General features: G+C 41.2%; 1 protein-coding gene across 1 annotated transcript; it reads left to right on the top strand.

Annotated features, from left to right (window-relative positions):
- The first annotated feature begins 8,702 nt into the window (after positions 1 to 8,702).
- On the top strand, positions 8,703 to 25,107 carry LOC118526067 (protein POLR1D-like). Its single transcript, XM_036077043.2, has 2 exons — positions 8,703 to 8,774; positions 23,995 to 25,107. The coding sequence occupies exons 1-2, from the start codon at positions 8,758 to 8,760 to the stop codon at positions 24,260 to 24,262; spliced, it is 285 nt and encodes a 94-aa protein (XP_035932936.2). The 5' UTR covers positions 8,703 to 8,757; the 3' UTR covers positions 24,263 to 25,107.
- Positions 25,108 to 60,948: the final 35,841 nt, after the last annotated feature.

The raw sequence follows: 60,948 nt of genomic DNA, 5'->3' as shown, positions 1-60,948 counted from the left end.
TAGCGTAAGCGTAAACTAAGATCCTGGGCCCCAGAGTTCACATCCCAGGCCCATCCCCATCGCTTACTGCCTCTTGTGGCTCTTTTCCTTACTTTCTCCTTACCTCTTTCTCAGTAAACTAGCCATTACATAGAGGAGTTGTGAGGATTGGTGAAAGATACATGGTATGTAGGTACTTTTGCCAGTATTACATTTCATCCTAACCCCAGAGGTGCAAGTTAAGTGCTTATTATATCAATATTCAAAGGAGACTTTCCTTGAACCTGGGCAGGAAGGCAGCCCCATATATCACAAACACACATAGGTCCCTCTGTCACTAGGTATCTGGCACTCAGTGCAATTTGTAACCCGGGAAACACCCCCATCATGTTTTGACCTGCATCTTTGAGTGGAGATTGGTGGGTTGTACCACTGTTGACTTTGAGGCAGATACTGCTTTAGTGTACAGGAGGGATTTGAACTGCAGAAGGGGCTAGAAGAGAAAAGACACATTAGGTTGTTGAACCATCTCAGCATGGATGCAGTGGATTGTACCAAAAGAAGATGTTTCCCAGAAGTGCTGTGCTTCCATTTCCCTGCTTGTTTTAGGGTTTCACTTCATGGCTCTGCAGGTTCTGCAGTATTAGGAATGGTTCTACATGGAGGCTGAATGACATTTGCAATGTTAAACCATATTACTTGTATATATGTAAATATGTAGGTTTATATAGAGCATACAAGAAGTTCAGTAGTGATTCATTCATCATTTTATTATTTTACAGGGAAATTTTAAAATATTCAAAACTTGGGTTTTCATCTTTTTATGTTGAAGGTAATTAACCTTTTGGCAAATATATTAAAATTTCATCCACACTAAATGCAGTTACATATTGTTTTTTAATACTTTAGATTATTAGAACATAATAGGACACAATTTATGTTCCTAGAACATAATTTATGGGGGCCTCTGGGTGGCTCAGTTGCTTGAACGTCTGCCTTCAGCTCAGGTCATGATCTCGGGGTCCTAGGATCGAGCCCCACATTCTCTCTTGCTTTCTCTCTCTCTCAAATAAATAAATAAAATCTTTGTAAAAAAATAATAACTTATGTAAAAATCTTGATTTTAACAATATAGTGATTTTGCCAAAATCAAAGCAAGAAAATAAATCTTACGGAATAAATACATAATATATGAACGTATATCTTTCTGTATCTTTCTGTATATATCCAAATATTACCAACTCATAAACAGAATTATCAGTGTGTGCAGTAAGTTAATACTATCATCTCTGGTATTTTGCTGACTTTCAGTCATTTAAAAAAACATAGCTTTTCACATGTTTTTTATTTTTATTGTAATGAAGGTATATTTAAAATGGTAGGAGGAATGAATATATTTAATAGCTTTTAGCTGATTTTATAACTTGTAAATATTTCGAAATATGGTCTGTGGGACTTTATTTGTCCCTCGGTGGGCCTGTGAGAAAGGAGTGGTAGTAACATCTGGTGTGGAGCAAAGAGGAGATGAGGAAAGTTCTGCAGAGAAGGTAACGCGTGATCTGGATGTCTGGTGACAAGGATGTGGCTGGCGTGCACAGCGGTTGGAGCAGAGAGCGTGGCCTGAGCAGAGCTCCACCCTGTAATAGCAGATACAGTGCCGCTGTTGGGCTGGGTGTCGCAGCCAAACTGGGCTTCTGGACTCACAAAGCTAAGGCCCAAGAACGTGGTAATCCCAGCGGGCACGTCATGTCTGGCAAGGCCTCGGGGAGCCAGGCCAGGAAGCTCCCACTGCGGTCTCCGTTAGCTTGCTCAGATTCCCAACACCGAGTACTTTTATTTCAAAGCGCAATTAGCATCTCCACTAAGAGATGGAGTTTAGAGAATGCGAACAGAGAGGAATGAAGTAGGCTTCGCCCATTCGCATAATGACGCAAAAGAATGATATTAGAAGCCAAACAAAGGTCATTTATCTGTGGTAGCACACAAAGGAAAAAGTGTTTTCTAGATAGGAAAGCTTGCTGAGATTTTCAAGCAGCCCTAGAGGATGAAAGACCTCCATCCTGACGAGAAAGATTCCAGCAGTGCCTCATTCTGAGCACTGACGCGGCATCTTCGGTCCACGTCTAGGCGTTCCCACTATGGTCTGATACTCCCTGGCACCCAGGCTACAGTGCTGGTGTGCCCCTGTTCCCGTCTGGCCGCCGCAGGGGGGGCTCAAGTTGCCCACGGCCATGGGCTCCTGTCATTGCATTTCTTTGCCCTGTGACACGTGATCTCACTGTTGTGTCTTCATCATCCTTGTCTCGTCTCTTCCATCTCCCCCAGCATCTCCTCCTCTGGCTACAGGTGCAGTATTTTTACTTTTAAATCCTTGCGTTGTTGTCCTGTCCCACTCACACCCAGAACCCATTCATTCCCCAAATCTTAACTGAGGACCAACCGTGTGCCAGACATAGGGAAAACTAGAGTGAAAAAGACCAACGTCCTGACCTCTAGGAGTTTGGCCAAGTGAAAAACACCTATCCTATGTCTTGTGCTTCTGATCAGAACACTCCGATCAAAATGAAATACTTTATCCTCATAACAACCTTGTAGGGTTATGATCATCAAAGTAAAAAGCAATCCATGTTTGATTTTTCCAGCGTTGCTTAAAATACCACTTCCTTCTTATTTTCTGGTCTATGTTGGCATGAAATCATCAAGTTTTGTTAATCCGGCATTCAAATTCATGCTCCTCCATTGTCCTCTGGTGTTTTATCACCATAAGTTGTTTTTAAAAACAAGCAACTTTTCTCATATCTCCCCCTGTTATGTTATAAATATATACTGAGGCTCCCTCCCCGCATTCCCCTAAGTAATCCAATATTTATTTCTGATGTACACATACAGGTCTTTATTTGATATACAGTCCCTACTGTAAGCCTCTATAGGGAAGGGCCTTGCTCACCATATAAATCATATTACAGAGCATGTGCTTGATAGAGGTTGGCCAAATTTAACATAATTAACTTCTAACAACAATAACAAGAATTAACTTCTTGTGCTTCCAGCTTTTAACTATAAATAATTCTTTCCGTTTCCCAAATGATCTCAATGTTCCTATTGAATTTTACCTTTGAAATCCTTATCCACAATTTGATTTTTCTTACCTTTCTTTACAGCAGATAGGTGAACCCAGACAATTTGATGTTTTCTGAAATTAAATAAGGATGGCCTGAATTTCTTCATCTATGTCTATAATAAAATTACTGAATAATACAGAACCCACACTTTGTCCTATGGTTTCTGCCAATCCATGTGGTCACTCAACTGCTAATTACTGCTGACTGATTATGAGCCTGTAGGCAGATGTCCAGCAGTGATCCGAATCATCTGTCCCTATTTTTTTATCAGAGTGTTCTGTGGTCTGACATCAAATCCTTACTGAAGATCAAGCAAATTGTTCCTTTTTTTTTTTTTTTCTTCAAAACTTATCACCCCATGGGAAGACACTGAGATTGCTATAGTAGAGTTGCTTTTAAATTTTGCCCAGCGCCCTGCTGCGTGTGGACGGCCCGGGCATGAGCTGGTGGCCTTCCCACTGATGATACGCTGGGCCTGGCAGGCCCTTCCGGTCAGCGGCAGCCAATGGCGCGGCGCTGGTTTCTGCCCATCTCCCGAGTCTTTGTGCCTGTCACCAGGTTATGCTTGTTTGAACACAAGACCCTCAGCTAGTCTTACACGACTTACTTGAACCGCTTTTCCCATCCATCACGTGACAGGTACTGTACACTCAGTTGATCAAAGGTAGCTTTTTTCGTCATCTTTTTTTTTTTTAACTATAATGATACATACAGAAAAGTGTACACATCCTAAGTGTGCAGCCTGATAAGTAGCCAGAGCGAGTGCACTGGGTCACCAGCACTGCGAGCACAAAACGGAACGTTAGCAGCGCCACAGAAACCGCTTCGGACTCTGTCCTTCTCTTCCCTGTGGTGTTTTTTTTTTTTTTTTTTTTTTGAACAACTACTTGATGTTTAGCTTTTCTGATTTTATTCCTTTAAAGATCTCATTTTCTCATGTTCTCCACTATTTAATTTGCCACCTGTCAATCTCTGTTGTTTGATTTCAGTTGCCTTGGTTTTCTCCCTCCCCTTCCTGTATACTGATGGAGTTAGTTCACTCGGTTGATTTATGTGAGGAAAAAGAAACACAGACCCAGATAACTCAAAACTAATTTGCTCGACTTTGGATTTTAAGATGATTTTGCACCAGATTTGCATTCCCACTTGGCTTCTATTTCAGCTGCTATTATCATCCGTTTACATTCCTTAAGCATGTGCCAGCTGGCTAATGGAATGAACAGGCCGTCCTGCGGAAGCCCAGCGAGGCTGGAAGACTGGGTGGAGACCATAGACACGTGGATGGTGGAAAACCAAACTGCAGTTGGTTCCTGTGCCCAGAACGGTCTGCTTAATGAGCTGGCTTTCTTGGACTTCTTGTTTGCATCCAAGTGTTTATTCTAATATAATGAATTTGTTTTACAAAGAAAGCTTTAGGATGTTGAAGAATTTCAGTATAAAAATTACCCAGAACTAAATTTGTGTCTGAGTAATTGTTTACTTGCTCAAGTTCTCTGCGCTTAGTGCTTCCATATCCTCCTGCTGCTTGCTTTTCTTGTATTTTAATGCAGCTTACACTTCCGTTTCATCCTCTCGTTAAATAACTATCTTGTTTCCTGAGGTTGATGTTTCATAACCTTTGATGATTTAAGCCTCTGGGATAATGTGCAGTAGAAGCTGGCTTTGCTCCTTCCTTACCCAAGAATCATTAGCAAGTCTTCCAGGAAAAACAATAGAGGCCACAGTAAGTAGCCCAAAGAACTACCTGACTTTCTATTCTTCTCCCCTGAATTTCGAAGCTGGTGTTGTTATTTCGAGGCCAGAAGGCACGATTGCTAGAAATCGTTCTTTTCCTGTTTGGAAGTAAAGCCCTGCAGACGGAGCTCAGGCAGGAGAATTCGGGGTGGGAGGTTGGTAGCAAATGCTCAACATTCTTCGTGCAAAATAGCGCAGAGTCCTTCCTTCCTCTGCCTCTCGCCTCTCCGGTTCTCCGAGTGAGTGCGGACTCAGCGGCAGCTCTGTTCAGCCTCCCTCCTCCCCTTCATTTGATTTTTTGCCTTTAATGATAAAGTGGAAACAATTCCTCAGGATTTGCTGTGCACACGTTTGTAGAGAAGATAGGTGGTAGAACCGAACCGGAAGCTCAGAGGATATGTAGCCTTAAACATGTGCAGGGGCTGTTTTGTTTGTCGGATTCTTCTCCCTCCTCTCCCCTTGCCCTGCTCCATGTCCCCCTCCCCTGCCCCTTCATCCCCTCTCCGCCTCCCCTACTGCCTGTCGTCCTCCCCGGCCTCTCTCCCTCCCAGTCCCCTCTCCCCTACTCCTCCTCCAGGATCACTAGCAGTGCTGCCTTGGGCAAGTTAGGCAGGGTACCACTTTCCTCATCTGTAAACTAGTTGCCATAACTATGTTGTCCTGTTCAGATAGGACAGCACTTTGCCCAAGGTAAAGCTCCATGCCAACGTTCGTTAGTGTTAAACCAATTACAAATACCAAACGTGGTTATACCCCAGCCTGGGCAGTGGGGTCCCACCTCCCATGCTTGCTGGGGACTGAGCGTGCCCCACCCCCAACCCACCACCCCCCTCCGCCTCTTCGGTCACAAGTGAATTCCTTCTACCCCGGCAGCCTTTCTCATACCTATACCTTCTTTTCTCTTTGGTTGTGGTTGTAAGTCAGATCTCTGAAATCATGGCAGAGAAAGTTAATGATAGTGCTGGAGAGGGTTTTACATGAAATCAAAACTATATAAAAATCAACTTCTGGGGCACCTGAGTTGGTTGGGCATTTACCTTCTGCTGGGGTCATGGTCCCAGGATCCTGGGATAGAGCCTCTGGGGAGCTTGCTTCTCCCTCTCCCTCTGCTGCTCCCCCTGCTTGTGCGCTCTCTCTCTGTCAAATTAAAAAAAAAAAAAACCAACATCAAACTCTTGAAGGTGCCTAGAATATGGGCTCGGGATCTCTGCAAGGTCTGGGACTGAGTATTGTTTTCTGCAGATGTGCGGCATTTCAACTGTATTATGACACAAGTGGGCTTTTTGTGGGCTGGCCCGAGAGAGCTAGGTAAACATTTTAACATGGGTTTTATGGGAAAATACATTCTAGTTTATTTGTGACTGATAGACAGTTTGTTCATAATTGGGGAACTGCCCGAACAAGCTTTTTCCCTTAAGATTTTTTAACTTTCTATTGTCAGGAGAAGAGATCTAAGTATGGGTGGATCTAAGTATAATGGATTCCTGTTTTTATTTAGAAACTACCACACTTACTGATGGGAAGGGGGAGGAGGTGTATTTAGAATATTTTTACACTTTGATTTTTTAACTTACATCTGTGAGGGTGAAAAAAGATCTTTGGAGCTAGATAGGATACATTTTTCATTAAATACTGGATGAGACAAAGGCCTCAGATCACATCAATGGGATGTATTATTATTGTAAAGAGATGGGAGAAAGAATATGTAGGGGCCAAGGGCAGGCTGCCCCAAGATGGGCCACTTTGCATAAAGATTATTTTGAATTCATCAAAACCCAGCAGATGCAAGAAAAAAAACTCTCTGCCTTCCCCTCAACTGCCTAAATTTACTTTGTAAAGGAGAGCCTGTACCAGGAAGAGAGCTATTAACAGAGACTTTACCTAAGAAACTGAGCTGCATAATAGGGAAACCTCTTTTTCCAAACATCTCCTCTCACCTTCCTGCTAATGGCCTTCCTCCCCTTTGTATCCTCAGGCCCTACCCCTCTCCTTAGCTCATTCATGTTGCCTGACTGTCTTTGCAATTTCTTGTCTCTATGGATTCCCCTTCTGTACACTATTAAATTTTATTTTCTCCTGTTAATCTGTCTTATGTCAGTTTGGTTAAGTTCAGCTCGAGGGGACCATAGTGCAGAGGAGGGTCTGTGATGATCTGTGGTAAGCAGATGCACTTACCTATTCCTGATGCCAGGGGGCTGGGCTGTGAAACACAATCTGACTGAACAAGTCCAGGGGGTCAGAGGGCACATCAGTTGGTCAGTGTTTGGTTCTTTGCTGACCTGGTCAAGTGGGCTCTCCAGGATGGAGCAGAAAGTGTCCAGCTGCTGAGTCAGCTGAAAAGACATTTTTTTTTTTTAAGAGCTCACTGTCAATGGGAGTTTATTTAAAAATGTGTAAATTATACAAAAATAGCCAGATAGATTTGTTGAAGATCAAGAGGGTGGTGAAATAGTTTGACAGCATACTAAATAGAAATGTGGAGGTAAATACCAGGAGAAACAGATTTTTGTTAAGGGTTGAAATTGGATTTTTTTTGGTGAGTAGAGAAGGATGATGTAGAGGACTGCTGCATTTTATTATAAGTCTTTAAATAATATTTGCTTTTTTAAGCTATGTGCTTTGATAAAATAAGAATCATTATAAAATATTCATAAATGTTCACATCATTTGAGGATTATGTAAATTGTATCTATAGTAGTGCTATAATAGCATAATTAAATGTTTTTATATAGAATCAATGTATAATTACCAGTTTCAGAATTTGGTGATTAGATACATAGTTCTGTCTTTGGGCTGTATTTGTTTCCAACTTTATACCTCTCTTAACTTGAGTAATTATATATCATAAGTAATAGTAAAGTCAGGAATAATCATCTTCTATTTTACTACCCATAGCACCTGGCACAGTACCTTGGACATAGTAAAATCTCAGAATATGGTTGATAAGTACATTTTCTGGAATTTTTTTTTCAATATCTTTCTAAAAATTGCACAAGTAACACAGATTCACTCTAGAAAAAATAGAAAAGCAAACAAAAAAAATTGAAAATCACCCAGAAACTCATCCTACCATCTTGATAACACCCCTCCAAATGTTTTCTTATGTAATATATACATGCAAATAAATTTGAAATAAAAATTATCCAGGGGTGCCTGGGCAGCTCAGTCAGTTGAGTGGTTCAATGTCTGCCTTTGACTCAGGTCACCACCTTGGGGTCCTGGGATGAAGTCCTACATGGGGTTCCCTTACTTGGCAGGGAGTCAGCTTCTCCCTCTCCCTCTGCGCCGCCCCCCCTTGTGTGCACATGTGCGTGCAAGCTCTCTCTCTCTGTCTCAAATATATAAAATCTTTAAAGAATTTATCCAATACACACTGTACCCATGTTCTTAAGATACTTAAGTAGAATTTTTAAGTCAACAGGTATGTATTATTTTGAAGGCTCTTTATCATGTTGCCAAATTGTCCTCCAGAAATGTTGTATCAGTTTCAGTCCCCATTAATAGAACAAAGAGTATTCATTTCTCTCACTAACTAAGGGGCAGAAACATACTTATCCTTGTTGGGTTCATTATTATTTCTTAGAATAATAATAATACATTTGAAGGTTTTAAATATGGATATAGCTTGTCATTTTGTCTTTAATTTTCAATGTTTTTCCCCTTCATATAAAAAGTTTCTTTTTAATGTTATTTATATGTTCAAAACTATCAACCGTGTTTTATAAATTTTAAAAATTTCTCCCCAATTTTGAAATTGTATGTTTCGAAAGCTGTTCATTCTGCAAGATCATATATGTGGAAAGAACTGATTTTTCAGAAGTTAGTGGAGTGACTACCTCTCAAATCTCTTTCTCTCCCCATCAGGAAAGCAATTGAAGAACTGCTTAAAGAGGCAAAACGTGGGAAAACGAGAGCAGAAACCATGGGACCTATGGGTTGGTAAGTTCTTGAGTAATCTTCCTTAAAGCAATATTAAAGAGAAAGTCTTGACTGGAGGTGTGGATATGTAAATCTTTTAGCAGCCAGAGGGAATATAAAACTGTGGCAGTGGAGGAAATCACCCAGAGGTGAGCAGGAGAGTGGGAGCCCTGCTGAGGACCAGCACTGGAGGAGCTCTGAGACCCTGAAGAAGAGGGCAAGGGGCATGGAAAGGAGAGTAGCCCTTAAGGGGTCTTTAAGATCCCTTAAGTCCTTAAGATCCCCAGGAGACATGTACTTTTACAACTGCCTTTGACTGCCCAAAGGCACCGTGTGAGAGTGATATTATATCAGTGTCCATTGTTTAAGGATCTCTGTTTTAATTATAGTCCTTAGTAAATTGAAATTTCTTTTTAAAATTCTACTTGTAAGTATTTTGATTATGTGACAGTTCAGCTGTGTAGAACTAAAGTTTGCCTTTACAGTTTCTACATATAAAACAGAGCTCTAAAACTTAAAGTTTAGAAACAAAGGAAAAATTTAACCTTAAGAATTTAATTTTAAACATTTTTAAGCTTTACTTTAGCAGTAACACATGCATTCAATAAATATGCTGATTTTAGATCTTTTATCTAGAATGTAGAACCCAATACAGCGGAGGATTGTGGGTAATTAAAAAGAGTAAGATGTAAAAATGAGATAGGAGTAGAAACTAGGCTTCAGAATATACCTCATTCTGTAGATTTGACTCTTAGAACCATGCACATGGTTTACATAAAAATATAAAACAAAGTTAAACAGAGGGAAAAGGCAATCCTTAAAAATCAAGCAAAATAAAGCAAATAGACCTAAAAAGCCATTTAGTGGATGGCTTAGCTGCACATAAAGGAACTCCTTCATGTGATCTGAAATTGGACTCTATATCCAAAAGAACTACCAAGAAACCTTAAATTGTTTTCAGTCATCATATTGTCAATAATACTGATGTTTTTCTGAAACTATTATATAACAGAATAAAGCAAAGTAAATATTTATATGTTGTAAATACCCAGATCTCCAGTGTCAAAGAGATAAAGATATAAAATCAAAGTAAAAACGTATAATCCTACATTTGAATTGGAAATAACAGTACAAAGCCATGCTAGATTTTCTCTTTAAAAAAGAAAAGCTTTTTCCAGCTCTGTTCATGGAAAAGTGTTAGAAATGATGACCACCCACTCAGTAGCAGTGAGTGCCCCTGGCATCCAGATTGTTCTATATAAATACCATTTCTCACTGAAAGAAGACCAAGAACCTTAGAGAAATAACTGACTGCAGATCCGAGGTAGTGCCTGGAGTTCGCCAGACAGCAAGTTAGAGGTCACCGTCCCCAGGACTGCCCTCACTTCTTACACCAGCTGCAAATTCAGGAAGTTCCCCACAATACCATCAGCTTCCTTAAGTCACTGATGAATTCATACAATTTACAGAAAACTATGATACTGACAGTTACCATTTATTACAGGGAGAGGATACAGATTAAAATCAGACCTAATAAGAGGCTTATATAAAGGGCATTGTCTGAGAGGGTTCCAAACATGAAGCTTCTGTTGTCCTCCCCCCATGGAGTCGGGACACATTACCCACCCAGTTTATCAGGGAAGCTCACCCAGGCCTTGGTATTCAAAGTTTTTATTGGGATTCCATTACTTAGGCATGATTGATTGATTGTTCACATAGTTGATCTCAGTCTCCAGGTTGACCAAGACTACGTGACTCAAAGCTCCCACCCTAAATCACATGATTGGTTTTTTTTTTTTTTTTTGCGGGGGGTGGGGGGCATGGTCAGCTCTTACTCTAAGACCATCAAGTGGGGCCTGTCCCATCCTAAGATCCAAGCAGAGACATTTCCGTCAGGTGTGACATTACCTCCCAGAATTGAGATTACCTCCCAGAAGCCAGACCTCTCTGTGGGTAAGGCCAAACTCTTACTACACAGGCAAGAAATGTGTAAGAGGATCCAGAAAGTGATGTCAGAAAGACTTAGGAAACAACCTGAAAGGCCTCCCACCAGATGGGATAATTTGATCACCAAGAAGAATAAAGCTATAATGATTGAGATACCTAAAATATGTTAAAATCCATAAAGTCATAATGATAATCACAACAAGAAGCTTAATGATCCCTTTTGGAGAATGCTATGGAATCAAATCATTATTCATAAAATTGGCAAGTAGAGAAGAAAAATAAAACATTTATCCTGTTCCCTGTACAAATTATACCTCAGAGTTACCAAATAATTGATGAAAGAAAACTTCCTTGTAGAACTGTGTCTATTAAATGTACAAGGACTACAGAATAAGATCATCATTCGAATTCTTAGCAGCGCAATAAGAAAACAATCTGATTTAAAAATGGACAAAAGATTTGAACAAACACTTCACTGAAAATGATATAGGATTGGCCAATCAGCATATGAAGAGATGCTCAAAACATTAGTTACCAGGAAAATGCAAATTAAAACCATAGTTAGTTACCACTATACATGCACTAAAATATCTAAAATTTTAAAAAAGACTGACAGTACCAAATAAGGATGAGGATGTAAAACAATTAGAATGCTCACACATTGTTGGCAGAAATGAAAATGGTACAGCCATTTTGAAAAATAGCTGGCTGTTTCTTATACATTCGCCACAGAGAGTTCTTCTAACCAATTACCAGAGAATTGAAAACTTAAGCCTACATAAAAATCTGGACAGTAATATGCATAGCACTTTTATTCATGATAAAACTGGAAACAACCCAAATGTCCACTAACTGATAAATGGATAAACAAATTGAGGTTCTAGCCATACATTCAGTGCTACTCCACAACAAAGAGGAACAGAAGCAGACAAACTGCATGAATGAATCTCAGGTACACCCTGGTAAGGGAAAGAAGCCAGACACAAAACCTTACACAGTGTAAGATTCCATTTATGTGGCATTCTAGAAAACCCAGAACTGTAGGGACCAGAAAGCAGATCATTGGTTGCCAGGAAGTGGGCAGAAAGAAGGGATTTACTGCAGAACTCTGTGGGTGACAGAAACAGTCTACATCTTGATTGATGTGGTGATTACATGACTTTGTACATTTGTCAAAACTCTTCACACTGTTACTTAAAAAGGATAAATTTTATTCTGTATGAATTATACCTCGTAAACCTGATTTTAAAATAAGAAGAATGTCCTCATTTTCAATCCCTAAGGACACACTGGTCCTAAGCAAAGGTCACTGGCTACTAACCTGACCAGATGAGGAGTTGCTGGGGACAGTTCTGGGACAGGACAGGCTGACCACACCTGAACTCACTAACCCATCTCCGGCCATGAAAAGATGCAGTAGGAAGAGCACGCCACCATTTCTGGGATATCCTTGTCAAAAGATTGGACCCAAATCTGATCAGATCTCCAATTAGAACTACTAGTTCGCAGGAAGTACCTAGGGCGGAGGAACACATTAACTGCCACGATAGGGATATAATCACAAAAATCCAGTATGTGGGGAACTCTACAGGACAAACAACCCAGTTGCTTTAACAAATAAATTGCAGAGAAAAGAAGGAGGGGTATCCTATGAACTAATAGATTTGAGACACAGCAAATAAAATGTATATTTTATTTGGATGCTTATCCAAATTAACTATAAAAAGACATTTATGAAATAATTGGAGTATTTGATGATATTAAAGAATTAATGTGGATTTTTTAGGTGTGATAATGGTTTTGCTATTATTTCATTTTTTAAAGCTATTATCTTTCAGAAATTCATTCTGATGTGTTTATGGATAAAGTGATAAAAAATGAAATAATCCAGCGTGAGTCAATCTGTATGTAACATATGTATGTAATCATCTTAGATTCAATAAAATACCCTCCTCGTGGAAAGATAGTTATACAGCTTTGGTGAGATAAGACGTCAGGAAGCATTCGGCATTTTTCCTGTCATGCAACAGTCGGTCAGTGTTAGTTAGATCTGTTCTTACCTTCTTACCAGCCCTCCTCTGTCCTTTACAGAGAGAAAGGTGCCGCTACTCAGGTGAATCAAATTCGTACAAATTTGGTTGGGGGGGCAGGCTGCTTAGGTGTTCGGTAGAAGGCAGGACTGCGGTCAGGTTGACATAGCCACTGGCCCAATCCAGTACCACGTGTGGAAGAATCAGTGTAGAGCTAAAGCATGAATTCATGGCTTGGCAAGGGAATAAGAAAATGTCAGTCAGGGTTCTTGCTATGTTAGGAGTGCTCAAGGAGATCAGTTGCTTCTAGGCAGCTCTCCGGATGGAAGTCATTTATCCTGACAATCTTTCTGCCCCTTACTGGCTTAGTAGAACTTTCTGATAGTGAGAGAACTAGTTTATCAGTGTCAGCTCTGTTTCCCCTGGAGAGAGTTACCACATGTACAGGTCATCTTGACATTTGTAGGAGTACTGATGTGCGCGTTGAGCATTATATCAGGAAGGTCGGCAGTTGCACAAAGTTGTCAAGGACCCAGGTCTCTTCCAGTTTTCCACATCTCCCAGCCATAGGGTGTGATGCTTTTCCACTTGGCCCAGTATGGTGGCAGCCATTCAATCCCATTTCAGTTAGCAGAAGGGAAGAAAAGGAGAAGGAAGACGCGCCTCCCCTCCCAGAAGTTGCCTTCACCATTTCTACATATACGCCATTGGTCAGAATTTCCTTTCATGTCTTCACCCGGCTCAGCTACAAGGTCAGGAGTTCAGTCTTTTTTTCCCCCAGGAAGTCATGTGCCAGACAAATATCTGGGGTTCTTTTACTGTAGAAGAAAGGAAGAACGGATATTCAGGGACAACTGGCAGCCTCTTCCCATGAAGGAGGGAGAAGCATGTTGAAAGGGGAGTAAAAGATGGCAGGCCAAATAAAGCATTCCAGACTTAGAAGAGGCGGATCCTGGGAGAACAATATGTGAAACTTCCAAGTTCCCATTATTCTACAGGATAAGAATTCCTGCTGACATGGCTATTTTCCTCAATTGTCTTGTAATGGTGGTCCCCCGACTTTTTGGTTTTAGGGTCCAACTCTTAAAAACTATTGACCACAAAGAACTTTTTTAATGTGGATTATCAGTATTTACTGTATTTGAAATTAAAATTGAGCAATTTTAAAGGATTTATTTATTAATACATTTAAAATAATAAGCCTATTACATGTTAAAGGAAATAATACACCTTTTATAAAAATAACTATATTCGCAGAAAAAATACTGCATTAAAGCGATATTGTTTAATATTTTTGCAAACCTCCTTCATGCCTGGCTTATAAAAGACACCTAGAATTTCATGTATGCTTCTACAGTCTGTTGTTTTGATTGGAGTATATGAAGACAATTCAACCTCACACCAATGTATATTTGGAAAAGGAAGAAGTATTTCAATAGTCTTTCCAGAAAATTATGGTATCCTTTAATCCTTCATCAAAACTTTGCAAATAACCTCGAAGAGTGGTAGTTTCTTAACATTCTTTTCAATAATGTAGACTTTTCATGTTCTGCTATAATAAAATCCCTTCATCTACCTTGCACCTTGACTGGATCGTCTCCTCATAGATGATTTTGTAACATCATGCATTGGTCATCTCAAAAATGTTGGTTCACTGAGTCATCCTCCAAATGTTAACACATTTCATTATGTAATATTAAAAGAATACATTTGTAAATATCACCACTAATCTCATCCGAAAAGTCTTTTAAATGTTGGGAACTTGTCAAGTGCACAGTTTTCCAAGTGTAATTTTCTTTCACTTGAAAACTCAGGTTTTATCATTGCCAGTGAAAACTGTGAGTTATTTTCCTTGAAGTGTCAGGCTCACTCACATCTGAATAACCAGCTAGTTCACTTGCAAGTCAAACATTCACACAGGTTCTCTTCCTTGAGGCAGTTTTTGGTTCAGCACACCCGGACAGATACGGGGTATGCAAACGGATCTAGCTGAAGGACAGCCATGACTTGCGTCTGCTCCCTGGTGCTGAGACAAAGAACATCTTCCCCATCATGCTCATCCTGGGAGGATAACTGGTTTTCCATCTGTTTCTGTGTGTGTGTGTGTGTGTGTGTGTGTGTGTGTGTGTAAAAAACTTTTAACTACTAATCCAGTGGTTCCCAAACTTATCTGCACATTTGAAATCATCTGGGAAGCTTCCCAAAATACTAATGTCTGTGTCCCACTATCAAAGATTATTAGTTTGGGTATGGCCTGCACTTTGGGGTTTTAAAAAGATATCCAGGTGATTCTAAAGTGCACACAAATTTGAAAACCACTGTAACAATCCCTATATATTATAAAGAATGAAACCAACCTGCTCTGCAGAATTCAGAGCATTCCCACACCTCTCCCAGGGGTAGACGGCTCTATAGCACTCGGGTAGCCAGATGCTCAGCCACGGGAGTCCCAAGTTCCATCCCTGTCAACACACCTTCTCGGACAGATCTTAAAGGAGTAGACGATCTGTTGCTTCCTAGTGGGCCATGGTCTGTTTTTCTAAGCATCTGGAAGACCTTTGTATTTGCGTTAAAGTTTAAAATAGAACTAGAGTGCCATTTTTTTTCCTCCTGGATATTCCATGAAAAGATCTTAGTGAGGTAGTTGAGCCATTGCCAGAAAGAGATTGCTGAACTAAAGTAAATGCCATGGAATGCCATTTTTTATTTTATAAAGAAAGAGACCATTTGGTGCTCTGTATTTCCATGGATGTATTTCAGCAAAAGAATCTCTCCAGAAGCTGTTCTTTTTTTTTTTTTTTTTTTTTTAAAGATTTTATTTATTTTTTTGACAGAGAGAGACATAGTGAGAGCAGGAACACAAGCAGGGGGAGTGGGAGAGGGAGAAGCAGGCTTCCCGCAGAGCAGGGAGCCCGATGTGGGACTCGATCCCAGGACCCTGGGATCATGACCTGAGCCGAAGGCAGACGCTTAACGACTGAGCCACCCAGGCGCCCTCTCCAGAAGCTGTTCTTGACAGAGGCCTCAAGGGAGCTGAAATATGGGCCCATATGACTTCCTTTTAGTCAACATAAAGGAATTTATAAGCACAAATTTCAGAAATCCGTCCAGCTTCATTGTCCACAAAGCTGTTTTTATTCTAGTCACTTTCACATCAGGTGATCTCTAGCCCAGTGTGATTTTTTAGTCCAGTGCTTGCAGAACCTCAGCCTTATACTTGGAAAGGCTTATATTCTGGTATGAAAAGTTACAAAGATGGAGTTTGACAGAAAATGAAAATTCAGTTTTTCTAACCCAGTTTTAAGGAAAATGGCATTTTGAGGTGCTTTTCTGTTTGGTGTGGTGGTCACTCCGGTGATAAGGGGAAAAATCACCTACATTGTTCTTCCATTGTGTGTCATCCGCTTGTTGGTTATTTCTCGAGTCTTTATGCAGGCATTTTTTTTTTTTTTAATTCATTTGACTGAGCACCAGTAAGTATATTAAGAGGCCAGGCTCAGGCAGCAGTAAAAAAGACCCCCTGTCCTGGCCTTAAAGTTGTTAATCCATTGGTGGATATGGACAAGTGAGCAGGTGAGCACAATGCAGCATACTAGAACAAGCAGGCGGGTAAGGGAGGGCTCCCATTTCAGAATAGACTCATGGACGAGGCTCTTGGCAGTATTTCAGGGCCCAGAGATTGAAAGCCTTTACAGCTAAAGAACATGGGGCCCAAAGGGGTTTCCTAAGGCCCCAGCTAGCTAACTGCTGCTGAATGGATCATCATTTACTCTCTCGTCCCCCGCTTAATGCTCCGTGTACTGCACCACCTCTCTTCCATGTGTTACTGTCCGATAGCGCACAGGCACGTCCTTGCTCCCTGCCCCCAGCTTCCCACATGCCTTTCAGATCCAGTCATGAAAGTGAATCGGAGAGCCCTGCGTGTGTTAGCACTGGATCGTATCACTATGGAAATAATGTGTGCCGCTACGGGAGTAGGAGGCCGAGGACGACGGCCTTGTCCTCTTGCTCAGGACACCACCATTCACATAGCTGCTTCTGGGCTTTATCTTCACACATCCTCTGTTCCTCTTGCTAGTCTGCTAAAGAGCACAAGTACGTAGACAGATAGCCCGGGATTTATCTTTGCTGCAGGACCCAGCCTAATGCCTTACATATGCAAGATTCTCAGACCTTTAAAAATCAATAGTATATGTATATATGTACAAACGTGTCAACTATCGCACATTACTTTTGGGTATAGCGTTGGGGACCGAGTATACTGAAAAGCTGCCTTGGGCCTCAGGACTGTTGTCCACAGAGTAATTAAGGACTAACAGTTGAGTAATGGCGGTTGTCACACTCTAGAAGAATTTCCTGGGCAGCCGCATGCTGCGGCATTGGATTGTCAGATTACAAACCGTAAGCGCCATGGGTGGCTGTGGTGGTTGTGGCAGCATTAAACAACAAAATGAGTTGCAATCAACCACAGCACCAAGATTAAAAGTATTACTTTACCCTTGTCTCGTGGAGTGTTTGGGGTGCAGTCGTGCTTTTTTCTCCGGGCGTTCTTTTGTACTCATATCCATGATAGTGCAAAGGAACAGACAGAATGGAATACAGTGCTGCTTGCTGGTGCAGGGTTGAGTGTGGCTGTGGAATAAAGGAGTGAATTGGAGAGCATCACATGGAAACTCGCTCCTATGATCCCAAGGCCTCTATTTCCCTCACCACAAAAATAAGAATCATAATTTCCCAATGCCTGTTGTACTTCACAAATCTCCAAATCCAGTGCGTTTAGGGAGTTTTCTGCCTTTGTCCCAGCCTTGTCCGTGTCGGTGACTCTCCACTTGACGCTGCATACAGATCTGCTGCTTGGTGCCCGTGCCGGACGGAGCAGCCTTGGCAGCAGGCGTGCCGACAGGCTCTTCACCCGTGGTTTCTTTGCCTCACTGCTCTGGTGATTGGCCACCTGGTTCCACCGCAGCGGGTCTTTGTCTCTCTCTGCTCCTTCTTCCCCATCTGGAATGGTGTTGGGAGGGTGGACTTTGGCATCAGACCCCCTGATTCCAATCCTCCTAGCTTGGGATCTCAGATAACTTGCTTTTCTTCTCCTGTCCGCTCATAAAGTGCTGGATGGTTGGAGAAATGGAACAAGGTGACATCAGTAATGCGATGGCATGGGCCATTACTTCATGGAAGTCAGTGTCAGCGGTGTTATTATTCCCATTGGCTAGTGATTGTGTACCACTATCTGATGGGTCATATTCATGGAACTATTTTAGAATCCAAAAGTGGCAGGTCTAGGGCACCCGGGTGGCTCAGTCAGTTAAGCGTCCAACTCTTGGTTTCAGCTCAGGTGATCTCAGGGTCCTGAGGTCGAGCCCCACGTCAGGCAGGCTCCAAGCTCACCCGAGTCTGCTTGAGATTCTCTGCCCCTCCCCCACCTGTCTCTCTAAAATAAATAACATCTTCTTTTTAAAAAGTGGCAGGTATGACTCTGTAGCATGCTAGATATTACTACTTCTATCCTTCAGCAGTAAAGACAAAAACTGTTAAAACCAGAAAGAAAAAAAATCACATATCTCATCCCCTTTCTGTTCTCTAAGTTTGTTTACAGTCTACTGTTTTTCCTAAGTCAAGGATGATAACTGCAAGGAGGAAGTGCCTTATTTTTACACATTATGTTATATCGTGTGCCCACTCAAAAAGAAAAAGAGATGAAAAGCTTACAATTCCAGCCTCAATCAGTCTGCGAGTCTCTCTAATGGCAGATTCTCCAGAAATCCACCTCTCCTGGGGCATGCAGAAGCCTTCACAGCTTCTGAGCTGACAGCTTTGGAAGTGAAGTAAAGTGCTTCCCTTTTAAAGTTGACCAGAGCGAGGATGTCAGAGCTTAAGTCTGACAGTGCTGTTGTGGGTACTCTCCCAATGCAGCTGTAAGCGGTCTCATTATACTTAGAGTTTTATATCCCTTTATACTAAAATCAGCTCCTCCCACATGAGCTAGTATACTTTTCTAAAACCAAAAATAAAAACAACTGGCCAGGGTGAGAAAGCGGACACTGTGTGGGTCAGAGCTGCAGACGGGGAAGCAGCCGCTCCGTCTGGTGGCCTCTCCGGTCCCCAACCCCGGAAGCATGTCTTGGGACATAGCTAGTGACGTTATATGGAGCAGATGCCACCGCCTGTGCCCTCGCTCCAGGGCTCAGGTTTTACCTCAGTGCGGATACGAAAAGCCCTGGAATGGTGGGTACCCAATGCTAGCTTATCATGTCATCTCAAGTATGGCGGGAAATGGCACCAAGAAAGAGCTGAGAAACAAGACAGAGATCAATGAAATGAATTTTCTTTTTTTTTTTAAGATTTTATTGATTGATTGATTGATTGATTGATTGTTGGGGAGGGGTAAAGGAAGAGGGAGAGAGAATCCCAAGCAGACTCCTCGCCAAGTGCAGAGCCCAGTGTGGGGCTCGATCTTACAACCCTGAGACCATGATCCCAGCCGAAATCAAGAGTCAGGTGCTCAACCAACTGATCCACCCAGGTGCCCCAGAAATGAATTTTCTAATGGGATGAATGAGAGGAGAGTAATTTTCTAAAGGCTTAACATGCAGAACACGAGCAGAGAAGTTTAAAACTGGGACAGACTTCGGAAATCATCTACATACCTCAGCCTACAGTGTTACATCTGAAGAGCATCTACAGAGCTTACACAGTATTAGGAAATGCAAATTATAACCTCAAGTGAAACTTCCAGGTATAGAAGTCTAAACATTTGAGGTACCAAACTTTTTTTCTTTTAAACAATTTTATTTATTTGACAGAGAGAGCACAGGTAGGGGAAGCGGCAGGCAGAGGGAGAGGGAGAAGCAGGCTCCCCGCTGAGCAGGGAGCCCGACATGGGGCTCGATCCCAGGACCCTGAGATCATGACCTGAGCCGAAGGCAGACACCCAACTGACTGAGCCACCCAGGTGCTCCACCAAAACTTTTTTTTAAGATTTTTTATTTGAGAGAGAGAGAGTGCATATGTGCATGAGCAGGAGAAGAAACAAAGGGAGAGAATATCCGACTCCCACCGAGCACCAGCCTGCCGCTGGGCTCCATCCCACCAGCCTTGAGACCAGGAACTGAGCCAAAACCAAGAATCAGAAGCTTAATCAACGGAGCCACCCAGGTGCCCTAAGTAATTTTAACCATTTTTATGAAAATTTCTATAAAATCCCATTAACTTTTTCTTGATGGCTCAGGTTTTATTTGTTTTTAATTTTTTGTTCATTGAGAAACACCAGATAGCCTGCTCTGTTCTTGATTAGCTTCTTATCCCAGGTGATTTGAGACTTTAGGATGTTATCTTGAGTTGCTATCAAGGAGAAATCCCTGCTATATTAACTAATGTGCTATATATATTCTTTTTCATGAAGAGAGAGTGAATAATAATAATAATATAAGTCCACTGAGGGTTGCTGGAGTGGGGGGTGGGGTGGGAGGGATGGGGTGACTGGGTGATGGACACTGGGGAGGGTATGTGTTCTGGTAAGCGCTGTGAACTGTGCAAGACTGTTGAATCTCAGATCTGTACCTCTGAAACAAATAATGCAATATATGTTAAGAAAGAAAAAAAGAAGAAGAAGAATGTAGCAGGAGGGGAAGAATGAAGGGGGGGAAATCGGAGGGGGAGAAGAACCATGAGAGACGATGGACTCTGAAAAACAAACTGAGGGTTCTAGAGGGGAGGGGGTTGGGAGGATGGGTTAGCCTGGTGATGGGTATTGAGGAGGGCACGTTCTGCATGGAGCACTGGGTGTTATGCACAAACAATGAATCATGGAACACTATATCTAAAACTAATGATGTAATGTAGGGGGATTAACATAACAATAAAAAAATTAAAAAAAAAATAATATAAGTCCACAATCCCTTGTTTAAAACCCTTGAATCCCTCTGTTTCTAAGTTGAGATATTTTCACATTTTAGAAAGGTACGGGAGCACATCCAGTGTGCACTACGAACGCCCCCAGGGCTACTTGTTCAACACATCGTCATTTCTGCCCCCACACATACGCGTATACTAAATGGGATAGAGACTAGACATAAATAGCCCAGTGTCAGGTTAGGCCAGGTTTTGCTGTCAGATGAGTTTCAACATCATATAAAAAACCTGATTTTCAAAGGGTTTAACATTTTGGAATCGTGGATGAGAAATTATAGACCCATCGGTAACATTTATTGAAGATTTACCATGGGCCAGGTACTGTGCTAAGTGTTTTATGCGTTATCTCAATAAATCCTCCCAATAGGTCAATACATCTATTACTCCTGTTTAAAAATGGGGAAAACTGATGCACAGGGGAGTTAAGTAACTTGCCCGTGGTCACACAGCTAATTCGTAGAGCTAGGATAGAACCCAGAGCTAACATGTACCAAATGCTTGTTATATATTAGTATTATCCTAAGCACTCATTTGATCTGCAAGCATTCCGTTAAGATAGTCACTGTTATTATCCCACATTTAACAGATAAGAAGCAATGGGGAGACTATAGAACATGCCCAAGGTTCAATCCGATAGATCGTGTGATTTCAGAGCATGTGTTCTCAGCCGGTGGTACCATGTTGTATGAGTCTGTAGAAATGAAACAACCGGCTTCGAGGTTCAGCAAAATGAGTTCCCACACTGAAGGCTAGAGCGGTTCTCTCCCAGCGGATTTCCTCAAACGTCAGCAGCACTGTTAGACTCCTTTTACTGTGATATTTTCACTGCAGATTTTATCATTTCCGTATATGGAATCATTTACTACACGTACCTCCACATCTGCTTGCAACTGCCCCTCTATCTCATTGCCCTGCCTTACTTATTACGAGTATAAATAAGCACTTACTCTCATTTCTAAAGCATGTCCTGGCATGTTCGGGAGACGTCACTCTCAGCACCCCCCACCCCCACCATGTAAACCAAATTCTGTCCCAGCTGCCCTTGACTCTGCACCTGGAATAGACTCTTAGGCACAACCAACATTAAAAATCCCATCTCTAATGTTAAAAAAGAGATGTAAAGGCCACTTTTCTTGTGGCTGGATTCTAGACCAAAGTCCTCTCATTCTCGGAACAGCTCTTTTGGGGGCTGTGTTGAGTCAGTGGGCCACACTAGCTGCTGGAAGCTCGCAGCCGTCCCCTCCGGCGCAACCCCCACTCTCTCAGCAGGAACTCCGCTGGGTCTCTAGCAGAAGAGCTTTGTTCTCCTCGGACGAGCATATATGGTGGTAAAGATGATCTTCCGTGGAACATAGCAAAATAGAGCGGAATTCACCAGGAGTTACCAAAGGGTTTGTTTTGATGATTGTCCCATCAGGCAATACTCGCCTTTCCTCATTTGTCTAATCCAGAGAAGAACTGACCCATTTTGCCAGCACTGAGCTGGCCCACTCCCAGGAAGAGACCCCAGAATGCTTCTGGAGCTGGCTGCCCGTGGCCTCCCAGAGCCAACAGACACACGTGGTCCGTTTACTCGTACAGACGATTCTGCCCCTGCGCTAAGCACGGGGCCACAGTTGGCAAAGAGGGGCATGCTCGGCTCTTTACACTCGCGCTGAGCGGCCCTTTTGTCCTGCCGACCAGCCATATCGTGCTCTTTGGTGGCATCAGTGTGTCGACCCCAATGACGGCAGAGCTGGGCGGCCTGTCATCGATGCTGCCCAGATCGTGCACCGCGACCCGACGCCCGGGTGGCTCTGCCTTAGGGCTACTGAGCGCATCACGCTGCTCCGTGTGCTTCTCTGGAAGCTCCATGAAGCCCCCTGGGGCTCCAGGGAGCTACGTGGTGTTGTGCCCCCAGGACGTCACATCTTTGTCACTGCCTTTCTTCTTTGCTCCTCATCTCATGCACTGTGGCTTCTAAACTCCGGCGCTATAAGAAAAACAAAACAAAAACTCCACCTCTAAGTGTTCCCGCTGGTCCTACTGCACTCCACTGCCCTTTCTCTCTGCGTTTCTTTTTCTCCTTGTTCTAGTATTTTCCCTCGTCACTTCTCCTAGCCTGAGCATGACGCACGCACTGCCCATCGAGTGCCTACAGCACCTTTGATTCTTCTCAGATATTTTCTCTGTCTGTGTAGACACAAGAACTGCTTATTTGCTACCAGAGACATTTTCTTTTATCTTTCTCCATATTTTACTCCCAGATTCGATGCCATTTTTGGTTGCTTGAGCTGGTCTGACCTCCGTGTAAGTGGCACGAGGCTGATGTCTGCTCATATTTCACTGATAGGGTACTAGACTATAAAATCACTGTGGTGGGGCGCTGGTGGATTGATTTTGAAGTATTGTGTGGGATTCTCTTTTTTATCAAAGTTTGACACAAAGATGCAGATTATAGAATCCTACATTCATTTTTGCTTAATGCCGGCCACTGAGTAACATGATTTTGGGGATCAGCATCCTCCTCATCCCCTCACCCCCCTCATGTGACAGACAGCTGAAGGCCAAGAGAAATACGCAGGTTCTCATCTGTGTGGGGTTTTCTTCCCCAAAATGAAAGCTTTATGCAGTTGAAAAAGAAAACGACTATAGTATATACCTAAGCATGTAAAATAATACTTTAGTTACATCCTGTCTCTTGGGTGAACTTGAGTCACCAGCTGCTTAAATATACCCCACACAGAAACTGACCCAGAGGGTGGGCCTACATGAAGTGCTCCCCAACAGAACACACACTAGAGGCCTGACATGGAACGTGTCAGAGATTCTTTTAAAGGTAAAATGTGATTATGGCATTTTTATGGATTCTTTGGATAATTTTTATTTCTGGAGTAGAGCATTTAGCCCCAGCATCCAAGATATGGCAAGAGATACTTCTTTTGTTCCTCGGAGAGGGACTAAACTTTACTCTGGTAATTAAAAACAAGCCACGATCAATTTAGCTCAAAACGCAGATTATAGTCAAATCTGGGCATTTATTATTCAACGGGAAAATGGAAGTGATTCCGTTCTTTCACGTTGTGGCCAAGACCTGCGCATACAAAGCCATAGGAAAGTTAGTGCCAAGAAGGAAGAAAGGGGTGAAGTATTCAGATAAGGTCCAGCTCGGTCATCCCCGGAATTCCAGGCGTCTTGCCTTTTCCCCCTTGTACTCAGAGTTTACACTAGGTGGCATGCAAGGAAAGCCGAACACAATCAGAAACTTGATTCTGTGGACACAGAATTCTTTGGCACGGACCCGTGGCCGGTGGGTGCAGCTCTGGAGCAAGGTATTCGGTTTGAGAATGTTCTCTTTTTTCCCTCCCCAGGATGAAGTGTCCTCTCGCTGGGACAAATAAAAGATTCCTCATTAACACAATTAAGAACACGCTGCCCTCCCATAAAGAGCAAGACCCTGAGCAAAAAGAGGGCAGCAAGGAAGCCGCGAAAAGCCAGAGCCAGAAAGAAGAGAACCGGAAGAAGCACAGAGGCCACCCCTACAAGCCCAGCTTCCAGGCCCGGGGCCCCAGCAGCCGCTCTCCGGGCAAGAAGTGCAGCAGGCAGGAGAAGGACGAGACGCGCTCCAACAGGCGATGAGGCGGGCCCCAGCCGCCAGCGCTGCTTCCTCTGGGCCGGGGGTGTGCGGGGGTGTGCGGACGAGCCTGTGAGGACAGGCCTTGAGCTGCAGAGCGAGCACCGAGGGGTGACTTTCATGGTCGGTCCTTTGCTGTTGTGACAAGGAAATGAGTCCACGGGGACTTGCCCAGAAGGTGTTGGAGCACGTTTCAGCTCCTTCAGCCGGGCGTCCTCCTATACACGTGTCCTGTTTTCATTCTCTCTTGTTTGGAAGTTGGTTTCAAAATAAACCTAAGACTTCAAGTTTTCAGAGATTGTTACTACTAGTTCCGATGTTTTTTGTTTTTGTTTTTGTTTTTTTTTTTTGATGTATTACAATTGTGGTCGTCTCTCCAATTTTCTCCAAAAAATAAAACCCTTTAAATCCTGTACTTTATCTTTTTGGATGATGAATTTAAAATTCAGAAGTCATCCGACCAGTAACCACAGTCAGGAAAAGAGGTAGCCCTTCAGGGGCTAGAAATTTACCATGAAACTCTCTCTTTTGTTTTCCTGTAAGTGAGCAATGTAGGAAATTCTCAAAATGGCTTTGAATTTAGTGTTTCATATCAGTAACCAGAGGTTAAAAAATTGGCCCTGTGGTTTCCTTGTGCATTCTCAAACTCACTCCTAAGATAGAACAACTTTTCTATATTTAATTTTTTGGGGAATATGTAAGTTTTAAGTGGTGCTTTAAAAAGAACCCTTAAAGTTAAAATTAACGTAAGTATTTTAGTGCTATGTCTTATTTAGCTACAGACTATAATACCACTCAGTATAGTTGTTTCAGAAATCTTAATTTTAAATAAAAGTGTGTTTACAACGCCTTTTTCTGTTTTTTTCAATATGGATGTGTGTCTGTTTTAACGTATAATTACAAACCTTTCAAACCTGTATTCTTCCTTTCATACTCAGGAAAATGTCACCAAGTACCCTCTTCCCCGGTCCACAAAAGGAAGAAGAATCTGTCTCTCTGTCCCCACCCCTCCCAATTTTCCAAAGCGTCTGAGCTTATGCCTGGCTGCTCCCAGATAATCACTCACCACAGCCTGCTCCCTGCTTCCTGGCAGCCAAGAAAAGCCCTTTCTAAATGTTAGAAAGGAGCACATCCGAAAAGTTAGCTTCGGGGTGTTTATAAACTAGAATAGACCAAGTCCTGGCTTTGCCCATCAAGCCACTGGCCACACCCTCAGTCTGCTCTGAGCTAAAAGCTCAGGAGTGACAAACCCCAGGCTTTGTCGCTTGACCCACCGGCCTCCCCCGCCCCCAAAGACCCCAGGGCCTCATCCTGTGACTTTATAACAACACAGCAACACACTTTGCTTTCAAACATACAAAAGGAATAGTTTGGTTCATAGGACTTTATCCAAATCCATTTATGCATTAGCTTACGCTGTTTGTGCTAAATTTGGAATGTTTTGTGTTTAAAGACTAGAAATAGCGTAGTCATGAGTTTTTGAAAATTCTTGTTATAATTAAGTAAAATAAAGTTGGATTGTGTCAATTGTCTGTTCTCCGTGTTTAGAGCAAACTGCCAAGTTCATTATTCTTTAAAAGAAAATGATTATAATGAGTACATTCTCATACTTAACAGAAGCCCCTGTAGCCTCCTCGTACTGAACCTTATTTGTGTTCAAGTACGAGTGTTCGGCAGGATCACTTTCCCTTTAAAAGGAATTGTTCTGCTTCTGAAAACTATCAGACTCTTTTAAAACTTTGATCAAGAGCAGCCATGGTTTCCTGTACATAAACGTCAAGAGCAAATGATCCGTTCTTACTCCCCATCTTGGCAGTGGGTGTTGGCGAAGGTCTTGGTGCTGAGATCTCACCCGCACCAGCCACGTCCTGCGTCTGCACCTCCCGTGCAAGCCCCGCCGAGAGCTTCCTCGGCCTCAGTGCTACTGTCCGCCCTCCTGTGTGAGGGTCTGCGGAGCTCACACAGCCCAGCAGAGGAGGTCGAGGAGGTGAATGCAGCCGGCCTCTGCTGTTGGCTGGCTGTGGGGCCCTAGCTGGTGGCTTCTCTGGACTGCGTCTTCCCCACCTGGGAACCAAGCTGTTTGGACTGAGTCCCTAATTTAGCAGTAAGTAGAGAGGGAAGTACCGAGTGCTTAGCCCTCAGTTTTAGGAACTGCGTTTCATGCTTCCTTTAGAAAGCTACAAGACTTGAACACAAGTGGGACTTAGCAGAATTCATTTTCTGCTTTACTGGGTTTCAGAAAGCAGGTCTCTGAGAAATGTAAACCAAAATCAATGGTCTCCGCTGTGGCTGGTGACCTGTTAGTGTTAGTCCTTCCGAATGGCCCACACGTCATGGGGAGGGAGCCAGAGCGGATGGTTTTACTTAGAGCAGGCTGAGTACTGAAGAACACTTCCTCAGGTCTGATTCTGGAAGGTGGCTGTGGAATTTTGAATTTGCCTGTGCTATTTTTTTTCCCAGGTGGGGTGAGGTGGTACAGATCCGCCTCAAATCTACTAGTAGAATTTGTCATTCCTTCATGGATTATCCATGTGACTTAGCATGGCACTTATATTTTTATATTTATATAATTCCTGTCACTCCTAGAGGACATGCCATTGTCTTTGGATCATAAAGAGTATCTGGCCCATAATCAGAGCTTGTTTAATAAACATGACATGCGGTGAATTCCTGATGAAGTGAAGCCTCACACTCCCTTAAGGAGTGCTAAACTTGTAAGTATTCTCACCAGGAGGCGTAGGTCGGCTATACTGAAACTGTGTGGACAATAATGCTTATTGGGTGTCACCTGTGGGCCAAACATGTTAGGCCTTTTTTCCCCAGCTTTATTGAGATATAGTTAACATATAACTCTGCATCAGTTTAAGATATAAAATGTGGTGATTTGATGTAAGTATATATTGTGAAATGATTACAATTGGGTAAACTAACACATTACCACACAGTTAGCTTTTTTTGTGAGTAGTGAGAACATTTAAGATAGGCCTTCACCTGTGTCCACACAATCACCTCAACCCTATGAAGAAGGTGCTATTATGCCCATTTTATAAATAAGGAAACAGGACAGTTTGCCCAAGGTCTCAGAGCTGGGAGGTGACAGGAATGCTGTCTGAAGCCACCACTGTCTGAATCTACAAACCTATATTCTTTCCAGAACCTTCTGCCAATCCGAATCCGAACTCAGCTCCCTCAAAACACAGGACTAGGATGTCTTGGTGTAGAATGGGCCAAGGATTCCCTACTTAAGAGCATAAAAACTTATGTAACTAATGCATTTTATTTTATTTAAGATTTTATTCATTTATTTGACAGAGAGAGACAGCGAGAGAGGGAACACAAGCAGGGGGAGTGGGAGAGGGAGAAGCAGGCTCCCTGTTCAGCAGGGAGCCCGATGGGGCTCGATCCCAGGACCCTGGGATCATGACCTGAGCTGAAGGCAGACGCTTAACGACTAAGCCACCCAGGCGCCCCTAGCTAATGCATTTTATTGGTTACAGTGTACTCCTGGTGACCAGACTGGGCAAGGCCCACCCAAGGAATGCCAGCTGGGCCAGGGTTTCCATGCAGGCCAGCTTCGACAGCCATCGAAATCCAAGAGGAAAACTCTTACAATTCTCTGGTTAAATGGTTAAGTGGCAGCTGATGGAATACCTGAGGGAAATTAAACCCCACGTGAAGGAAAGATTTTAAGCTATTTCATATTTAGCCTCTCCTTTTTTCCATCCGCAAGAATTGCAAGATTTTGGAGTTAAGAAATCTTAGTGTCAAGGCCTCTTTGGTACCTTAAATAATAACATCCTATGACCCACGGAGAGTGTGCTGTCCCCACCTCAACCACCTTGGAAAGGCGTGTCAAAAGGTATTGGAATAAGCCCTGCCCTCGTCTGAGGCTCAATAATGAGAAGGCTAGTTTGCCCACGTTCTCAGGTTTTTTTAAAAGACTGCTAAGAAGCATGCACTCACACCCACGCGGACACAGAAAAGGAAGCAAATTAGTTAATCTACATTAAACTGCCAACACAACATAGTAAGCAGAATTCAGAGGAATTTTATAAACAAATAATTTTGATCTGGGTTACCATGCTATAAATCTCAGCAGAAGGCCCTGGGCATTATCATGAAAAGGCCAATAATAAACAGATTTGGGAGCATCATTGATAGTTGAGCTATTCTCCCCTCTATCTAGCCCTATAACTTTTGCTTTTGCTTTTCATGACTTACGAAAATTCCCTATGTGCAACATGAACTCCAAATATAACATCCTTATGAAATACCTGACAGACATTTGGCTCCACCAGGTAGATGTATAGCACATCTTCAGTGGTTGTCCGGCATCCTTCCTAAATGTTTTTTTTTTTTTCTCATTACTTCCTCAGGTGTAGTTCCTTCAGGACGAACTAGTATATACGGCCCAGTTACAAGCCTCTATTTACTCCAAGTTACAGCCCTGTCTGTCTGATGGGTAGTCTTTCAAAGCTCAGGGCTGATTTACAAACGAAAAACTGCAAGACTGATTTTTAATCCTATAGCCTACATGAAGAACGAGCCATTCACTCACTCACTCACTCATTCTGTAAGAGAGATAAGCAGATGTGACAAGCACATGCTGGGCCCAGATTAGAACAATCGAACTCCTGGCCTCAAAATCTTCTAAGCCATGTTCGTGTCCACCAAATTTAAAGGTAGAGAGTATTTGTGCAGCACGATACCTGCTTCTCAAAATTTTTTTTGCCCTGCCTGCTGGTATTCCAGTTTTCCATATTTCGGAAGCAATTTGGGAAGCAATTTCCATATTTGGGAAGTTTCCATATTTGGTAGGTCATCAGCACAAAAACAAAACAGAAGCATTCATTTTCAATTTTTTTTAAGTCAAAATTTTCATTTTGATGCGTCCTAAAAATATGCATTATTCTAGTGAATATATTTAGTGAATCTCAAAAATATGTGTGTGAATCTCAAAAATAAACACAGAAGACAATATATAATATATAACCAGATCATGTAAAACTATTAGAAACACACTAAGAACATGATAAAAAATTATGAATAGATTATATGTTCCCAGAAAATACAAACATCCAATAAGCATATGAAAAGTGTCTAATTCACCAGTAAAGAAAAAAATGCAAATTAAAATGATTTTTTCTTTTTTCCAAAATAGCTGAGTTTGGGGTTTTTTTTTAAAGTAATTCTGCTGGGGCGCCTGGGTGGCTCAGTTGGTTAAGCCTCTGCCTTTGGCTCAGGTTATGATCCCAGGGTCCTGGGATTGAGCCCCACACCTGCAGAGCAGCGAGCTTGTTTCTCCCTCTCCTTCTGCCTGCCACTCCTCCTGCTTGTGCTCTCTCTCTCTTTCTCTGACAAATGAATAAATAAAATCTTAAAAAAAAGAATTTAAAAACAAATTCAGTGGAGAAAGAGTCTTTCCAACAAATAGGTCAGATCTGAAACATTAGATATCAATACATTAAAAAAAATCTAAAATTAAAAATATTGACCATATCAAATGTTAGTGGGGATGTGGACCAATTGCAGCCCCCACCCACTGATCATGGGATTGTGAAATTGTACAACCACTCTGTAAAACAGTTTGACATGTTCTTAAAAAGTTAAACATACACTTACCATATGGTCCAATCATTCCACTCCTAGGTATTTTACCCAAGAGAAATGAAGTCATATGTCCATACCAAGACTTATTCACGAATGTTCCTAGCATCTCTGTTTGCATTAGTCAAAAACTAGAAACAACCCAAATATGGATCAAAAGGTAAGCAAATAGTCAAATTATGATATAGAATATCATACACAATACACAATGGAATACTATTCAGCAATTACAATAAGTCAATATTGATTCATGTAAGAACATGAATCACATGGATGAATGAATCTCAAAAATTATGCTAAGTCAAAGAAGTCAGATCAAAAAAAAAAAGAGTACATAATTCTTGCTTCCATTTATCTAAAGTTATAGAAAATGTAAATACCTATAATGACAGAAAGCAGATCAGTGCTTTCCTGAGGGTGGTGATAGTAAAGTGAGGGACAGATGTACATGGATAAGACAGAATAGGGAAATGTTAGAGGTGATGGATATATTCATTACCTTGATTGTCATGCAAAATTTTCTAACAAGCAATAAAAGTCGTATTTAAGAGAAATCTTGGCATCTCAGTCCTTAGAATTCTTTGTTAGAAAAATTTGCATACAGGAAATATCAAAGGGAGTAGTTTGATATCTATTTCATTTTAGTTTTTTTCCCCTGATAACATTTTTAAATAGCTATATGGAGGTATAATTGACATATAACAAGCTTCACATACTTAAAGTGTAAAACTTTGTAAGTTTTACTTATGTAAACACCTGTAAAATCATTACTACAGTCAAGTTAATGAACATATCTATCATCCCTAGCATTTCCTCCTTTTCCCTTGTCCAAGTACATCTGTCCCTTGCTTTAAAATCACTACCCCCAGGAAACTACCAATCTGAGCTAAAACATGAGTTTTAAATAAGTTCCAGAGTCTCATAATACCAGAAATTTCTAGTTTGCAAAAAAAAAAAAAAAAAAAAAAAACTCCTCATTATACCAAGAACCAGCAAGATCTCAAACTGAATGAAAAAGACAATCAATAGATGCCAACATCAAGATAACATAGGTATTAGAACCATCCTAAAGATTTTAAAGCAATCATTATAAAAATGCTTCAACAAACAATTTTAAACACTCTCATAACAAATGAAAAAATAGAACATCTCAGCAAAGAAATAGAAGGTATAAATAAATACATTAAAATAAAAAAAATTAAAATGGAAAAATACATTAAAATCAAAAAAATTAAAAACTTAACGATGGACTCTACAGCAGAGTGGAGGAGACAGAAGAAAAAGTTAGCTAACTGTAAGCTAAAACAATACAAATCATCCAATCTGAACACCAAAGAGAAAACCCTAAAGAAAATGAACAGAGCCTCCATTAATTAATTAATGGAATTTCACAAAGAGAAGAGAAAGATGATAGGGGTGAAAAAGTACTTGAAGAAATAATGGGTGAGGGCACCTGGGTGGCTCAGTCATTAGTCATCTGCCTTTGGCTCAGGTCATGATCCAGGGGACCTGGGATCAAACCCTGTGGTGGGCTCCTTGCTCAGTGGGGAGCCTGCTTCTCCCCCTCCCATTTCCCTGCTTGTGTTCCCTCTCTCTCTGTCTCTCTCGTGTCAAATAAATAAATAAAATCTTAAAAAAAAAAATAATGGTTGAAAACACCCCAATTGGGCAAAAGATAAAAACTTACAGATTCAAGAAGCTGAATGAATCCAAAATAGGAAAACAAAAAATCCACAGCCAGACACATGATAGTCAAACTTCTGAAATCTAAAGGCTAATAAAAAACCTTGAAGCAGCTATAGAGAAATAACACTTTACCTATAAAGGTAAAACAATTAATGACAGTGGATTTCTCATCAGAAACTGTGGAGGCCAGAAGTATCACCACATATTTCAGATGCTGGAGGAAAAAATAACAGTCAACCCAGAATCTTATATCCAGCAAAAATATCCTTCAGGAATGAAGGGGAAATCAAGATATTCTCAGAGGAGGAAAGAAAAAACACTAAGAGGATTTGTTGTTAGAAGATCTACCCTAAAAAAATAACTTAAGTTCTCAAAATAGAAAGGAAATTATAAAAAAAAAGGAATATTTGAACATAAGAACAACGTAAAGAGTAAAAATTATGGGTAAATACACTACATTTTCTCTCTCCTCTTGAGTTTTCTAAATTATGCTTGATAGCTGAAGAAAAAATTTAAACACTGCCTGATGCAGTTCTAAAGGTAAGTAGAGTAAATATTTAAAACAATTATATTATAGACAGGTTCTATCCCTGTACCATAGCATTTGTGCATAGCATAGTGCATTCTCCCCCTCTACTATCATTCCTTTGAGGAAAGCCGAAGACAACATATTCCACATTCATACTAAGCAAATGTCACTGGGTCCAGTACACTCAGAGGAAAGAAAGAGAATACAATATCTGAAAAAAAAAAAAAAAAAACCACAGTTATATTATAAATGGAGAAAAATGAAGGGATGTAAAGGAGGTTATGACACTTCACTGGAACTGGTAAAATAATGATATCAGCAGACTGGTAAGTTATGTATATATAATGTAATACCCAGAGCAACCTCTAAAAAAGTTATGCAAAGAGATACAGTATATAAATCAAAATGGCATTTTGTTTTATTATTTTTTTTAAGATTTTGCTTATTTGATAGAGAATGAGAGAGAGAGAGATTGATTGGGAGAGAGAGAAAAAGCAGGGGGAACGGCAAAGGGAGAGGAGGGCTCTTCACTGAGCAAGGAGACCAATGCAGGGCTTGATCCCAAGACCCTGGGATCATGCCCTGAGTCAAAGGCAGACACTTAATTAACTGAACCACCCAGCACCCCCAAAATGGCATTTTAAAAAATGCTCAAATAACCCACAGGGAGGTGGTAAAAAGCAAAGAGAAATGAAAAACGGACCAAACATAAAACAAAAAACCTAAGACTTAAGCCCTAACATATAAATACTTATACTGTAGCACAATCCATTAAATGAAAAATTGATGTTAGGCTTCATCAAAATTGATAACTTTTACTCTGCAAAAGACCGTGTTAAAAGGTTGAAAAGACAAGTTAAAATCTAGGAAAAAATATTTGCAAACAACATATCCAAAAGGATTAGTATTAGTATTACATAAAGAACTCTCAAAACTCAAAGGTGGAAAAATCCCAATCAAATTAGAAAATGGGCAAAGGATATGAACAGACATTTCAATGAAGAGGACAGACAGATGCCTAGTAAGCACATGAAAAAAGGTTCAACATCATTCCATTCAGGAAATGCCAATTAAAGCCACAATGAGATATTACTGCACACCTATCAGAATGGCTAAAATTAAAAATAGCACCAAATGCTGTCAGGGATGTGAAGAAGATGGATAACCCATACACTGCTGGTGGGAAAGTAAAGCCCACTTTGGAAAACAATTTGGCAGTTTCTTTCTTTCTTTCTTTTTTTCTATTTTTTGGATTTATTTATTTATTTATTTTAGAGAGAGGGAGAACGTGAATGGGAGAAAGGGCAGAGGGAGAGGGAGAGAATTCTCAAGCAGAGTCCCCACTGAGCACAGAGCCCAACACGGGGCTCAAGATCATGACCTGAGCCAAAATCAAGAGTCAGCCACTTAACCAATTGAGCCACCCAGGTGCCCCAACTTGACAGTTTCTTAAAACACTAAACATGCTACTACTATAAAACCCAGTGATTGCACTTCTGGGCATTTGTCCCACAGAAATAAAGACTATATTCTCACAAAAACCTGTACAAGAATATTTATAGCAGCTTTATTCATAATAGCCAACAACGGAAACAACCCAGATGTCCTTCAATGAGTGAATGGTTAAACATAGGGCTGTATATCCATACCATGGAACTCTACTCAGAAATAAAAAGGAACAAACTGTCAAACTTGAAACAATCTAGAAAGTTATCCACATTCTTTGAAGACAACATCTCCATTAATTTTTTAGATATAATGGCTATTCATCAATTCATGACATACATTCATTCATTTGTTCAACAAATACATAAAGAGCAACTGCTGTGTGTCAGTCATTACTTCAGGTGCTGGGGACAGAGTGGTAAATGACACAGATATAATGTGTCCTCATAAAATGTACATTCTAACAAAGAGAGACAGTCTGTAAATAAGTAGACAAAAATAAGCAAAAACAATGTCAGATAAATGTAAGTTTTTTTAAATGCAATAAATCCAGGTAATAAGATAAAGCATCAGGATGTATAAGGGTTATTTTTAGAAAGAGGGATCAGGGAAAACCTTTGTGGCATTTTTGCCACAAAAGGTGGCATTTAAAAAATATATATTTTAGGGGCGCCTGGGTGGCTCAGCCATTAAGTATCTGCCTTTGGCTCAGGTCATGATCCCAGGGTCCTGGGATTGAGCCCCGCATCGGGCTTCCTGCTGGGCGGGGAGCCTGCTTCTCCCTCTCCCACTCCCCCGCCCCGCTTGTGTTCCCTCTCGCTCTCTCTCTGTCAAATAAATAAATAAAATCTTAAATATATATATATATATATTTTTTTTTTTTGAGAGAGAGAGAGAGAGAGAGAGAGCACAAGCGGCGGGGGGTAGGCAGCAGAGGGAGAGATTGAGAAGCAGGCTCCCCACTGAGCAGGGAGCCCAATGATGTGGGGCTCTATCCCATGACCTTGGGATCATGACCTGAGCCAAAGGCAGATGCTCAACCGACTGAGCCACCCAGGAACCCCAAAAGGTGGTGTTTTTGTTAAGATGTGATTGTGCAGAAGGAGCCAGCATGTGAAGATCTGGAGGAAGAAGATTCCAGGCAGAGGTAACGCAAAGGCAAAGACCCCAGGGGCAGGAAATCACTTGGGAGCTGGAGGAACAGAAGGATGGACAGTGTGGATGGAGTGAGCAAGGGGAAGTTAGTAGCAGGTAAGGTGAGAGGGGAAGATAGTGAATGGATCACACCAAGCCTTGTCAGAGTGGTAAGGAGTTTGTACTTCACTACTGGAGTACAGAAACTACTGAAGGGTTTAAACAGGAGAGTGAAATGATGTTGTTTACAGATTAAAAGTCTACTCTGTCTGCCAAGTGAGGAATGGACAATAGGATAAAGAGGGAAAACAGAGAAACCAGTTAGGAGATCATCGAAGGTTAGAAGTATAATGATTTTGACATTGTGATAACAATGGATATGGACAGAATGTGATTTGGAAGGAGCACTAAATTTTCTGATGTATTAGATATGAGGTGAGGGAAAAAGGAGAATCAAGAATGATTGCTAGGATTATGACATGAGCAGTTGGGTGAATGGTGGTGCCATTTGCTGAGATTCAGAAGACTAGAACAGAAAAGAGTTTGGGGTTGACAAATAGCTAGGTTTAGAAATGTTAAATTTGGGATTTATATTAACATTGGGTTCCCCAAGGCCAGTTGCTTCTGCATCTATCTTTTCACTGGTTACTTCTCCTACAAACACATTAATCTCTGCCCTATCTTAAAAGTCTAGGGAGAGTCCCTGGTGCTTGGCTAAAGTGAACACAAGGGGTTTTTTGTTTCGTTGGGTTTTTCTTTCTTTCTTTCTTTCTTTTTCTTCCTTCCTTTCTTTCTTTCTTTCTTTCTTTCTTTCTTTCTTTCTTTCTTTCTTTCTTTCTTTCTTTTTCTTTCTTTCTTTCTTTCTTTCTTTCTTTCTTTCTTTCTTTCTTTCTTTCTTTCTTTCTTTCTTTCTCTTTCTTCTTTCTTTCTTCTTTCTTTCTTTCTTTCTTTCTTTCTTTCTTTCTTTCTTTCTTCTTTCTTTCTTTCTTTCTTCTTTCTTTCGGCATAAATGGGAATTGTGGCTTCATATATGGTGCCAATCAGGTGATAATGCTCTGAAAGTGTGGGATTCTATTTTTTCTAGTTTCCTAAAGTGGAAGCTTATATTAGTGACTTTAGATCCTTGTCTCCCTCCTTTTTTTTTAACCTTTTTATGTGTTTGTCCTAGAATTTGCAAAATACATTTACAACTAATCTAAATCCACTTTCAAATAACATTATATCACTTCAAGGGTAGTGCAAGTATATTATTAAAAAGTATTCTCAATTTCCCCTCATCTCTTATAATTTTGCTGTCATTTATTTCATGTATCCATGAGCTATAATCACTGAATACATTGTTGCTATTAGTATTTTGAACATACTATTACATGTTAGATCAATTAAGAGTAAAAAAATAAAGTATTTTATTTTACCTCATTTATTCCTTCTCTATCATTCTTCTTTTATGTTTCTGACCTACATCATTTTCCTTCTCTCTGAAGAACTTCTTTTAACATCTTGCAAGGCAGGTCTTTTGATGACAAATTCCCTCAAGTTTTGTTTGTTTGAGAAGGTTTTTATCCTTCACTTTTGAAGGGGAATTTTACTGAATACAGAATTCTAGGTCGGTGGGGGTTTTCTTTCTTTCAACACTTTGAATATTTCACTCTACTCTATCCTTGCTTGAATGGTTTCTGAAGAGAAGTCTGATATAAGTCTTATCCTTGTTCCTCTATAGCTAAGGTTTTATTTTTCTCTGGCTTCTTTTGAGGTTTTCTCTTTGTCTTTGATTTTCCACACTTTGAATTTGATACGCCTAGGTGTAGGTTTTTTAGTGTTCATCTTCTTTGGTATCTCTAAAGTTTCCTGGATCTGCAGTTTGGTGCTCTTATTAATTTCAGGATATTCTCAGTCATTATTGCTTCAAATATTTCTTCTGTTCCTTTCTTTATTCTCCTTCTAGTATTCCCATTATGTATGTGTGACACCTTTTGGAATTGTCCCACAGTTCCTCGATATTCTGTTTTATGTTTTTAATTCTTTTTTTTTTTTTCTCTCTTTGCATTTCAGTTTTGAAAGTTCCTACTGACATTTCTTCAAGCTCACTGATTCTTTCCTTGGCTGTGTCCAGTCTACCAATGAGAACCCTTCAAAGGCATTCTTCATTTTTGTTTGGTGTTCTTTTTATTTCTAGCATTTCTTTTTTATTCTTTCTTAGTGTTTCCATCTCTCTGCTTATATTACCCTTCCATTCTTACATACTGTTCACTATTTCCATTGGCACCCTAAGGATATTCATCATAGTTGTTTTAAATTTCCAGTCTGATAATTCCAACATGTTTGCCATAGCTGAGTCTTGTTCAGATGTTTGCTCTGTCTCTCCAAACCATGCTTTTTATCTTTTAATATGCCCTGTAATTTTTTGTTGAAAGCCAGACATAATGTACTGGGTAAAAGGAACTGAGGCTTTTAGTGTGAGGTTTTATGTTTATCTGTTTAGGAGTGAGATTGTGTTTCATGTTTGTTGTATTTGTAGGTGTCTGGGGGTAAAATTTCCTCTATTTTTTTTTTTTTTCTCTTCTTTTATCTTTGGTCTTCTCTAGAGACTTCTTAAATAAGGTTTGGGGTGTGTAGTTCTTTCTGTTGTAATCTTGTTATTATACAGGAACCCTACTGATGTGGTGGTAAGCTAAGAAGGGAGAGGAAGTTTCTATACTTGTAGTATTAAGTTTCAGTCTTTCAGTGATCCTGTGCCCCTGGGCTGTGACATTCACAAATGCTACTCAGTTCTGTTTTGTTTTTTGTTTGTTCTGTTTTCAAAAGTTACACCAGACGGCTAGGGAGTCTAGAGTTGGGTATTTCCCTTTCCCCAGGTTGGTTAGGCTCTGGTAAAATAGTTTCTCTTGAAGAAGGTCTTCCTAAGAAGAACAAAATGCTCTGGGCATTTTTTGGAAGGGCTACTTTTCCTCTCCTTCTGCCAGAAGCACAAGGAGATTTTTCTCCAATCTTCACTGTGAGAACATGATAGTAAACACTCAAAAATGTGAGTACTCCCCTAAGACTGGGCTCCTTGAGTTTTAAATCTCACATAAGTGTCCACATAGAGTTTTCGGCAATTTTTCAAAAACACATTAAATTTTTCTACTCTGCTACTGGTCTTAACAGAGGTTTCTGCTCCTGGCCTTTTGCCGTGGTAAGCTGAGACTCTCTGTATCTACCTGTCTTCTCTCCAAATTTGAGGCCGTGGTTTGCTCCACGACCTCAGTTCTCTAATGGATCTAAGAAGAATTGCTGATTTTCAGTTTGTTCAGCTTTTTCTCTTTTTGTAAAGATAAGAGTAATGAGTTCCAAATTCTTTACATGCCAGAACAGAAACTCATATATTGTATTTTCATTATTACTTAGTTCAAAATAATTTCTAATTTTCCTTCTGGTTTCTTCTTTGATTCTAGGTTACTTAGGAGAGTATTGTTTAATTTCCAAATATTTGAGCCTTAATCAATTGCCGATTAATCATAATATGGTTATAGAACATACTCTACTATTTTCTATTATTTCAGTAAAAAGAGGGAAACTATACTAATTCTGTGGACAGTTTGTTTAGTCATAAGAGACATATTTGTGATATATGTCTATTGTTTAGTATTTTATTTTAATTTTTATTATTTTTTTAAGATTTATATATTTAATCTAGAGAGAGAGAGAAAGTGTGACCATGGAGAAGGACAGAGGGAGAGGGAGACAAGCAGACTCCCTGCTGAGCTGGGAGCCTGATGTGGGGCTCAATCCCAGGACCCTAAGATCATGACCTGAACTAAAATCAAGAGCTGGACACTTAACCAACTGAGCCACATAGGCACCCCTCATTGTTTAGGATTTTAAAGAGTCAAGTATTAATCATTGTTAATCATTGATAAATAACACATTTCAATAAGCATTCAATAAAAACATAGTACATACTTATCAGGAATGACATAGACCATTCTGCTGTAGTAGTCTTGTTAGATGGTTTGCAGAGAACTCAGTTGCTATAGCTGGAGAAAATTGCAATGGTTTTGTTAACTCTGTGCCCAGAACTGGTGTTTTCAGATCTATATATGGCAGAGGAGTGTTATAACAAGTTCTTTTTAGTACTTCAGGTAAGTGTATTGAGACTTTTTGAAAAGCCAGTCTATGGTTATCTTGGTAAATGTATCATGCAGACTTTTGGAGGATATAATACTCTATAAATATGTAGTAGAGACACATTATTAGTTAAAACATAGTAATAGTATTGATCAAATTGTGTCTTTACTGACTTTTTGCCTAATTGGTCTATCAATTTCTCATAGAATAGTATTTAAATCCTCTACTATGATTTTTTAAATTGTCTATGTCTTCCTTTAATTCTGTACATTTTTGCTTCATGTATTTTGTATCTCCTTCCCAGAATTATCCTTTGGTATCATTTTCTCTGAGACTGAATTAATTCTTTTGGCATTTCTTATAGTGTAGATCTGGTCTAATGAATTTGCTTAGTTCTCCTATATCTGAAAATATCTTTACTTCAACTTTATTCTTAAGGAATATTTTCAATAGATACATAATTTTGGGTTGGCAGTCTTTTTCCATTGATTTTTTTTCTAAAGATTTTATTTATTTATTTGAGAGAGAGTGTGAGTGAGAGAGTGAGAAAGAGCATGAGCAGGAGGGAGGGGCAGAGGGAGCTCAGCAGGGAGCCTGTTGCGGGACTTGATCCCAGGACGCTGGGCTCATAACCTGAGCTGAAGGCAGCTGCTTAACCAACTGAGCAACCCAGGCACCCCTTCCCATTGATTTTTAAAGCTTTATTGAGATATGATTGGTAAATTACATATATTTTAAGGCAGAATTTGATATTATTCGGCATATGTTTATACCTGTGAAACTCACTCCACAATCAAGATAATGAGCACATCCATTACAACCAAAAGTATCCTCATGTCCCTTTTAATCCATCATTCTACCCTTCCCCATACTCTCTATCCACAGACAACCACTCATATCCTTTCTAGAACTATAGACTAACTTTTCATAACTATAACTATAAATTGCATTTCTAGAATTTCATATGAATGAGGTCATATAATCTGTTCGTTTTTCTGGTCTGGATTTTTTCACTCAGCATAATTATTTTGAGATTCATCCATGTTGTGGTGTACAACAACAGTTCATTAATTTTATTTCTAAGTAGTAGCCATTTTATTTCCAAGCTGTATACTAAGTAAAGTATACTTTTCTTTTTTTATTTATATCTTTTTATTTTTCTTATGTTTTATTATTATTTCTTGTTTTTTAAATTTTATTATGTTATGTTAATCACCATACATTACATCATTAGTTTTTAATGTAGTGTTCCATGATTCATTGTTTGCATATAACACCCAGTGCTCCATTCAATGCGTGCCCTCTTTAATACCCATCACCAGGCTAACCCATCCCCCCACCCCCCCTCCCCTCTAGAACCCTCAGTTTGTTTCTCAGAGTCCATAGTCTCTCATGGTTCATCTCCCCCTCCGATTCCCCCCCTTCATTTTTCCCTTCCTACTATCTTCTTCTTTTTTTTTAAACATATAATGTATTATTTGTTTCAGAGGTACAGGTCTGTAATTCTTACACAATTCACAGCACTCACCATAGCACATACCCTCCCCAATGTCTATCACCCAGATACCCCATCCCTCCCACCCCCCACCACTCCAGCAACCCTCAGTTTGTTTCCTGAGCTTAAGAATTCCTCATATCAGTGAGATCATATGATACATGTCTTTCTCTGATTGACTTATTTCGCTCAGCATAATACCCTCCAGTTCCATCCACGTCGATGCAAATGGCAAGATTTCATCCCTTTTGATGGCTGCATAATATTCCATTGTATATATATATATACCACATCTTCTTTATCCATTCATCTGTCGATGCACATCTGGGCTCTTTCTATAGTTTGGCTATTGTGGACATTGCTGCTATAAACATCAGGGTACACGTACCCCTTCGGATCACTACATTTGTATCTTTGGGGTAAATACCCAGTAGAGCAATTGCTGGGTCATATGGTAGCTCTATTTTCAACTTTTTGAGGAACCTCCATACAGCCACTCATGTAGACTGGAGCAGGGCAGTCACCCAAAGGAAACAGGAGTAGTAGAGAGGCCTGCCACATGTAGGGCACACTTACATACAGGATTTAGACATCCTTCCAGAAAATGGTCGCTTTTCTGTTCAGAGAGTTGCTGCTATTCTTTTCTTCAATCTCCTGTTGAATTTGTAGGTGTTCAGAATGGTTTGATCCCTATCTAGCTGAATTCCTGGGACCAGACGAAATTTAGGTCTCCTAATCCTCTGCCATCTTGCTCTTCCCTCAAAGTATACTTTATTTCTAAGTAGTATCTAAGTAGTACTAAGTAGATACTTAGTATCTAAGTACTATACTATATTATAGTAGATACTATAAATTGTTTATAGCCACCTATTGATGGCTATGTAGACATTTCCAGATTTTGGTTATTACAAACAAAACTGCTATGAGAAATCATATGCATGTCTTTGCAAGGATATATGCTTACATTTCCCTTAGAAAAACATATAGTAGATGATTGTTTACATTTTTTAAGAAATAGCCAAGCTGATTTCAAAATCATTGTGCCATTTTACAGTCTCACCATCAGTGTATGACAGCTTCATTGCTCCACAGTTTCACCAACACTTGATATATAAGTCCTTTTAAGGTCAGCCATGAGATTTAGCCATGAAATTCTATATTTCTAGAATATAAATACACAATTGGGTTTGTATATTGGTCTTATATCTTGTAACCTTGCTAAAATAAAATCACTTACTAGTTCTAGTAGGGTTTTTGTTTTGTTTTGTATGTTCAGTAGGATTTTCTACATAGATGATCATGTCATCTGCAAATAAAGACAGTTTTAATTCTTTCTTTCCCATCTCAATGCTTTCTATTCACCTTTCTTGCCCTATTGCACTGGCCAGAACCTCCAGTATAATGTTGAATAGAAGGGAGAACAGACATACTTTTTGTGTTTCTACACTTAGGAAAGCATTCAGCATTTCACCAGGAAGTGTTATGTTAGCTATATTTTTGTAGATGCCTTTTATCAGTTTGAGGAATTTTTTCTACTTACAGTTTGCTGAGAGTTTTTAAAATCTGAAATGAAAGTTAGATTTTGTCAAATGCTTTTTCTGAATTTATTGAGATAATTATGTTTTTTCTTTTCTTTTTTGGTTTGTTAATATGATGGATTAAATAAATTGATTATTGCATGTTAAACCAATCAGGCATACCTGGGAAATCTTTACTTAGTCTTGATATTTTATCCTTGTTATATATTATTGGATTTGATTTGTTAAAATTTTTAGATTATTTTGCATTTACTTTTTTAAAGATTTTATTTATTTATTTGTCAGAGAGATACAGAGAGCATACAAGCAGGGGGAGTGGCAGGCAGAGGGAGAAACAGGCTCCCCGCTGAGCAAGGAGCCTGATGCAGGACTTGATCCCAGGACCTTGGGATCACGACCTGAGCCAAAGGCAGATGCTTAACTGACTGAGCCACCCAGGCATCCCTAGATTATTTTGCATTTAGGTTCATGGAGGATACTGGTCTGTAGTTTTTTTGTAATGTCTTTGTCTGGTTTGGGTAATAAGGTAATGCTGGAATCATAGAATGGGTGGGAAAGGAGTCCCTCTTTTTAAATTTTTGGAAAGAGGGCTCCTGGGTGGCTCAGTCGGTTAAGCATCTCCCTTCAGCTCACATCGTGATCCTGGGGTCCTGGGATTGAATCCCGCATCGGGCTCCCTGCTCCGTGGGGAGCCTGCTTCTCCTTCTGTCTTTCTCTTTCTCTCATGAATAAATAAATAAAATCTTAAAAAAATAAAATAAATTTTCTGAAAGAATCTGTATAGAACTTGTTATCTCCTCAAATACATCAATGAAGCCATTTTGACCTGGAGGGTTTTTTTGTGGCAAGTTTTTTAACTAAAAGCTCAACTTATTTAATAGATACAAGGACATTCAAGTTAAATATTTCTTCCTGAGTGAACTTGGGTAGTTTGTTGAATTTATTGGCTTGATGTCGTTTATAATATTCCTTAATTATACTTTTAATATCTGTACAACCTATAATGTGTCACTTCTCTCATTCTTGATATGGGCAATTTATGTCTCCTCTCTTTTTCATCTGATCAGTCTAGGCTAGAACTTTATCTATTTTCTTGATCTTCTAAAAGAAGCACACTACTCCAGTCCTGGCTTCCACCATCACATTGCCTTCTCCTTTTCTGTGGTCTACTCTCCTCCTGCCTCTGTTATAAGGACTCCTGTGATTATATTTAGGGCCCATCTGGATAATCCAGGATAAGTTACCCCTCTCAAGATCTTTAACATAGTCACATCTGCAAAGTCTGTCCTGCCATATAAAGTAAAACTCACAGGTTCCAAGGATAAAGATCTGGATATCTTTGGGGGCTATTATTCACCTTATCATAGCTCTTTTAAATAGGTGCCATGACATTTTATATAGAATTGTGTATCTTAGGGGTGCCTGGTGGCTCAGTTGGTTAAGCTTCTGCCTCTGGCTTGTGTCATGATTCCAGGTCCTGGGATCGAGTCTCACATCAGGCTCCCTGCTCAGTAGGGAGCCTGCTTCTCCCTCTGCCTAAGGCTCTGCCTACTTGTGCTCTCTCTCTGTCAAATAAATAAATAAAATCTTTAAAAATTTTTTAAAAACTTTGTAGAATTGTGTATCTTGCTTTTTTCCACTTATCATAATTTATTAGGAATGATTTGTCCATCATGACTGGGCTTCAGAGTGATAGAAAAGGTTTTTTCTTTTTCTTTTTTTTTTGAAGAGAGAGAGTGAGGCAGGAAGAGGGAGAGAGAGAATCTTAAGCAGACTTCATGCCCAGCATGGGGTCCAACGTAGGGCTCTATCTCATGACCCTAAGATCATGACCTGAGCCAAAATCAAGAGTTGGCTGCTAGTGCCTGGGTGGCTCAGTCGATTAAGCATCCAACTCTTTTCTCTATTTTTTTTTAAGATTTTATTTATTTATTCGACAGAGAGAGATAGCAAGAACAGGAACACAAGCAGGGCAAGTGGGAGAGGGAGAAGCAGGCTTCCTGCTGAGCAGGGAGTCCGATGTGGGGCTCGATCCCAGAACCATGGGATCATGACCTGAGCTGCAGACAGATGCTTAACAACTGAGCCACCCAGGCGCCCCTTGCATCCAACTCTTGATTTTGGCTCAGGTCATGATCTCAGGGTCGTGACATAGAGCCCCACCTTGGGCCCTATGCTGGGTGTGAAGTTTGCTTAAAATTTCTCTCTCTCTCCTTCTCCGTCTGCCCCTCCCTGCCTCGCTCTCTTTTAAAAAAATAAATAAATAAAATTCAATTTAAAAAATTAATTCCCCGTATAAGGTAAAGGTAGGAATCTTGGAATGATTTGTGAAAGCATAGGAATCCTATAAAAGGAAACCACACACTTATGCTGGAGATCATCTTCATCCGGCCTAGGAGGGTCTAACATGAAAGTAAAGTATAAAACAAGAAAGGTAACTTATAACATTGAATTAATTAGTAGCTAAACACACATTTGTTGAGCATTTACTATGGGAAGGCATGATAACAGGTATAGAGAGAGGTAGGAATGAGTAGAGGGACAAACAAGAGTGAAACAAAGATGATTAAGACAAGGTCCCAGCTCTCAGTGCCCTACATTTGAGGAGATAAGTTCAGAAATGATGCACAGAAAGCAAAATAAGCTAAGTGCTAGAAAAGAGGTTTCCATATATAGAAGAGGGAGGGATCATGGAGAGCAGGAAAAGTTTCGTGAAAAGAATCAATATTTAGTCTGGGGTTTGAATTTAAGCCTTTTCAAATGTTTACAACGGAATCATAAACATAAAGTTGACCATGTATCCTTTCAAACACAGAAGTCCCTAAAATGTGGGGCCCGTCATGATAATTTTACCACAAGAAGAATGTCAAGATGATTTCCTCAGTTCTATCAACGTTAAGCTGCTTCTTGACAGCCAAACATAGAAGCAATGTCAAGAACTTCTCAGGGGTGAAAAAGGAGAAGAAAGCTAGTAGGCGACTGGCAAGATTGGAGGAAAATGTCAGGAGTGGCTTCCCAGGGATCGCCTTGGCTGAACCAGAGCTGTGTTTCCCGGGATTCCCTTCCAGTATGATTCCAGGTTAGGGTTGGCCATGGGAAACCTTGGTGACCTGAAAGGTGAAAGTCAGCAGCATCCGTTAAACTCAAGATTATTGCAAGGAACAGGTACTGCTGCAGCTCATGCGCATGGTTGATGTGCCAGCCCCCTAGAGGCCAGACTTCCTCCTCAGCAGTTCTGAGTGCCGGGCAGGCACAGGTTCGCCTCAGTAAGAAGAATGCCAGCTTCTTCTGCCGGTCACCCATGCCCGACAGGAAGGAGGTGGTGGAGACAGATGTGGGTTCCAGTTTGTCCTTGTGGGTTCTGATTTATCCTTGCAGGTCCTGGTTGGGCTTGCTCTATCTGGGTTTTTTTCCAGAGCGCCAGCCCTGCTGACTTATGCCCACCACCAGACAACAGAGGCAAGAGACTTCCACAGACATCTGCACCAGCTCTCACAACCGTGAAAAGTTGAATGCCTACAAAAGTCCCTTATTCTGTATCACTTGTCATGGTTCTGCTTCCCCAACTGAACCCTGAGCGATGCGATGCAGTCTGCTGCCATGATTCTGTCTGATTAAAGAAAGAAGATGCCTTTTCCATTACTTTGGGGAAAAAAAAATCCAAGAGATTGTTTACAAATTTATAGCACTATCAGCAAGTAAATGGTTCTTTCCTATTATTGGTATTTTCTCCCACGAAATAAGTCCTAAGGACCTCAAACTGTGAAATCTAACCTCTTGATAAACATAGCTACTGGATTTTCTTTTCAGATTTTGCAAAAATTCAAGACTTTTAATAAGTCAACCCACAAGCAAAGTATGACATTGATTTTAATCTCAAATTATTTTTATTTAGTTAAATCTCCCCTTTTTCTCCCCCCTCTTTAGAAAGCCACTTGAAAAATCCCATTTGACAAGGGATATTATTACAGTGTGTAATGCCCAACATCAGGGCAAGACTTTTTTTTCTCTTTTGTAAAATCAATTTGAGTTATTTACAATGAACTTAAAAACCATGAACTTTAATGAAAAAGCTTGACAGGTTTGATGTATGATAGACTAAAGTTTCAAAAAAAAAACCAGAAAAAGATTTTTTTCTTTTTGGCCATGGAATAAAAACAGGGGTCTGGCCACTCAGAGTCACTTCTAAGAGAGTAGAGAAATAGAGTTGCCCGGTGATTATAAAATTTCTGCAGAAAACTAGTTAACAAAGGAGATGTAAATGTTTTTCCATCAATGGAATAATGTAGCAGGAGGGGGTTGCGTTTTTCCCAACAAATAGAATCGTTGTTTTGTGTGTGTTTGTCTGCAAGCTAGTTACTGATTACAGCACTTATTTTATTTCATCAGAGTAGCTCCTAATAATTATTTTTCAGGAGAACCACAAAACAGGTAAGGTGTGGGACATCCTTGCAGAAGAGTCTGGATTCGGCCATTGATGGCCCAAGGAACAAGACGTTTGTCAACACACTCCTTCATGCCTTCTGCTGCCTCTGCAGCCTTGCTCCTTGCTTTGTGAATGCTTCCCAGTGCTTGTAAGCAGTTTCTCAAACATAATCTTCAACCGGGTGTTTACTTGGACCACTGACTGTTGATTTATAAGGAGCTCCTTTTTCAAAGGAAATCCATCCACTTTTCCTGTGTCTAAAAGGCAAGAGAGAATAATTGTGTCATGGCACCCAGCCCTGTGTGTTTAGAACTTTGAAATGATCACAAAATTACTTTTCCCCTTTCATTTATTTTCCTCTTAAATCCTGTTTTACAGTAATCATTCAAATGACTTTGCTACATGGTCAGCTAAATAATAGCTTTAGGAGGCTGGCTATTTTAAAGAGGGGAGTCTAAATAGCCACTTCTCGGTGCAAACCTCTTAAAAGTATTTGTTTAATGAACGAGAAATGTCTGGAATAGGAATGAAAATGTGTCAAAAATACAATTGCATTTTCTGAAGCCCTTTTATGCAAGAAAATGTAGATTTTATTCCTCGCTTGTAACTTTTTTCAAGATTGTATTTGTAATTGTCTCTTTGCATGCAATGAAGAGGAAAAGAACAGGGCAAGATGAGAAAGGAAAACATCTTTTTAAATTATTAGTGACATCTACCAAATGACTTACTAATTAATAGGAAGTCATTGACTTTGCAATATAAATACCCAATTTTTTTTTTTTTTTTTTTTTTTTTTTTTAGTTGGGAGAAACTTTAGACCTGTATTCTGTCCCTTTCCTAAATTCTTTGACTCTCTGAAGTGCCTTCTTTGTGATGACTTCATTCTTTGGCTGAGTTTAATATTTGGACTACAGAAGGAGTAAAACTTGGTTTAGTCTAAATTAGGTTGGAGTGTTCCTTTAACTTGGTAGTTCCTGTTCAACAGCAACCCTTCCCCAAACAATGGCAACAATATCACACAACTGGGAGACTGGGTGAGAAGGTCCTTTTTAGTTGGGCTTGGGAAGAGGAGGGCTCAAGGAGCCCTTCAGTTGCTGAACTGACTGACTCACAAGTACAATGGTGTCCAAGACGCTGGTAGAGCTGGATGTACTCAGATATATTCAGGAGGAATTAAAATAATCGACTACCTCTGTCATTTAAACACTGGATTAAAAAATACGTATACTCCTCTGTTTGGAAAATGTCAGTATGTAGGAAGAATGCCGGAGTTAGAAAATCCCTACTTGGCAGTAATTGTTTCGGTTAAGAATCATCAATGGATTCTGAAGTCTGTGGGCAAAAGTCACATGAGAAAAAAAGACACAAACTGTCCCTGACTCATAATGGCTCAACTTACGATTTTTTTACCTTAATGATGCAAAAGTGATATGCATTCAGTGAAAACCATACTTCAAATTTTGGATTTGGAGGCTTTCCCAGGCTAGCTGTTTGCCGCCGATCCTCTGACGCTGGGCGGCAGCAGCAACTCCAAGCTCCCGGGCAGCCACGTGACCACCAGGATCAACAACCCCCACGCACTGACAAGCACTCTGTACCCAGACAATCATTCTGTTTTCCACTTTCAGTACAGTACTCAATCAATTACATGAGATATTCAACACTTTATTATAAAATAGGCTTTGTGTTTGATGATTTTGTGCGATGTAAGAGTTCTGAGCACATTTAAGGTGGGCTAGCCTAAGCTATGATGTTCAGTAGGTCGGGTGTATTAAATGTATTTTCCACTTAAATATTTTGAACTTACGATGGGTTTATCAGGATGTAATCCCATTGTAATTCGAGGAAAATCTGTATTTGCACCTTTCCAAGTATCTCCCCATCAGATACTTAAGTACAAAAGGGAACACAATTAAATTTCCAGTGGATAAACCTGGCCTCACCACCTGAACTGAAGGTTAAAGTTAACATTATCGGGCGCCTGGGTGGCTCAGTTGGTTAAGCGTCTGCCTTCGGCTCAGGTCATGATCCAGCGTCCTGGGATTGAGTCCTGCCTCGGGCTCCCTACTCATCAGGGAGTCTCCCTCTCCCTCTGCCTCTCTCCCCAGCTTGTGCTCTCTCTCTTTCTCACTCTCTCTCAAATAAATAAAATCTTTAAAAAAAACCATTAATTTCCTACATATTAGGTGCTATATTACATTCATACCTTATAAATGAATACTTTGAAAAATCTTCCTGAATTTTTGGAGTTAAGATATCTAAATCCCAGCAAGGCTTTGATATGGAACAAGCTGGGTCCCAGACATACCAGGTCATCCATCTTCTGTGTATTATTCCCCACCCTGGGGACAGAGTGCCAACAGAGAAAGAGCCTACACTTTGAAGCTAGACAAACCTAGTTCTGAATTCCAGCTTTAGTACATCCTGTGATAACTTGGACAAATGATCTTGCTGAGCCACTTTTCTAATCTGGAAAATAAGGATAATGCTTACTCCTCAGACTTACTGCAAGGATTAAATAATGCAGATAAAATATTCAGCATAGAATATGATACAAAGTACAAAGGCAATATTAGTTCTTTCTTTTTTTCCTATTCTCTTATAATCCATTACTGGAACAATTTATATGTCAAATTAACATGCAATTACCTTCCCGTTGGGTGGTAGGTTCATGAATGATTGCTACATTATTAAATTTTGATTGATTAATTAATTGAAGCAGGCCATGAGTGGATAATAATGAGTGTATTTTGAACTCTGGATTATGATTAGTACAAGTCGGTGTACCTGATGTCCAACATAAAATTACACATGGATATGTGTTCAATCAGTACTCCTTCATCCTGAAAATTGAGCATATATATTAAAAAGTTTAAAAAAAAAAAGCTTTTTGAAATTTTGCAAGGCTGGGAAATCATAGCTCCAGGAATTTCCATGTAAAAAGCTGACATGGATTAAGCATATACAAAAACTTACAAGAAGCGAGTAAGTACATGAAAGTTCAGTTGCCTGGTGTAAAAATTGAATTTCATCTATTTTTGGAAGGCACAACCATGAGTCCAGTAAACTAACAGGATGGGAGTTATAGTCATTCATTCAGTCAGTCAGTCAGTCAACAAAAATTGCTGAGTACCTATTATGTGACAAACCTGTTCTCCAGAGATTGGAGCCTAGACCATGGACTTGGGCATGGTGGGGGTCACCGGTAAGCTTGATGAGAACAGCGTCAGTGGACAGGTGAAGATGAAAGCCTGATTGGGGAAGTTTAAAGAGAAAATATGAGCTAAAAAAGTAAGAACAGTGAGTATTGAACACTTGAGGATTGCCACAAAGGAAAGCCAAAATGTTGGGTTATAGTTGGAAGAAACATGGAGTCAAATAATTTCTCTTTAAGGTCAATGATATCACAGCATATTTGTACGTTAAAGGGAATTGCCCAGGAGGAAAGGAGAAATTGATGATGCACGAGAGAAAAGAAAGAAGCTTCAGAGCTGAGACCTTAAAAGGTGAGAGGGAGAGGACGTCTGGTACAAGGGGAAGAATAGGCTGATCCTACAGAAGTCAAAGCCGCTGGGAGGTTGGAGGGAAAAGGAAGGAAAGAGCCTGGCAAGGTCAAAAAGGAGTGTAGGAAGAAAAAGTTTCCATTCAAGAGACAGAGTGAAAGCAGTGTCCCTAGGAGAAAGCCAGGCTTCAGTTACAGCAAGAAGATGACTTCATCAGTTATGAATCAATTTAGTGCGGTATGATTGAACTTTAACAAAATTGAAAGAGAATATATATAATAGAATAGAAAATATAAGAACATAGCTCATAACTTTAGATAAGCGTTGTTCTATAAATTCTTTTGTCTCATTTGTGTATGTGAGTGTGTGTGTGTGTGTGTGTGTGTATACTAGATATAGATATAAAATGTATTCCTTTGTGCAGGTTGGAATGAAAAAAGCTCAAAAGCCATATGGCATGAGGTGACTACAGAACCCTACGGAGGTAAGACTCTTCATGGTGATGGATGAACTGGCTGGTTTGGACATAAGAACGGAAGTGAGGCATGATGGGATTAATGCCATTGATTGTAGGGGAAACTGAGTCCTGAAGCCCCCGGCTCTGGTAGCTTGTCAGGGTTTGTCCCTCACCTGGGCCCAAGTTCATGTGACAGCTTTAGCATCTGATCGAGTAGCACCAGCAAAAGGTGGCAGGCTCCTGGCATCTAGTCAGTTCTGCAGGGTGGGGAATGCCTCTTTTGCAGCTCAGGCAGCTGTTTTGGGAGCATGAGGCACACCCAGGTACCGGAGGGTTTGTTTAGGTGGAATGAGGCTGGTAGAGATTTGCTTAGTCCAAGAAATCTTCATGGAGAAAAGGTGATCTCAAGAACCGAAGGTGAAATAATCTGTGGCCTTGGCAACACTGAATTCTCAAGACATGCTTGGCTCAACGTCATCATGATTAATTAAAGAGAGAAATACCCAGGAATAGCAGCAACATAGATACACTGATTCATATTTCCAATCTATTAAATTCAAGGTTGACTTTATGCTAATCTTGTATGGCAAGTTGGGTATTTTAGTTCTACTAGTCAGAATTCACTGGAAAGAGATCGTGACCATGAATTCAATCTCCAAAAATATAAGGTTTTAAGAAGTGACACAACATGAGGCTTGGCCCAAAGCTCTACTTTTACATACAGTGGTCTCAGCTCATTGTTGGTCACAAAGAGGACCAACAGGACTTGTAGATGATTCAAGGCAAACCCATCCCCAATAATGAAGTTACCAAAAAAAAAATTAGCATCATCTTTGTATATGAAAGTCAAAACATTATGGAATTTCCTTCTTTGAAGGAAAGGTAGTAAATCCATTAGTAATGCTTAAAGCTTTCCCACAGCTAAAAGACAGAAAGTCTAGTGAAAAGACTAGCTTCTGCCCATTCTACCGGAAGTATTCATCACCGTAAATAATACCTCCCACCTACGTGGTCCTCTGCATACTGTAACGTGTGTATGTATGGGGTGTTCACGTGTCTCAGTTCCTTAGGTTTTCATGACCACACTCAGAGACGGACTTCACAGATGACTGAGGTTAGGCTCGGTGAGGGTCATCCATCACTCAGTGAGTCTGTATGACTGTCATGTGTCATGTCACATGTGAGGTGTCATTCTGCGTGGTGGGGTTTCGGCGGTGAACAGAGAGAAGTGCCACCAACTTCTCTGGACCTTCTCAGGACACGTTGGAGTGGGAGGACTCGCCCCAGGCTCCCAGACGAGAACATGCTCAGGGCAGATCCCAGCCCCGTCCTCTCACTCTTGTTTCCAGGGCTCCTCCCTCCCTGCCTCCGCATGGATATTGGGAAAAATGGACAACAAATCCTGGGATACTTCTCTGACTTACACAGTGCTTTCCCCCCTATGAAGATATAAAAGGAAAATGGTTTCCCCTTTCCCACAAAGAGATGGGAATTGCAGATTAAAATCCTCATTTTGCAAAGCTTACAAGTCATTTTTTTTTCCCATGACAGGAAAATAAGAGAATGGGACTCGAATGCTTTCTTGCTTTACTGTTTTCATCCATTACATTTTTACTAAAGTTAGTGATACTGCGATATTCACATGCATTTAGAGCACATACCCATCCCACTGTTTTGATATGGTCTCAGTCCCAGACACTTACAAACCTTCCCCTGTGGACAGTTGACAGTCATGCACATAGACATCCAAGTCTTTGCCGTGGCCTCTGAGGGCAGCTATAGACAGATGAAGACAGAGGACCCGACTCGCGGTCATGCTTTGCTATATAACATCCCAGTGCAAAAACGTTTCACAAGACAGCATAAAACAGTGACGATTAAAACATGTATTCCAGAGCCAAGATGTCCACCAAGCTGGAGAACAGCAACTAACTTATGGTTTTGCATCTCAAGCTGGGCGGGGGACTGGGAAGACGGTGAGGCGTGTGCTGATTCTGGTCCATCTGAGCCATTTTCTTCATTTGTGCCTAATTAGTACAAACTTCCCCAAAGAAGCTAAGGTTCGCTAAGGCTTTTCACTGGCAGGGGAGGGAGTATGGAGAGAGAACTGGTGGAGGGAAGCCTGACAGTGAATTGTTCAAACTGTATCTCTGTTCAGTGTGTCAAATACATTCTTCAGGCAGGTGTTCGGATTCACAGGCTCTTTAGAGAGAATTTAGCAGCCCCAGGAATATATTGGTTAAGAAGAAGAAAGGAGGGGCGGGAGGGGGGAACACACAGCATCAGCTGCTTGGAGGGAAAAAGCTAATCGGAGAAACTTCTCTGCCGAGAGGTGCAGCTGTCAAAGCAATAAGGTAAATGAGTCTCAGACTAAAATGGATTTTGCAGTAGAACTGTGTTCTCTGATAAATAGAGGAGATTGAACTCCAGCGCCATCCTGCTATTCCTTGGTAATGCCCCATTTGGGCGCTGACTGGGTGGTCTTAAGCCCACTGCCACCCTGGCTACCCCGGCCACACCAATCAAGGCCCCACAGCTGAGACCCTGGCTGACCTGCCTCAGGAGCCTTTTTCAAACTCCGATTCACTCATTTGTGTGGGATGCTTTTTTTGCTACTTTATTTATGGGATTACATAAATGAGCCATTAAAAATGTAAATCTTCAGAACAGTGGAATAATACAGATTTAAACAATAAGCTGGGGGCGGTACAGTACAGAAACGGGCCGCACCCGCTATCGCCCCATCGTGACTATGGCAACAATAGGGGGCGAAGGCAGGGACAGAGGGGAGAGAAATAAAACATCCCCGCATTGTGGCAGTCATTGGCACCAGAGAAAGATTAGGGTGGTTTTTTTTTTTTATTTTTTTAAAGGAGTATTAGAACAATAATGAAGATGTGCCATTATAATCAACAAAGGAGCGGGGCATCCCTCACACAGCGCGGGCAGGACAATCAAGCACACCACAGATTTGAGAAGTTGATCCCACCTCGTGGCCAAGTATTTAACCCTTTTGTGGCTTTATGCGGAAGCAAAGAAGAGAAAGAAAAGAAAAGGGAATCCTCATCCTTATCTGGTTATGATGACTTTAGGGTTAAATTTTCCCCCCCTCTGCTTCTACATGTGAATTCTAAAGGATCCTCTCACCGGGGGAGTCGGGGAGTCAGCAAATGCAGCTATCTTTCTGCACCGAGCCGGCCCGCCCCCCGCTGACGGGGAGCAGGGGCAACACGGGGCGGGCGCCCGGCTACCTGGTGACCCGGGGGCCGGGGCAGGAGAGGAGGTCGTGCCGAGCCGTGCCTGGGAGTAGCTGGCAGAGGTGCTGCAGGGGCTCAAGGTCCTGCCGCTGTGCAGGGCGGGCGACAGCTCGGACCCCGACCCTGACAGGGGGAGGGCACTGGGCACCGAGCGCAGCGGCAGCCGGGCGGAGGAAGGCCCAGCCAGGGTGCAGGCCGGAGCTGCAAACACAGGCGCCCCCACGGCCGGCCGCAGCAGCCCTATTCACGGTGGCCAGAAGGTGAAAGCAACCCGGGTCATGGAGGAAGGAATAAATAAAATGCGGTCAACACACAACCAAATATGATTGGGCCTTAAAAAGGGAAGGAATTCTGACACGTGCTATAACGTGGATGAACCTTGAGGACATTGTGCCAAGTGACATAGCCAGTTCCAAAGGACAAAGACTTTATGATTCCACTTACATGAGGTACCTAGAGTAGTAAAATTCACAGAAATGGAAAGTAGAATTTGGGGAGTTGGGGGGGGGCTTCCCTGAAAGCCACAGTAAAGGTCAGTGTCTTGACTTTGCTCCAATTTAGGATTACAGGCTTGTGCTTGGCAGCGGAAGCTTTTGTAGACGTGAAATCTAACGCAGACCCTGATCACAGAGTGGGGCTCTCCCCATTCAGCCTTCCCTCAGCAAGGGCTCCCCCAAACTGCAGTGGACCCTCAGGTACCCGACAAGGTTGAAAATCACTGCCCTCTGCTAAGGTCCCCACACCTGCCTTTGCCGTGACCATCCTGCCGTTCTGTCATATAAAGGGTCAGCATATTTTTTTTTAAGATTTTATTTATTTGACAGAGAGCACAAGCAGGGGGAGCAGCGGGCAGAGGGAGAAGCAGGCTCCCCGCTGAGCAGGGAGCCCAACACAGGACTCAATCCCAGAACCCTGGGATCACGACCTGAGCTGAAGGCAGAGGCTTAACCCACTGAGCCACCCAGGCGTCCCGAGGGTCAGCATATTGATGAAGGCGCCATGGAGAATTTGCAGCATGGAGGGGGAGGGGAGGGGTAGCTGACAGGGTTTCTATTCAGAAAGAATAGGCTTGCCTGTAAGTCCAGGTGAGACTCTCCCACCCTTGCTGCCCAGACAGCCCTGCCAGCAAGTGGAGGCAAGGAGCCATTTCCTCTTACAGTGACGTCATTGGTACCCACAGCCTGGAGAGTCCAGGTACGCCGGGTTATAATTACAGCTGCCTCTGGTCAACGGAGATCAGACAGATCTGAGCTCTGCGTGCTGGTCTCCACCAGAGCTGCTTGTGGCTGCTTATCTTGTTGCTTCTCTGGCTCTATCCCTCACCCCCCAGATTTACCCTTTGCATCTACCTTCCTCATTTGCTTCTTCCCCCACCATGGTTTCAGAAACCTCCAGCTACTATCCCAAAGAAGTGGCTTCACTCTTTACAAGGTACGATCATTTGCTTCCCAAAGCCAATCCAGGTTGGAGAGACAAGGCCCCATTCACAGCTCCTTTGGGAGGCGGTGGGGAGGAAAGGTACAAACTGAATGACCCCTCCCCAAATTCCTCTTCTGATCACAGAATTCTTAGAATTTCAAACCTATTAAGGAGAGTTTATGACAACCTTCCAGAGAACAGGTTCTCAAACTTTGCTGCATATTGGAATCATCTAGAGGACATTAAAAAATATTGGGTCCTGGGTCCAGTCTCCAGAGATTCTGATTTAATCAGCCTGTGGTGTGACTGGGGTATGAGGAGTTTATTAAAGCTCCCCCAGTTAATTGTAGTGTGCTGCCAGGACTGAGAACCCCAGAATTGTCAAAATTTGTAAAGCGCCTTGACCTCAGATGTCATAGCCACTGGTCCATCACCATTTAGGACAGCTGGGCACAGTGTTGCAGAGGGGTCTAGAAATCAGGCAGAGTGGGGAAAACCATATTTTTTTCTCCTTCAAATAGGAAATGGATATGGACATCGTCTTTCTCTTACAGTGCGCGCTGTGGAGAAGCGCAAGAAAGGCCTGGGCAAGTAGCTGTTATGTCTAGAGATGATCTCAACAGGAATAAGAGGTGGCCATCTGGCAGCTGGAAGGCTCCCAGAGAGTTTGAAGCAGCCGTGTTGCTGGATGCATTCACCTGTTCATTTAATAAACATTTGCTGAGTGATTACTGTCTTATTGGCACTTTGCTCAGCCCTGGAGATAGAGCAGAGAACAATCTTCCCTCACGGAGCTTACATTCTAGCGAGGGGCACAGAGATTATACAAGCAAGGACCCAAATCATTATTGAAATGATAATTTCTGGCAGCGCCTGGGTGTCTCAGTCAGTTGAGCGTCCGACCCTGGATTTTGGCTCAGGTCATGATCTCAGGGTCGTGAGGTCAAGCCTGGTGCTGGGCATGGAACCTGCATTAGATTCTCTCCCTCTGCCCCTCCGCACCCCATGCATGGGCGTGGCCACTCTGTCTCAAAAAGAAATAATAAAATAAAAATAAATAATAATTTATTTTAAAATAAATGATAATTATGTAACTAAATAATTAAATAAATGATAATTCCTGTAAGAGCTAGGCCGGCTGTTGAGCTAGTGAGTCACAGGGTTGTGTCTACACCTAAGTCCCTGTCCTGTCCTCCCTCCCACAACCTGGACTCATCCTGAGCACAGAGTAAGACTTGTTACATGACACTAAATTCATGGGGTCAAATTCTGTTGTTAGCTGACGTGAATTTACCAATTAAGAATTAAACTCAGGGGCGCCTGGGTGGCTCAGTCGTTAAGCGTCTGCCTTCAGCTCGGGTCATGATCCCAGGGTCCTGGGATCGAGCCCTGCATCGGGCTCCCTGCTCAGCAGGAAGCCTGCTTCTCCCTCTCCCACTCCCCCTGCTTGTGTTCCCTTTCTCACTGTCACTCTCTTTGTCAAATAAATAAAAATTAAAAAAAAAAAAGAATTAGGCTCAAATAGGTTGATCTCTTATTGCTTCTCCGGTACTCAAGTTGGGAAAGAAGGCTTTTGGTGATAGGATGTTAGAAGTGTGTGAAATGGTATCTTCTGCCAGGGCCCTGCAGAGTAGGACTGATCTAGCTGGGCTAACAGAAGAAAATCTGAACTAACAAAAGCTATTACAACACAACGCAACAACAACTCAGCAAAAATATTGTTTATGCTGTACCCATGAGTGCCAAGGAGGCTCTGCATAGGGAAATGAGATGCGTGTGTGTGTGTGTGGGTGGGTGGGTGGGTGTGGGTGGGTGAGTGGGTGGCGTGGGGCACTGGGAGGACAGGACATGTGAGGAGGACAGACAGAGAGAGATGCATTAATTGGACAAGAAAGGCTGAGTCCAGCTCCCCACCACTTGCTGCTCGTCCCTTCCCGGCCAGTGGCTGCCATTGGCTTTGGCACCGCTCCGTCCCACCGCTGTTCCCAAGGCTTCCCCATAGCTGCAGGAATGTGGTCCTGTCCAAAGCTCTTGCCCAAGGCCCCGTCCAAAAGATGCTCTTATACTCACGGAGTGTACTATATATATACATATGTATATGTATATATTTCATACACTGTATATATACTATACTCCTATACTCACATCACATACATGGGACGGTTCACAGGGACTCAACACATTTTCAAACTGCAGATAGCAAAGGAGAGGCTGTGCTTAGGAGTGACCGTAGTTCATCCTCTGTCATTTAAATGAGTTCAGGGAAGCCAGGCTACCAAAATTCCACGGACATTTTCTATTTAGTTTTAGAATGCAATGTTTTCTTTATTGGACTTAAAAGGGCAGATTGGGAGTCTTTTGAGGGCAGATACTTTGATTAATATTTTTATTCCAGCAACAAAGTAACTTGCTTATAAAAGGCATTTGATAAACCTTTGCTACACAAATTAAATGATTTACTTACTCAGAAAACTTTGGGGGGAAAACTAAGGAATATTCCAACTATCTGAATTCTTTATTTCTAAAAAGCCTAGATCGCCATGCTTTTGTACATTTGATTTCATCTACCTAGAATACTTTTCTCCATCACTACTGTCCTCTCTTCCTTCGCAATGATCCAAATTCCAAACTGGTTGTCGATGAGTGATGTTCTTCCTGTCTTCACGGCCAGACACTCCCTCTACCCTTCAACACACTCCACTCATTGGTGCCAGGTTGTTATGAAGTGTCTTCTTGTTTAGCTGTCTCCTCACTTCCGGAGTCTCTGGGCTATTTTTATCTTTGGACTCAGTGCCTAGCACTGTGCTACGATGAGTCTATAAAGTTTCTGCATACGTGAATGAGTGACTGAAGAAATATCTATCAATTAGTGCGTGTGCAGTTAAAAATTAATTTCAGAATCCCATTGGTTCTTAGGTAAAGAAATTATTGGAGAGTTTACTTTTTATAAGTGTTGCCCATCCGTTTTGGTTCCAAGTGAATTTTGAATACATGAATGGATAAAATTACTAGGATAATAAAAATAATTAGCACATGATGGTACTTACCATGTGTCAAACTCATCTCTAAGTACTTTAGATACAGAAAATTTTCTACTCCAGACTTTCTGCCTGACTTACTATAGTCTGGATATATTGTGCGTGTGCAAGCACATGCACATGCACGCACAGAGGCGTGCACACACACACACCTTCTGGTGAGTGGAATCTTGATTATCTATCATTGCCAAAATATATTAATATACAATCATTTGTTATATACAATTATATATATCAATATACAATCAAACATATTAATATACGATGCAAAAATCAAAACCATCATGTTCAGGAAGAAAAGTTTCCCTGCCTAATTCTATAGCTTGTGCTGATAGAATGACTTCTCTGTGAACCAGGTAACTTTGAAAGGGCTGGAAAACACACACCGTGGGGCTTGAAGGAAGATGGTTTCCATTGAAATCGGATCGACTAATGCTTTTCAATCTTACTTTCTGCCAACTGTGGTAAGGAGGGGAGGATAGACTAACTTGTCCAAGCTCCATGCCCAGAAACAAATATTTTAATGTCCTAAATGTTTTTACATGTCGAGAGCCATGGAAACTCCCCAACTGTGAAAGTCATCCTCTCTGGTTCTTTTCATTTTCAGGTTAGGGGAGCACTGCTGAGTGAGGCTGAACTCACAGGGTCAAATCCCTGTTAGCCGAATGATTTACAAACTGAGAACCGGTTGATTTCTTATTGCTTCTCCAGTTTTTTCAGCCGGGAAGGGGAGACTTTTGGTGATATGATATGAAACACGGTATGTTCTGCCGGATTTAGTAAATCTACTGCTGCTGCTGCTGGTGGTGAATCAAAACGAAGGGGGAGAAGGGAAGGAGGGGGAGGAGAAGAGCTAGACAGAGCTGTTGTTCACGCGCCTGCATTACACCGCATTTTCTGGTCAACGTGGTGACAACACTGATCCTTTCTCTTAATGCCAGTGATACTGTGGAACCGGGGAGCGTTCCGAAAGAGGACAGCCATTTGGTCTTTTGTGCCAAATCAGGCGTTTTCACCTGGGTAATGCCTTGTGATTTTATTCATTTTTCTGGACTCTGAGCACTTGGCAAGCAAAACAAGAATTCAGAGCTGTCGGGTTTTTTTGTTGTTGTTGTTTTGGTAGTTTCTTTTTTTTTTTTTAGTGACTTCAGCGGGAGCTCTGCCCCTTTCCCACCGAGAAATTCAGACTGATGTTTTTAGCTGTTTACCCAAAAACGAATAAGCAAAACCCAGTGACGACATCACCTCTTCTTTCATTATCATTCACTATTTCGAGGCTATCAACATTTTTTAAAGCTGGCGTCAATTCATCTCCTATATTTTGCCGCCTTTTTTTTTTTTAAAAAAAAAAAAGGACTAAAGCCCACTAACAAGTTTAAAAGAGATGATACAAACAAAGCAGGCTTTTTCCTCCTCGTGAACTGTGTATATAATTACTTGAATCATGTTGAATTTCACCCATATGCTGGGGAAGGAAAAAAAACCAGCAAAAAATAACTACTGTGAATTCAAACTGCAAGTGAATGGAACCGGCCTCATTCATAAATGTCATATGAAGCTTTGGTTAAAAAGGCAAGTCTGTCATTCCAGGGACAGCAGCTGTTGTTATGTTGAACAAAATGTATACAAATGGGTATTATTTTAAAGTGAAATGCTTAATTTCAGGCCTAACAAGCACACTGTCCCCTGTGTAGCCCCGTGTCACCCGAGCCGTGATCTCCAGTAGAGGGCTTGATTGCACAGGAAATGAAGCTCACGGGCTGCGGCCGACCGGACCAGCAAACACACTGGCAATGTTTGAGTTACTATGGCAATCACAAAATAGGAAAGCCTTTTCTTCTTTTCCCCATCTCTGCATGCAGCCGCAGTCTGCTCCTGAATAGGCCACATCTGCAAAAAGTTTTAACACGGTACTCAGATAAAGAAAAGGATCCCCAAAATGGGCACTGACCCGTCTCAAAAAATGTTGCAAATTTTACATACAAGAATTGGGGAGCCGGGCCACTTTGCACAGGTTATGTCATAATGCAAACACAAAGGGATAAAAGCGCATGAAGGCTTTGGCTGTCAGATATTGAGAGGAGGGAACAGCAGAAGTAAATGACAGCTTAAATGCAGATGTAAGGAGAGAAGTCAAAGATGGGTGACAGAAAGTTACTGGTCAATGAATAAGGGAGAAATTTCAAACACACAAAAAAAACAGACAAAAGGGTAAAATACAATAAAATCTATCTATAGAGATTTACTGAGAAAACCCCCCAAAGCATATTTAGCCAATCTTGGAACCATGAAACCCTGTGAAACCAACACATGGCCCTTTACACGGGGTCTTTGTAGACTTTTTGCATCCCACCACTCTCTCCATGCAACTTCTCAACGGGCCCAGGAGGCTCTCACACAATGCTGGGGCCTCCCTGAGGACTGATATTTCAGACACAGCTCGGAAAAATGGATGTTTTCTCATTTAAAAAATAGATAGATAGATAGATAGATAGATAGATAGAGATATAGATATAAATATACATAAAGACAGGTTTAGGGGATCCTTGGAAAGGAGCCCTTCTTGGCATGGAAGGACCGGCCCACACAGTGTCCTAGGGCGTTGTTGAAAAGACGACCTCCCCAACCATTTCCCTACACATTTCTTGAAAATTAAACACTTAGTCAGATTTTGCATCTCCTCCTCTCTCCCAGTTTAAAGGTGATGGGCCGTTTTCCAAAATGGAGCTTCCTGCGCATGCCCTTGGTGTGAGGGGATCATCCTTGGGCTTCAGAAGAACATGGCTCGTCCCCCCTCATGGCTTATTAACCCCGCCACCCCCTCCACCAAGCCAGAGGGTGAGCGATGGTGCATCCCCTCTCAAAAAATCCAAGTGTCAGGAAGAGGCAAAAAACCTGAAATTAATCCTCACTTCTTTTAACTTAGCTATTCATGGCGTGAAAACAGTTGGAAAAGACTTGGGTGGGTAGCTGGCTGAAAAGTCGCCATTTGCAAGAGTTGAAACTCCGAGGGAAGAATACTTTTAAATAGCATGAACTCACCACAAAA

The sequence above is a fragment of the Halichoerus grypus genome, chromosome 4 (genome assembly GCF_964656455.1).
Source record: "Halichoerus grypus chromosome 4, mHalGry1.hap1.1, whole genome shotgun sequence".
Classification (NCBI taxonomy): domain Eukaryota; kingdom Metazoa; phylum Chordata; class Mammalia; order Carnivora; family Phocidae; genus Halichoerus; species Halichoerus grypus.
This window is presented reverse-complemented; position numbering and strand designations above follow the sequence as displayed.